The sequence below is a fragment of the Taudactylus pleione genome, unplaced genomic scaffold (genome assembly GCF_031769625.1).
Source record: "Taudactylus pleione unplaced genomic scaffold, aTauple2 ptg000066l, whole genome shotgun sequence".
In the NCBI taxonomy this organism is placed as follows: domain Eukaryota; kingdom Metazoa; phylum Chordata; class Amphibia; order Anura; family Myobatrachidae; genus Taudactylus; species Taudactylus pleione.
In genome coordinates, this window is record NW_028284468.1 from 21,593,752 (window position 1) to 21,665,840 (window position 72,089).

Sequence of the window (72,089 nt, forward strand, 5' to 3'; positions counted from 1 at the left end):
AATTGTGGGGCCCAGGACTGACAAAATAGGCACCACTACCGCTATAGGTCCATACACATGCAGTGATTTTTTGGACAACTGAATGATCGCGATGTTGTTCAGTCATCAAAAAAATCATTCAGTTTTTGCCCCAAAATGATGAACGATAACTACCAATGCGCACTCCCATTTGTAGTTGGTAGTTAACATTCATCGGCCGACCTCCCATCCAACCAGACAATATTGTCAGGTTGAACATGTTCAGAGATAAGGGAGGGAGCCCAGCACTGAAGTAGATTGTTCTTGATTTTGCTCAGTGTTTGCTCAGTGTCGTTAACGACACTGAACACACCCCTGCCGTGGACACATGGGACGATTTTGTTCATGGAGCCAATCGTCCCGTGTGTATGCACTATAAGTCTCATTAATTATGACTTACCTTATAGCCTTGCAGAATGCTCCTTTCTTCTGGCTTCTTCTCCTTCAGGTCTGGCTGTCATGGCTCCTCTGACCTCTCACTTCCAGCGTCATGAAGTCATGCGCTCCGACTCCAAAGAAAAATAAAATTATTGAACAGGAGCAGGGGCAAATAAAGGATTTTCTGGGGGTGGGTTCTAATATACTATATATATATATATATATATATATATGTGTATATATATATATATATATATATATATATAATATATACTGTATATACACATATACACACATACATTTATAATATATACAGTATATAGCAACATACATACACATATATACAGACTAGCACATACACACCAACACATTCATGCACATATATACACACTTACATATACAGACACATATATACACACTAGCATATTCACACTATCACATACAGATACATAAATATATACTCACTAGCACATACATACTAAAACATACAGACACATACATACACATGCTAAAACACATACATACTTCTAACTTACACTTCTGAAGCAACAGCAGCTTGGTAATGGGGGGGCGGGCACCTTGCATCCTTAGGCTCTGCCCCCTCCGTTATGACGCGATTTGCGCCCATGCGAGGGCGGGGCTTGTCACATTGGCTCTGCCCCATTGTGATCAGCATGAAGGGAATTATATCGGTACATGCATTGGTGGTAGAAGAGGGTCAGAGCCTGCACATGCCCCCTCCTGTTCTGCCAGTGTCTGGGCCCGGGACTCTAATCCCGGCAGTGTCCCCTGATGGCGACCCTGTCTGAGTGTGTGACTGCTCATTGTCTGTGCAGGGTAGATGACAGCGATGTGCCTCTGCCTATTTGGCACAGGAGCCTTCTGCAGGCAGCTTCCACATCATGATCAGTGCTGAGGATGTTTCAGGCATGTGCAGGAGCGTTTCTAGAGAAGAGGGGGCCCGTGTGCAGACACCGCCAGGGGCCCCCTCCTCTCCTTCTGATAGCCGGCAGCACACTGAGCGGTGCATGGCTAGCTCCGCACTTATAGACTCTGAGCACTAGAGTGTGCCCAGAGTCTATAGCGCATGCAGAGGTCACTGGGAAAATGCCTGCGGCTGCCATTTTCTCTGTACTGCGCATGCGCAAATAACAGGAAAATGGCCACGGCAGGCATTTTACAGCTGTTTTTTACAGCGCAGACACCAGTGCCAACATGGGACTCTGGAGATGTAAGTATAATGAAAGTAGTGCAGGGTGTGTGGTTCAGGCCCGTGAGCCATACACACGTTGCAACCATTATAAATACGCCTCTGGGCATGTGTCCTTTGTGCTCCGGTGAGTGATATTAGGGGTATGGTAAAAGCTGGGTGAGGCGCGCTCTCTATGTGGTGGGGCAGTGTGTAAAGTGCTTGGGTAAGAGTGAATCTTGTATGACAGAGAGACGTAGACGGTGGTGTTGGGTCAATGTATTTATTAAGTAGGCACAATGCTGCTTATGGGCAAATGACCCAGGGGCAATAGAGGGTAGAGCAGGATGGGTGCACGGGGGGGAAGGTGGGTAGACCCTTTTAGGGGGCTCCTTTTCCGTGCAGTTCAAGACCAGCACTTTGTCCCTGCTGGACCTTTGGTCGACAGTCTTATCGCCCGGCACAGAGTAGGTGGAAGTCTGATAGGGATGGATGATGTGGCGGCGTCCCGCAATTTGTACAACTTACCTACCGGTAGGTGCCTGTGTAGGCGTTGCAATATGGGGGTGATGATCGGCAGTCTCTGATGGTATGTAGCGGCAGGTCAGATGGCCGTTCTTGTTGTGCTGCGGCTCCAGGTGCGGCTGTGCCCCGTGTGGGTGGCACTGGTGATCTTGTTTGTGCTGGCAGGGTGGGTCAGCGTGGTGTATGGAGCCTGGCTGGATAAGCGGACTGCGGCAGGCTGGCTGGCATCTCCGTGTTGTGGGATGCGCGCCGGTACCTGTGCGAGTGCCGCGTGGTGCAGCGGGATGGCCGGGTGAGGATGCTCGGATGTGGGATGCCGTGTGTTTTCAATGAGCGCCGGCTCCTCGTGGTTCCTGCGGCTGTTGGCGCCCAGTGTGGGGCGGGGCGGTTGTGAGCCGGGCGTGTCATGGTCACAAGGCGGGGGTGCCGCTCGCCGGAGGTGCAGGTGGCTCCTTGTGATCAGCGGTCGCTGGGTACGGCAGGGGGGGGGGTGCTCTGGCGGGAAAGAGTTTCAGGACGTGGTGGCAGGTGTGTATCTCCAACGCGTTTTGGCTGTGCAACAGCAGCTTGGTAATGGGGGGCGGGCACCTTGCATCATTAGGCTCTGCCCCCTCCGTTATTACGCGATTTGTGCCCATGCGAGGGCGGTGCTTGTCACATTGGCTCCGCCCCATTGTGATCAGCATGAAGGGAATTATATCGGTACATGCATTGGTGGTAGAAGAGGGTCAGAGCCTGCACATGCCCCCTCCTGTTCTGCCAGTGTCTGGGCCCGGGACTCTAATCCCGGCAGTGTCCCCTGATGGCGACCCTGTCTGAGTGTGTGACTGCTCATTGTCTGTGCAGGGTAGATGACAGTGATGTGCCTCTGCCTATTTGGCACAGCGGCCTTCTGCAGGCAGCTTCCACATCATGATCAGTGCTGAGGATGTTTCAGGCATGTGCAGGAGCGTTTCGACAGAAGAGGGGGCCCGTGTGCAGTCTCCGCCAGGGCCCCCCTCCTCTCCTTCTGATAGCCGGCAGCACACTGAGCGGTGCATGGCTAGCTCCGCACTTATAGACTCTGGGCACTAGAGTGTGCCCAGAGTCTATAGCGCATGCAGAGGTCACTGGGAAAATGCCTGCGGCTGCCATTTTCTCTGTACTGCGCATGCGCAAATGACAGGAAAATGGCCACGGCAGGCATTTTACAGCCGTTTTTTACAGCGCAGACACCAGTGCCAACATGGGACTCTGGAGATGTAAGTATAATGAAAGTAGTGCAGGGTGTGTGGTACAGGCCCGTGAGCCGTACACACGCTGCAACCATTATAAATACGCCTCTGGGCATGTGTCCTTTGTGCTCCGGTGAGTGATATTAGGGGTATGATTAGTAAGAGATACTGTGAGTGACTGAGGGATGAACTTGGACTGAACCAGGTATTTGTGTCACAGGTATATACTCATGGGCATACTGTGTTGGACTTGTTGGAGTATATATATACTATATTTTTCTCCCGGGGGTTGTTATGCAATTCTGTGTGCTGTGTGCAAGTCCCAACATGGATATGGATAAGAGGCTACTGTGTGTATATATATATATATATATATATATATATATATATAACAAGTGCTGGTCTAAGTATTGGACAGGAAGAAGAAAGACTAGTAGAGATAAGCATACTTAGAGATTTATAGTAGATTATTTGTGAAACTCCTAGTGACTGGAGCACTTTTGTTCCTCCCTGATGTGTAAGCCTATTTACCAACTAGTGGCAAGTGATCCAGCTGGATGCAGATAAGTGCCATCTGAATGTTGTTTTATATAGATTGTGCCACTCTCTACACCCTTTATGCAGTCCCATTGGAGGATGAAAATATATGTAAATCCAGCATTTAATACTCATTCTTGACCTCTGGTGAAATTTAATTGGAACTGCACAATTCCTTTTTATGTTATGTATGCATTTTATGTAACAATGTGGACAGATTTAAATTTTTTCAACCTGGGACCCAGAATAAGCTTGGGAATCAGCTCTGGCAATTCAGTTTTCACTAATTAATAATTTATTTGATTTTTATTGTTTTGTCAACTACGAGTTCATTTTTTATTCACTGTCGGGTTGTAGGAAATGATAACCTTATATTATTTTTTATTAAAATAGGATCACTTTATTAATCAGTTTTAGTTGTTTTGCAAAACAGTGTTTTGGGATCCATCCATTCTTGCAGATGGTTTCTCATTTATTACCTGGTATTCATATAGCGCACATAGAATATTTGACCATTCATGTCAGTCTCTGCCCCAGTGGAGCTTACAATCTTTATTCCCTACCACATGTTTAAACACATACACACTAGGGTTAATTTGTGTTGGGAGCCAATTAACCCACCAGTATATTTTTGGAGTGTGGGAGGAAACTGGAGCACCCGGAGGAAACCCACGCAAGCACAGGGAGAATATACAAACTCCACAAGTTAGGATCGTAGTTGGAATTGAACCCACGACCTTAGTGCTGTGAAGTCGTAATGCTAACCATTACATCATCTGTGCTGCCTAGTCCCCTGATATAGACCCTCTGTCGTAATACAAAATAAACAACTGACATATTTGAGGAATGCATGCATGGTATATACAGTATAGCACACTGAGAGCAATGCTGTTTTCTATCCTTGTGTATGGAACACCATTTTCCCTCCTGATAATCTGAAGACTCTGTGTAACCAAAGCTCCCTCTATACAGGAGCGAAACCGGTTAGAGGATCCAAAGCCCTATGCGAATGCACATCTGGACAATCGTTATTTTAGTGCATTCACCCCATCACTATCTCTGGGACTGGTTGCCATAAACTTTCCATTGTTGTTGCTGTCCACTTGGGGAATCCTCCATACCATCTGGTATATAGAGGCTACTGACGTCCAATTCTATATCAACATTTGTGGCCCAGGCTGACCCCCGCAGGTGGATATATGGGCAGCGTGCAAGCACAGCCACTGCACTACTCTTTACAGCACGGGAGATATTCAGGACTGCCTAATCCCGCACAGCATACTGAGTGCTGACTACTAACATTAGTGGAGAGTGGTGACTATACAAGTTTTCATGTTTCCATTTGCATCTGATTTGTGGCTTAAAACCAGGAGCGACATTTTATGAATATATGGACTGAGGCCCTCATTCAGAGCCGCTTGTAAGCGGCAGTACGCTTGTAGTGTTCCGATGTTGTGAAACCACGCATGCGCCGGTGTTATGCTGCGCATGTGCGTACGGCTGATTGCAAGCTTTTTTTTAGTCGTTCGTCGAATAGCGAACAGGAAGTGACATGTCAAATGTGATTGACAGAACAGGCCGTTTTTGGGCGGTGACGGGGGTGGAGATGGGAAAACGCAGGCGTGTTGAGGCATTTTGTGGGCATCCCTAAATTATCTCATGCGAACGGCACATGTGATCGGAACAAGTCATACGTCACTGTCTGATCCACTTTCTGTTCAAACTGCTCGCACAGCTTGTGGTCTGGTATACTCTACCACAATGTCGATTGTCTCGTCCTCCTTCCCGTGCCTCTTTGATGTTTCATCGATTTATAATTTCTTGCCAGAAAAGCAATCAACTTAGAATTGAAAACAAGCTTGTAATGTGTTTAGCAACTAGTTTTTTTTTGTAGCACAAAACCGTACTCAGGTGAAATACTCAGCTGCTAATTTATGGATTAGACAATCAATTAGCGTACCAATTTTTATTTTTATTTTTTGGGGGGGATTTTTAATTTTGGTTTTGTGTTATTGCAACAATATTGTCATCATGTTTGTGTTTTAGCAACATTTTTAATGGTCCTGGAAATTTCGCATCCATTTTGTTTTGGCAAAGTGTTCCTTTAAAGTCCTAAATGGCTTTTAACCCTTTGGAATCTGAATTAAAATTAATGTTGTTTTTTTTTGGGGGGGGGCCGGGATTACCTAAAAACCATTTTTAGAATAATGTCACAATACAATGGAGCAGATTTTGAATTGTTTTTATTTTTTACACACATTTTTATGTTTTCATATGCATTTTCATGTGAATTTTGACGAAAAAAAAAAAAACAACAATAGTGGCATTTGGCAAAAATAAAATAACACACATTAAAAACAATTCACAAGAAAGGAGAGGGAAGTTTTGGCCCTTAAGGAATATGGGGCAAGCACAGAAGGATTGTGGGAAAATTAGCCAGTGCTGTCATTGCTTTTTGCCCCGTTTGGCTGGGGTAGGGTGGGAGCCTGACCGGGTCCGGGATGTCCTTTGGCTGGCCTGTCCAGTGGCAGATGTTGGGGCCTCTGGACTAGGCAGAGGGCTAGGCACATTTGGAGGGATGGCTGTTGTTGTGCCAGAGGTGGAGGATCCTGATGTTCCGGCAGGAAGGGAGGGCGGCTCCACCATGTGCTGGCGATCGAGCTGCTCCAGGGCATTGGCAATTCGGATGTTGGCCCTGGTATTTTCTGCCAGGGCCTGACCAATGGTCACGTTGGCCGCAGCATTTTGCTCCATGGCCTTTGCCACCTGTAGCAGACTGGCGTCCATCCTCAGCAGAATCTCCGTGTGGTGATCCGATTTAAAATTGAGATCCATGAGGAGGGCCACTGCCTGCGAGGGGGATTGCCCTGGACTGGCTTCTGCAGGGTCCCCAGCCGGATCTACTGCTTCCTCCCCTGCAGAGCGAGCAGAAATTCTGCGGCCAAGGCTCCCCTCTGGAGCAGACTCCTCCGCCTGTGTCTCTGTGACAAAAATGAGAAAAGAGGAACATTAGAATCTACATATTGTCACAAACACATTTCAGAGTTGGTAACATAACAACATTTACCTGGGACAACATGAGGAGCCGCAAAGTCTGGCATGTCCGTATCCATGTTGGACACGCCAAACACCTCCTCATACTGCACATACCCCTGTGCCAGCTCTACCAAGTCATTAAGCTCCAATGACACAGGGGTGGGACCCCCACCTGTCCCCCTTGCATGCCTAGCCCTCTCAGCCAGTTTTTGTTTCAGCCGATATTTATAATCGGTCCATCTGTGGGTGAAAAAGTTTGCATTATTCCTGCAGTATTTGGCCCTGTAACCACTTTCTTTTAAAATGTAGTTTTTACGTACCGGCATTTGACATCACGGGGTAGACGTTCAAACTCACCCACCCTATTTACAGCACTGTCTATCTCCTCCCACATTTTCCACTTCTGGCTTGCACCCATATTCCGATCTGCCTGTGGCAGGGTGTCAACACACATTTGTACCAAAACCTCCATCTCCTTTCTTGTGAATTGTCGCTGCCTTTTTTGGGGGGATTCTTTTATTGGCCTACTCGGCCCAGCAGCCTCTTCCATGGCATCCTCAACACCTTTTTTCAAAAACATTGTATCAATTTAGATGTCAAACATCCTCTAAATTCGGGGTCTAAATAATCCTTTAATCCAAAACAGACAAATACTTACCGGGCGCCTCTTGGTCATTGTTTTGCTGGTCTGTAGCCATATTGAGCACAACAACTTGAACTACAGCAGACCGTTTGTGAATTTCCGTGATGTATTTATACATGCGTCCTTATTATTCGTCCGCATCATTGATTGTGCGCTCCTATGATCCGTCCTTAATTTGAGCGGGAAAATAAAGACTATTTATGGCTTTTGGCGACTCGAGTCGAGGTGGCGGGTGATGATTGTTGGAGGTTTCGTGTGTAGTAGTGGATTGTTGGTGGGATTAGTGGATTGAGGCGGATTGTTGGTTGGAGTTGGTTCTTGTTTTTTAGGGGGGGATTTTCCGTTCGCTTTTTTTTCTTGCGGTTATTTTCTTTTTTGGTTCTTTTTTGAGTAAGTATTTTTTACAACTCCTTGAAAAAATAAGGGATCTACAAACCAAATGTTCTTTTTTTTTTTTTTTTTTTTTTACAGTTATTTTGGCAGGGCCCCATTGAAGTTTTTGGACTGTGATTTATTTGTCGCATTTCGGTAAGTTTTTCTTTTTTCATGATTTTCCAAATTTGATGTGTTGGTCTTCGCATATGTTTTGACCAGTAATGTTTTATTTCTAATTTTATCATTCATGTATTAACACTAAATATAGCGTAATGTTTAGCCAAATATATTTCCTTTATTTTCCCTAAAAAAAGCGAACTATTTAGCGCACTAATGTTTCCTTATTCCCCATGTAAAAATGCGAACTATTTAGTGCACTAATGTTTCCTTATTCCCCATGTAAAAATGCGAACTATTTAGCGCACTATTTTTTTTTTAGTATAAATTTGGGCATTCTTTTTTGTCCACTCAATGTAGGGTGCATTTTCAAAATAATGTGTGCTCCCCCCTATCTTTTAATGCATTTGCCAAATTTTTAAGATTCCAATCTGTCCCCCAAAAATTCTAACACGAATTTCTAATTTGGAAATGTAGGTTGTTGCACTCATGACAATACCCCGGCATGTAAGCATCTTTGGATTTTGCGGCAAATATAAGTATATTTTTGATTTTACATTTTCAACAAACATTAACTACCTGGCTTACCATTTCAGGTTGATGTTGGTCGTATTATTTTGGCCATGCTTCCGGAACCCGACCAACCTCAACCTCATCCCAGGCATAGGCATCGTAGGCGTGCAAGGCCTCAGATATATAGAACATGTGTCACCCTTTTTGGAATGCCCGATGATGAGGTTTTAAGATGCTACCGTCTTCCTCCCCAAATCATCATAGACACTCATTAATAGAGAGTGATCTGGAGCTGCAAATTGTCAGTCCTACAGCAATACCACCACTTACGCATTTAATGGCGGTGTTACATTTCTGTGCCTCAGGATTCTTTCAAACCACGGTGGCAATAGTGGCCAGAATCTCCCAATCCTCCTTTTCAAGGATCCTGAGGGCAGTGATGGAGGCCCTTTTCAAGCACCTCCATCATTTTATTAAAATGCCATTGGATATGGGTTCCCTTAGTGTGGCGAAGGCCAATTTTTACCAATAGCTGGCTTCCCACACATCATAGGGGTTGTGGATGGTACTCACTTACCACTTCAGCCTCCAGCACGGCTGGAGTCAATTTTTAGGAACCGCAAACACTTTCACTCACTGAATGTAATGGTGGTATGTGATGCCTCCCTCCAGATCCTGTCCCTGAATGCCAAATTACCCGGGAGTGCACATGACTCATTCGTCATCCGGCAATCAGGGATTGTAGACAACCTACAAGCTGGTGATGTGTGGCCTCTGGGTAAGAGGAGATGTTTAGTTGAAACCAATGCAAAGCTTGATACACAGTGATCCTGATTGTTGTATTTGTTTTTTCACTGGAGACAGTGGCTACCCTTGCATGCCCTGGCTGCTCACTCCTTATTTGGCTCCCACACCAGGGCCACAAAGTGAGTATAATTCCACACTTACAGCCACCAGGCAGGTGGTGTAGCACTGTATCGGCCTTTTAAAAGGCCGATTCTGATGCTTCCACCGCTCTGGTGGCGAACTCATGTATTTGCCGGCTATGGTTTCAAAAATTGTGGTCCTGTGTTGGATCTTTCACAACATCGCCATAAGGAGTGGTGTCCCAATGCAGCCAGAGGATGCCTTGCCTGAAGATGGCCCCCCCGAGGTTGGTCGGAGGTCAGTATGTGGGGGGGCCATACGCGATGATGTGGTGGCTAGATTTTTCAGGTAATTATTGTCAAACATTTACTTAATTGACACAATGTCGACATATACCATTGTAATGTTCCTTTTTGAAATTATTATTTTTTTTTTACTTTTCTTGTCTTCCTTTACTCACCTCGACAAAACGATGCCTACTACCTGCTCCACTAAATTGTGTACATGTGGCCACATTGGATCTAACTTTGGTATCAATTATTTCATTGCCTCATTTGTGGCTTTATGTTGGCCTGCTACTTATTTCATCAGTTCTTGATTGTTTCTTTTGTTGTTTGCTTTTGGTGTTGTTTTTTTTTTTTGGAGTTTCTTTTCACTGTGTGAATTGCTTGTCACAATTCACTTTCTGTATGTGTTTGGTGTGTATTAAAAAATTTTTTGACGTTAAAAAGACTTTTTTTTACTAAATTCGAATCACGTGTAACCTGGCACAAAAAATGCCAACTTTCATAATGCCTAATCCTGTAATGTGTGAAATGTTTAAGTCTTTGAACATGCTTTGTGGCTTAACAGAAACATCAAAGGTATTATATTGATTCAGTAGGTTTGCCAAACTATGCCTAAACTGATTTTTTTTTAAATTTACATTACCCACCCAAAGAAAAACAAGAAATTATTTGAATTTGTAATAATCTATTGGTATGGTGAGGTGTTTAATGTGGCAGCTTAAATACTTCCTAGCGCATTGTACAATATAATTTACCTTACTTTAAAGAACATGATCAAATAGTGGACTTATGGAAGGTTAAACAATGTAATTGTTTCAGACAATGAATGAGACTCGTTAAAATACAAAGAAATTTTAATTGCCAAACAATAATTTGAAAAAAACAAACCAGGAAAAAAAAAATCATTGCCGAAGGGCCACCGCCATGTGGTCAAGGACCACTAACATGGAAATCATGTGGCCATGCAAGGCGGCCAAACCTTCCTGCATACAATGCTTCCGCCTCTGGTCCTCTGTTGGAAAAAAAAAGAGAAAAAAACAAAAACCTTACATTATAAGTTTAAAAAAACAATTCCTCCAAAAAAAAAGTGTAAACAAAGATCCAGTTGTGATGAATAAAACAAAGTACTGGCAATTGCAAAGATGGCAGAAATACTAAATTACAAATGAACACACAAAAAGGCGACCACAAAAAATAAGAAGTACCCTTGTTAGGGTAAACAATAACTACCCAAGTATGACTGTTTGGACATGTGTGATATGTATCATTGGTAAAAATCCAATACATTGTCTATCAAAATAAAAATGTCAACAATACAAATTTTCAAATTTATAACACGGAAACCTACCGGTCATAGGGAATTGGGGGTTTGTAGGCCCTCCATCCTCCTCCTCCTCCTCGGAGGTGGTACAGTGCTGTAGGCTCCACGGTGGGGAGATCTGGGAGCTGCTTGATGGCGATGAAAAGCGCCGGGGGGGGAGGGGAGGGTGAAGAAAAGAGAAGGGGGGTGGAGTGGAGGCTGAAATTTGTTGTGGGCTCAAATTTCCAGAGGGAGGGGCCTCAGGTAGTGGCCGGTCAGGGGTGGAGGGGGAATTGGGGGAAAGTTGGGGAGTTGTTGCTGGGCTTTGCGTCAGACTAAGGGGCTGAGCCCGGTGTCTGTGCCTGCGGCGATGGCGGATTCTGCGTTCAGCTCCTAAATGAGTTGAGAAAAATGTTTAGTATTTTTTTGGGGTGGGGAGGTTTGGCCCCAAATTAACAACTACACAAATGTTCTAACATTTAAAAAATTGAAAACATGCACACACAGGCCTGTCCAAAAGCTACCAACAGGGCTATACTGAAAACATGCACACGCAGGCCTGTCCAAAAACTACCAAATGGGCTATACTGAAAACATGCACACGCAGGCCTGTCCAAAAACTACCAACAGGGCTATACTGAAAACATGCACACGCAGATAGGGCCGCAAAAAAAGAAAGGAAAATAAACAAACAAATACTTACTTTCAGCTATCCGCTGCCGAAAACAGGCCAGCAAGCGTGGCGTGCAGCTGTGCAGATCCGACCACCTGCGCTCTAGCTGCCCGATCTGTCGGCGTGAGCCGAAGGAGCGCAGGCGGCGGCGAACCTCCGCATAGGCGGATCGCTTCTGGCGGTTGCTGATGGGGGAGGCTGGCTGGTGATCTGACGGTCCATCACCTCCATTAGGACCAAAAGCTCCCACCTGGTAAACGCGGAGGCTCTCATGATGGCAATGTTTTTTTTTACAACAAACAGTTTTAATAAAGGCCAGAGAAAAAAATTTGATTGGCTAATGTTGTTGTTAAATTAACAGGAACCATTCTATTGGTTATTGTATGAGTCATGTGTCCTCCAGCCTAAAAAATATAATGTGAGTTATGATAGGCTTGATTCAGTGACATTCGTAAGGTTATTTAAATAAAGAAATGAAAAAACTAAAATATGCCTATCACAAACACATGAATACAATAGAATCATTGGTTCAAACATGTATTTTTTATAAAGTTAAACATTGTTGAAACCGTACGTATTCTGCGGGAAAAATGACACACGGACAAGATTAAAGTTTATTGAAAATTTAAAAAAAAACGGATTGCAAACATTTGAAGAGCAATTAAGCTAATTAATATATTGATTGGCATGAAATGATTAAAGTATGTATGTAGAATGAACGAGCAGGTAAACGAAATCTGACAGGCCCACTTCCGGTTTGGACTTGTGCGAGCGTTCTCTGCAACCAAATTTGGAGATGGACGGTCGCAATTTTGCTCGTTCGTTAGCTAGAGGAGGGGTTGGGAGACTTTGGGGCGGAAGATTAGCTACGAGCGAACTTATGAGCGAGCGCTTGAATTTAAATTTTCTCGCTCGTTCGTCGAACGAGCGTACTGCCGCTTACGAGTGGCTCTGAATCAGGCCCTGAGTCCTTTTAATAGCACAGTGTCATTCATAGATTAGACTTGGAGATCTCCATAGAGTCATTGTGATCACTATTGTTGTTCAATTAGTTTTATGTATTTTTATATGTAGTATTTGTTGGCACATATGTATGTGTTACATGTTCAAATATACATGTTTGCAATTTGGCTAGTCATATCCTAGTCTGAATAAATATATATATTGCATATAGAATATATCATTAAATATATATATTTTTTTATTGAACATCAGACCCCCTGATTATTCTATTCTACCTTATAAATTAATGGTGTCTTATCAGCGCAAATAAACTTTTTTCTTTGCACACTGAGAGCAATGCTGTTTTCTCTCCTTGTGTATGGAACACCATTTTCCATCCTGATAATCTGAAGACTCTGTGTAACCATGGTCACTCTGGGTGGGTAAACAGCTCCCCGTGATAACCATCTTGGCACAGTAGTCATTAGTAGTCTATTTCTGGCTAGTACATCTGTCAGCAGGGTACTCTGCCTTTGTCAGTTTGCTACCATTAGAATGAACTAAATAGACCCCAAAAATCCATACTTTGGAAATACACTTTTATAATTTATGTATGTTCTTAATATGTAGTCTTGGCTAAATAAAGCAATTATACCCATGCCACTGGTAGTACCACTATTGTGAAGTTCTCCCCTCCCAGATATCTGGCTGCATGCGCAAGATGTGCTAATTTTGTATTTTGAGCAAATTTTATTGCTTTTTATGTGCCAAAACCTGCCTGATCTGTATAAGATGTGTCTGTACTACTGAACTTGTGCACTTTAGCCAGCACATCCAGTAAACTTGTATGCAGGGCCGGCCCAGCCGTTATGCCAACTATGCGGGTGTGTAGAGCGCCAACCAGCAGAGGGCACAGGGAATAGGTGCCGGCCACCATTTACCTGTGGCAATATTGCTGCTTTACCTATTTAGAAGGTATTGAGGCAGTACTTGCACAGTAGTAATACCCGTTCTGTTATCGCCTTCTCAGGATGGCAATAATAAATGAAAAAAATAGATGAAAAATGCATCACTTTAATGTCTAAGGTTTGTCATTTATTTTAATATTTATTTTTAATATTTTTTTATTTAATAAATGTAACTGATATTACACTGCTGCAGAATCTGGCCCAACGTAGCACTACCACTGAGCTGGCCCAGTGATTAGTGTGCAAGAAATTCCGACAATAAAGGAAGATTACCTGAGTGTATATATATTATAGAAGGACTGGTGGCATGGGCAGCAACTTTCAGAGCACTAGGTATGCACCCAGTGTGACAAAAATGTTTTTTTGAGGTGCGCACATTAAGCACGCGCAAAGTCCTCCAAGGGGCGCCAAAATCTATCTTCACTTACCAAAAAATTTAGGCTTGGACCAGCCCTGTCTGTATTAGATTTTTTTTTTCAGTGGTGGTGTTTGTGTGTGTGTGTGTGTGTGGGGTGGAGTGACACCATGAGATAAAGCACCGGGTGACACCAACCCTACTGACACCTCTATGGGTACTGATTACACTGGTCTGGGCTTGTTGGAGGAGCCAAGGTCAGCTGTTTGTTGGAGGAGGCCAGGTCAGCTGCTGAAATGGACACTGTTGCACTGTATTTTTTTTTAAGGGGGTGTGGGCATACCTCCCAGATTTGGTAACCACTTACTCCTCAATACCCATCTCTGTTCAGCTATTGGCAGCCTTGACCATGTCACAATAGTATTGGGGACCTCAATTTCTAATTCAGGCCTTGGTTATCACTACAGATGAGCAAAATGGTTTGCCAAGTTCACAATTTACTCTTTTATGAACATTTATTCACACAAGAGAAACTAAGAGGTTCATATAAGGTGATATGAAACAGAGGCAGAACTATGGGAGACAATGGAGGCACCTGCCACTGGGCTCCAGCTCTGAAGCGGCACCTCCTCCATTGTCCACAACATATTCACCCCACTTAAGGCTGTAACTATGTACCCGGAGTGTACCGTCATGGCCCTTCATGGCACCTGAGAAGCCACCATACACTAGTGGGGAGCTCCGTGTCAGGCCATCAGCTGCTGCCTTCATCTATCTATAGCCTGTCTTCATGTGAATTGCTACACTACAGAGTCAGCGGCTGTGATGGGGGGGTGGGGGGGGCACCAAATTATAAATTGCCTCCGGGTGTCTGGGATGAGCTTAAGCCACTGATATGAAATGTTTGGAAAATATAATTGTCTGGAAGATTATGACAATCATACTATAGTGGTAGGTTTTTTATTTTACAAAAGAACAAGATATTGCTAAATAAAAAGCCTAGCACCAAGCTCATATGAAGTTATAATAATCAGGTAAAACTATGTGTTTATGTGTACATCTCAAATGTACATACTGGTGCATAAAATTAAATTTAGAAATTGTTAGGCTAATTTAATCATTTGTCAAAAAAAATCTAGTCTTGAGAGAATTGTGAACTCTCCTGCCAATGCTATTAAAATATAAAAGAAAAGTATGCATAAATATTCAGCATATATCATGTTGCTGGGAGTTTATTACCAGTGTACAGACACTCTGAATAATTATATAGTTCAGTAGGTTTATTACTAGCATAAAGTGCATAATAATTATACCAACCCTGATATTCATTATTAGTGTATAAATATGCATTGGCATAGCACGTAATGGGTTGTTTATTGGCAATGTATAGATTGTTGTTGAAATACTATTCAGTGCATCCTATTTATTGCCAGCTTAGAGATACTCAGGATAATTATACCAAAGCACAAGGTACTTTTAAGTGCAGATACTCATTATCTAGCATCTCTATTTTAAGTTTATATTAAGTGGCATTATACTGCTCATCAAGTTCAGTGTGTTAATTTACAATATACCCATCAGATTCTGCATAATAATTACACACACATTCTTATATTACAAGCTGCAGTGCTATCACAGCATGAAGTTAATTGAGTTTGCTGCAATTATAAATGCAATTATATATGCAATGTATATATATATATTTTAATATTATATACACACACACAGTCTTCCGCTGTTTAACCATCTGGGTGCTCGTAGCACTAAAGGGGGACCAGCACTACAAATTAATGCAATAAGATTTTTATGCCATCAGAAGAAAGGTCATCTTGCATAAAAAATCCATCAATACAATTTTTTTTTATGGCGGAGCTTTATACCTGAGTGTACTGAAGTCACAGGGCTTATATATGCACGTGACCAAAACAAGGTGCATAAAACAGTACAATACAATTATTTTATTTTATTTTTTATGTCACAGACACAGCTCTATTCAAACAGTGTGGTGTGAAGTCACAGGGCTTACATATGCACGTGAATGTCCTACTGATGGAGTCTGGACACAGCACAGCCAATATAGCAGGTTACAGCACAGCATACAGCAGTGTGCACCCCCCATATGCCACACATAGACTAAGCAGCACAGCCACTTATGAATTTTGAGTCTGGAGTCTGGACACAGCCTTACAGCAGAATACAGCAAAGCAGCATGCACCCCCACCTATGTACACATTCAGAGCCGTAACTAGACTTTTTGGTGCCCTGTGCCAAAAAGAGCATTGGCGCCCCCCTAATTTTTCAAAGGGACATAATGCACCCAAAAGAGGGCCATGGCCTCATGGGGAAGGGCCAGGGAAGAGATAGGAGAGGTCAGGAGATGCTGGAGGTGAAATAAGAGGAAGCTACAAGTGAGAATGATAATAAACAGAAATTTGACAGGCCCAAACAGCGCCCCCTGACCTGTGGTGCCCTGTGGTGCGATGGCACTGGTCGCACTACCCTAGCTACGGCCCTGTACACATTAACTAAGCAGCACAGTCTAAACAGCAGAAAGCAGCACAGCAGCGTGCAACCCCATATATACCATATATATATATATATATATATATATATATAGTAAATATGAAAGAACACAGTGCCAAAAGATAATAAACACCCTTACTTAATTCAATAAAGAAAATTTATTTTCTTTTTTAAAAAACGTAACAGTCGGACATAAATATTTAAAATGTATTTGTTATAAATATATACCTTTTTAAATACAAAAACATGTGTATATAGCACTCCCCTATAGTGTGGGTGTCAGCTCAAACAGAAAGAATACAACAGTGGTGATCTGTTGTTAATATAAATGTGTAAAAATTGGATCTGTTTAAGAGCGCCTATGTGCTAAACAAAGTGCTGTGCATGAATAAATAAATAATGATAATAAGCTAATTCAGGTAGGTCAGGTATTTGTGTGGTATTTATACCAAAAAGTGCATGGTGCAAATATGAAACATTTTTTTAGTAATTAATGTAAACAAATATTATCCCCTAATAGAATGCAAATTGTGTAAGAATTAAAACTGTTCTCTGACTAAAAAAATACAGTTTATTTTAAAGCAAATTAAAAAGACAGGATTAATATATAATGGTATACAACTAAAAATCACATACTGTGTACAATAATTTCATCTTCAAGGAATAAAAACTTCCTTGAAGAAGTCTGATTGGCAGATGAAACGCGTTGGATGCTCCTCTTACCTTGAACTTACTACACTATATATCAGATAAGCTGCAGAAGCCTCTTTTAATATAACAATTGTGATGTCTTTTATTATAGTGTTTATTTATTTATTTGAAAATCTCTAATATATGGGTCTTTGAAAGACCCATAGATATATACATACATTAATAACACAGCAAAGCTTATATAGCAGAGTTAAGATCAGCATAGAACAGGGTGCTTAACAAAACTCCCGTCTTATATAGAAATCCAAAACCTGCGAGAATCCGACACCATGAGAATTACTTTTTGCTTCGAAGTGGAATCTGAGTCATGCAGGAAGATCTTAACCGCCGATTGGATCTACTCAGATTCCCAATTTACGGGTGTATTCGGATTCCAAGGAATCCAAACCACTCATCTCTATTAGAGGGGAGAGGGGAAAATCTTAGACTAAACAACAGAAGTTCTATTCACTATTAGATACGGATAGTGCTCGAAGTGTGCAGGAATGTGATGGTATGATATACTTTGGGAAAGTGCAAATTTAGAAGTGGGCTTCATAGCAATTTACACGGTAGTACGGTAGTCTACAGTGTAGATTGCTCTGCAGTCCATTTCCAGATTTACACTAAGGGAAGCATGCTTAGCCCGACATACAACATTACCCGCCTCTGATACTGACTCCTCATTCTGACAGGTGCACAGCTGTGCAGCTGTCCAGGGGAGAGGAGGTTTGGCACTTTTCCAACTCATGGACGCATGTTGGGATGACTTGACATCATGATGTCAAGTTGTAAAGATAGTGATCGGGAGGTGGTGCCGCTGGCCAGGAGTCATAGAGCTGTGTGAGTTATAGTCTACTCTGAGACTAACTGCACTAGCCGCCAAGCCAAGTGGAGGATACCTGGATACAATAGCCTACAGCCCACAAGCAGAACACTGGCCCAGAATGTGACAGTCCTCTCCTAGACAGACAGCAATTGAGTGTGAGTCTATGGGCCAAATGTAATTCGGGGAGAGTTTAGAAAATGTGAGAGTGTAGCAGTAAACTCTCACAATGGTCTAGTTTTATCTTTAAAATGGGAAAACATCTGGATGAGAGTTTAAATCGTGAGAGTTCTTTTAGTCTAAAAACGTGCAAGTTTGCATGTTCTTGAACTCTATTACATTGTCCAAGATTAAAAAGTATGAGAGTTTACTGCTAAACTCTCACATTTTCTAAACTCTCTTCCTATTACATTTGGCCTTATGTGTTTTTTTTTTATTTCTGTGGTGGCCTATGTGTGTATGTTTCTTTTTTTAATGTAAAGCCTATGCATTTTATTTATTTTGTCCTGTGGGGGAAAATGTGTTTTTTTGTTTACTTGTCGCAGCCAATGTGTTTATTTTTATTGTTCATGTGAAGCCTATGGTTTTTATTTATTTTTTCCTGTGTGGCCAATATGTGTGTTTTTTTTCCTGTTGAGTCCAAAGTGTTTGTTTTTTGTACATGTGAAGACAATTTTTTGTTTTTCGTTCCTTTCAGTGGCTATACATATATTGGACTAGATTCTTTTAGGTGTGAGTAGGGTATTGCAAGATGTTCTCACAGTGAACTTGCAATACAATTTCCATTTACAATTCAATACTATACAGACATTTTTTCTGTACCTCTAAATGATGGAAATAATACAATTTGCTGAAAAACACTTACTTGCTATAATGTTTCAACCATTAATAAAAAGGGCATTTGACACCATTTAAAAGCCACTAAAGTCTTCTATGTGGTCCCGTTATCTATTTGCCGCTTTTTACGGGTCCAGGAAGGTTTTCCCACTTTTTTGTATGCGCTTCTCGCAAATCACATTTTGTAGAAAAGTCACATACCCTCAACATGATTCCCACAAACTGGCATTTCTATTTGGATAATGTGTTTCTCAGATGCTTTCATTTCTGTGATATCTGCGAGTTTCATGAAACAAAATCACATTTGCAAACTCGCAACTAATTAGGATAAGGAATAATTGAACCCACTGTGCTTAGTATATGAATGCTGATTGCTGCAGAGAGGTGGGCATGGAGAATATATAGGTGGAAGACCCTGGTCATGGACTGCAATGTGCACTGTAATATGACCTGCCCATGGGCGTATCTCTAATGGACACCCAGGCCCCTGCTCTATTCGGGCCCGGGACTCTGGGCCCGGCAGTCCCCCCTGTCGGTGGCCCTGTATATATATATATATATATATATATATATATATATATATATATATACAATGTAATTCCTACACTGTTCACCTGATTTGGATGTAATTACCCTCAAATTAAATCTGAAAGTCTGCGGTTAAATCACATCTTGTGTGTTTCATTTCAAAGCCATTGTGGTGGTGAATAGAGGCCAAAATATGAAAATTCTGTCAGTGTCCCAATATTTATGGACCTGACTGTATATATATATAAATATATATATATATATATATATATATACACACATATATTTAAGATGAGCATATTATATTTATGAAGAAATTATAAATAACTTTCACTTTTCGATAGTGTTCACAAGTGTTTCCAATCTTTTCTCTTGTATATTAGTGTGCATGTGATACATTTGGCCCAATAGGAAGTAGTGAGGAAGTTAAGTTGATTTTGCATTCTATTCTGAATTTGATTTTAATGGGGATTTGAGGTTCGATTTTGGAAAGGATTTTATAAACTTAACACAATATCCCTTGAATTCGATTTGCAAATAAAATTTTAAATCGAATATTGGTAAATGAGGGATTTGTTAAGGGATTTTGCAGTTTGATTTAAGGGCCCAATACAGACCCACTCACTAGATGCGTTTGCACACAGCCAAAGTATGCAAGTCCCGCCACCACACAGCAAGGCATTAGCACGCCCACTATGTCTTGGCATGCGATTGCGGTATGTATTTAGACGCCCACCAGCCTGTGTTAAGATGCCCACTTTCTCTTAGTGATACACGTCATCTCCAGGAAGTGTATTCAACAATCTGTATCATCGAGTACCATCGGAAGCGTACGCAGCACTTGTGGCTAACCATACACTCCCGCAAGCACTGCAAGTGCTTCAGTATTTCATTCAACCATGTGGCGTGTACTATGACATTGTGTCTTACACGACTCTGGAATGGTGTTAGGACAGCACGGGATTCCGGTGCTTTAAAAATTACTGGAAAATAGCTGCCGTGGCCATTTTCCTATTGTTTGCGCATATGCAGTACAGGTAAAATGCCCACCGCCGCCATTTCTTGGTGACCTGTGCATACACTATAGACTCTTGGTGCACTCTAGTGCCCAGAATCTATAACTTGAGCGCTGGCCACACACCACTCAGTGCTCTGCTGGCCGCCGGACAGAGAGGAGGGGGCCCATGTCGGTGACTGCACATGGGCGTCCTTCTCTCTAGAAATGCCTCTGGGCCTGCCCATGCTGCATCATTACCCAGCACATGGCTGCACTTTACTGGGGTTTGTATTGATTTGTCTGGTTTAATAAAGTTAGTCAAACAGCCAGCTTTGCATTGCATGATGATTTCTAAAGTCCTAGAGTGAGGCTCAGTGCACCATTGCAATAAGCTCCTAAGCCTAAGCCAGTCTACAACTCCTGCAGCAAAAGGATAGCCGACCTCCTCTCCCTCTGCAGGTTGTGTATCTTGTCTGTACAGGGACGTGCTATTGGCTGCATGTGTTTATTTACATTCTTTGTGTATTTATTTGTTTCAGTCTTTTTTATTGTATGGCAGTGGTTCCCAAACTTTGTGATTTGGGGCAATGCAGGAGTGCAATGAGTTAATAGTCCATTATTGAATCATATTATTTATGGTCAACCTGATAGGCAAAACTAATGCTTGTGGCTTCCAATCATAAAATATGTGGACAAACAGAAGCACAACTCTGTTCACCACCACATATGTGAACCTAAAGATGAAAGGTAAGCACAATTAACTTACTGAGATCTTCAGTTCAATTCTCACCAAGGTCTTATTTGTGTGGAGTTTGTATGTTCTTCTCACATTTTGGTGAGTTTCCTTTGGGCACTCCAGTTTACTCCCACAGTCCAAATTAATATGATTCTGACAAAAAAAATACTCTATTGTGTGTGTACATGTGATATGGAATATAGAAGGTAAGCTCTAATGGAGCAGGGTATGATATGAAATATTCTCTGTAAAGCACTGCAAAATATGTGTGCACCATATAAATAACTGTTAATAAATAATAGTTATCTACAGAAAATAAAGTAGTGCCATTACAGTTATGTGGTCTCTGACTTGTAATTGTAAGTTTGCAGGAGATGCAAATCTTTCCCATATGCACTGTAGTCTCATTCCTGGCACAGGTAATGCTGACAGAGGCCCTGATTCAGAGTCGGATGCTCTGACAGAGCGCTCGCTCAGATTTAGGGCCATCCCTCCTTAATTTTGGAGTGGCCTCCTGGCCGCTCGCATAGCTGTGGGTGACCACCCACAGCTATAGCGAGCGGCCATGATTATGGTCGCGATGGTCATTACCATCGCGACCATCGGGCTTGCGATGAGACACTGCGGTAGGGTCTCGCTGCCGCAAGCCCAGGAGTGCTTTTGGCTCTATCAGAGCCAAAAGCACTCCCACTGACATCACTAGTGATGTCAGTGGGGCCGGACCCAGACGGTAGGCGTTCCCATGGGAACGCCTCAGTCTGGGCAGCCACGCCCCCGACACGCCCACCAGAGGGGGCGTGCTGTCAATCACCATCGACAGCATGCCCCCTTTGGTGCGAGACCCATAACGACGGCTTGGCCGTCGTTATTCGGGTCTCGTACATGCGCACGACGGAGGGGCCTCCGTCGTGCGCATGCGCACTTGATCACCATCGACCCGCTTGCGAGTGCTCAGCGCTCGTGAGCGGGTCAGAATCAGGCCCTGAATCCCAAAGCCGGAATCGTGACAGCAATCAAAATCCCACCTCCAGAATCCCAAAGGCTGAGATTCTGATGGTGAGTTTTAGGGTTAGTGTTAAAGTTAGGCACTAAGGGGAGGGTTAAAATTTGGCTTCAGAAGGGAGGGTTATGATCAGGCTGCGCGGGGAGATGGTTTTACTAAGGCTGCAGAATGGGATGGTTGTGATTATGCTCCAGGAAAGATGGCTAGGGTTTGAGGTAGGGTTAGCCTACTTACCTGCATTTATCAGGATTTGCACATCAGGATTTTGCAGTAAGAATTCTGATCACCACCATTATCAGTGCTGGGATCACGTACCCAACCCAGTTTCAGTTTGTAACTTTAAAAATGTGGTAAACTTTTTGAAATTGTATATCTACATGTATTATTCTCTGTGGTAAACATCATTGTAACCAAACCTAACATGTATGATTTGTTTGTATCTGTTTTTTCCCGAGACACTGATATAAAACTCTCATGTCATAGCCCTCTTCCCCTTTGTTCTTCCTCAAGCATCATTCATGTTACCAGTGCTCCACCCCTTTGTGTCCTTATCCAGTGACACCATATATTGAGTACAGGATTCATGAGCATTGAAATAAAAGCCAATCCTGACACTCTCTACTATATGCTCCTTCTAGCAACAGCAAGTTGATACATACTTGTCTATGTTGCTTATACTACCCAGAATGTGTTGTTATCGTAATGTTTTGTTCCTTTGCTATGTAGCTTTGCTATGGTTACATGTTGTGTATTGTGTGCTTATATTGTTATTTTGCAGTGTTTTTATATTTATCCCCCTGTACCAATGTAACAGTGTACTTCTATCCAGTTAAAATTAGAGATGAGCAAGCTTGATTCTCAGAGAAACTAACCCATCTGAACTTCACAATCCGAGTAAGGATCCGAGTCCGGATCGGGTTTCCCCGCCTCACTCGGATCCCAAAACAAGGCAAAACATTATCCTCCCACTGATGGATTCTCGCAGGTTTTGGAATCTATAAAGGTCCCCTGTCATCAGCGCCATTTTACTCCGGCTGTGGAGAGTGTACTGAACGGACATGCTGTGTCCATCCAGGAATGTTCTTTTGTCCATCCTGTGACTGCTGTGTCCATCCAGGGGTGCTCTATTGTCCATCCAGGGCCTGCTGTGTCCATCCAGGGCTGCTGTGTCCATACAGTAGTGCTCTGTTGTCCATCCAGGTGCTGCTGTGTCCATCTAGGGGTTGCTGTGTCTGTCACGGGTGCTCTGTTGTTCATCCAGGGGATGCTATGTCCATATAGGGGCTGCTGTGTCCTTCAGGGGTACTCTTTTGGTCCAGGGGTGCTATGGGTGCTATGGGTGCTCTCTCCATCCAAGGGTACCCAGTGTAAAAAATAAAAGCTAATAATATATATATTTTTTTTGTGCTGTACCCCAGTTTACTGTGACACTGCCAGTCGGACCACAGTGTAATATTCATACACATATTGTGACACTGTAAGTGGTAGCGCAGTGTAATATTCATACACGTATTGTGACACTGTAAGTGGTAGCCTAGTGTAATATCCATACACATATTGTGACACTGTGAATGGAACCACAGTATAATGTTCAACATGTATTGTGACACTGTAAGTGGTAGTGCAGTGTAATATTTATACACCTATTGTGACACTTTAAGTGGAAACAGTGTAATATTCATAAAAAATTATTGTGACACTGTAAGTGGAACTGCAGTGTAATATTCATGATAAAAAAAATTATTGTAACACTGTAAGTGGAATTGTGGTGTAATATTCATAAAAATTTTTTTATTGTGACACTGTGTAAATGCAGTGTAATACTCATACACGTATTGTGACACTGTAAGTGGAACTGCAGTGTAATAGTAATACACATACTATGATACTGTAAGTCGAACCACAGTGTAATATCCAACACATATTGTGACACTATAAGAGGTAGCGCAGTGTAATATTCACACATGTATTGTGACACTGTAAGAGGTAGCAAAGTGTAATATTCATACACATATTGTAAAACTGTAAGTGGAACCACAGTATAATATTCAACACATATTGTGACACTGTAACTGGTAGTGCAGTGTAATATTCATACATGTATTGTAACTCTGCAAGTGGAACTGCAGTGTACAGTATATTCATACATGTATTGTGACATTGTAAGTGGAACCACAGTGTAATATTCATAAAAAAATATTGAGACACTGTAATTGGAAATGCAGTGTAATATTCAGAAAGTTTTTTTTGTGACACTCTAAGTGGAAAAGCAGTGTAATATTCATACATGTATTGTGACACTGTAAGTGGAACCGCAGTGTGATATTCAACATGTATTGTGACACTGTACGTGGTAGTGCAGTGTAATATTCAACACGTATTGTGACATTGTAAGTGGAACTACAGTGTAATATTCATACTTGTATTGTAACACTGTAAGTGGTAGCACAGTGTAGTATTCAAACACTTATTGTGACACTGTAAGTGGAACCACAGTGTAATATTTATACAAGGAGCTCCAAATTGCCTTTTTTCCTGCCAGTAATCAAATGGACTGTCTAAGATGCCTATTTGAATGCTATCATTAAAAAAATTAAAATAGTCCTCAACCATTCTCTTCGAATGGTGACCATATCAGAGTCATGGTAGAGGTCTCATTAATTGTAGGTAATTTTTTTAGATGCAGAAAAGAGGGGGTCAGGTGCACTCTCTATATGTGTAGGACAAAGTGGATGGGCTGCATGCGTGTGTGGGGGGGTAAGTATGGTCGCATCGCCAGTTCCAGTTACTGGGGTGGCTGTGCCCTTGAAGAAGGCCATGAGCCAAAATGCATTGGAGACTGCACCCACACCTGTGATATCCTTCCCCCTCACCAAGGACATGGCAACCGCAGTAACTTGAACCGGTGAAGTGACCAGACTTACTCCCCCCTCGCCCACATGCGTGCAGCCCATCCAGCCATGTACCTTTACCCCTCTCACTCTTTGGTCACATTCTGACCCTCAGAACCACTGCCAATCCAGACAGCAGCTAGCACCACCAGCAAATGGCAAAGTGCTCTGGACCACAGTGCATATTCACCCCTTCACTCCCAGCCAGCAATGTCGTCCTGCATCACTCATCTTACGGCACCATGTATCATCCACCAAGGAGGGTACTCACCCTCCCAGGCCAATCATGAGCACCCTTAGCAAAGCGGCATGCTTCCAGGGCCTGGGTGGAATAACCCTACCACCACATGAGGCTTCACTGGTCACAAGGCAGCAATAGTGTCTGTAACAGACCAACAAGTGACTACCTCAAACAGGGGAAGCACATTCCCAGGTGAGACATAGACCACTGCACCGCATTTCTGGCATCGCAACCACCCATCCAAGCCAGGGCATTAAAAGACTCAACACTGCCAACTGCACACTAGCTGCAACCATACACCACTGGTAGGTAAGTTATTGCATGGGGGACACCACATTCACCAGAAATCTTGCAAATAGACTGTCTATTACCACATATCAGACTGCTCATAAGACTGTCGACCAAAGTTCCAGCAGGGAAGATGTGCTGGTCAAGAACAGCCACAGCAAGGAGCCCCCTGAAAGGGTCTACCCACCTTCCCCCAAGCCAGTCATGCCATTACCAAGATACCAACTTCCCCCATTACCCTGGTATTCCACACCTGCCTAGAACAACCATACCCCCCCTTCTTACCCCCCAGACCTTTTCAGAGCAGCACTGTGTCTACTCATTAAATGGTTTGGTCCCCTACTCTTTTGTCTGTCTGTTATTTACCTAACACTATCCACAACACTTTGCCCTGCACCTATAGAGCACACCTCACCCCCTCTTTTACTGATAACAATAGCAGTAGGACCAGGTACTTCTACAGAATGTGCAGCACTTTTTTCCTACCCACCTCCACATGCTAACTTGCATAACTCCTACCATCCCTCACACCCTTCCCCTCTCCACCCCCCCACCTCCAACATCCCATACACACCTCGGCCATACCCCAACATTCCCCTAGTCCACACCTCCCACTACCCTCCATTGCCATCTCCCAACCACCATCCCCCTGAACTTAATTATCCACTCCCCTTCACTTCCCCTCCCCCCCAATCCAACTTCACTACCACCATTGTATGAGCATGGTTCACCACTACATCTTTAATTCTTTTAGACCTGACCAGATGGTAAAACTCAGTTGTGATGACTCATTTGCATTTGAGAAAGTTTCGTTTTTTTCTTGGCAGATGCACTTTTTGGAGAAACTGAAGGTGAAGCCATTGCTGCATAATGTGCCACTTGAGCTGACAATTTGCTTGGCAACAGCTCTTTGCATCTCTTTAGATCTGTGTTCATTGGGAAGAAAGACACAACATTTAACTTTAATCTAGGATCGAGCACAGTCACCAAAATTTATTGATCCAGTTGGAAGGTCCTGACAACCCTTGGATGATGGTGAAGTGAATAAAGGATAAGTCCGACATACTTAGCAGAATTGCTTCATTTCAGCTCCTCCTTCAGTTTCTCTAGCTGCTTTTCCAATAGTCTAATAAGTGTTATTACCTGACTCAAGCTGGCAGTCTCCAAACTCACTTCACTGGTGATTACTTTTCCTTTCCCTGCCTTCAACTAGTTACATACTCCATCTTCCTCAGGCCTCTTGATTAATGGAAACATGTATTTCCTTATGTGCCATGTTGGAAGTTGAACTGCCACATGTTTGTGCCGCCCACTACTGCCACTTAGCTTAGTCAGCCAGCTAGCTTGGAAAATTATGGGCCTAAATTGGATGAAAATAGTATTGCAAGGTGTTCAAAATTGACTGAAAACTAGTGGAAATTAAAGTTAGTGAGGTTATTAAAACTGTAGGAACAAAAAAACACCAAATGATCTGATTTTAACAATTTTTATCAATTTAAACAAAAAAATACAGATCCAAAACCAAAACACGCAAGGGCAGTTTTGGCAAAATCAAATGCAGATCCAAAACACGAAGGAAATACAGATCCAGAACACGGGGATCGGTGCACATCACTAGTTACATGTTAAAGGATTTGTGAAACAAATGAGATTGTCTCATACAAGCATGTTCATGATTAGGTAGGGGTCCATGCAGCTTTACAGTTGTTTTATTAGCTGTGGTGTGGGTTATTATTGTTAGTAAAGGGTTTCCGTTCCCTTGCTTATAGTTATTTTAAGATGAGTAACTCAACAGAGGATTCATTATTACAATCAATTATTACTGTATCTTGACAATTTCCCTTAATTCCTCTGGGCTTTAATTAATATGCCACTGAGTTTATAATTACTACTGACGCAATAGGGGCAATTACTGGTGGTGACTATGTCACACTGAATATTATTAATTATCAATCAGTAGGCACAATGTTATTTTATAATGTTTTTCAAAAATAGTCTGCTTGAAGACTCATTCAACACAATGTATTATAGAGGACCATAGATTTTTTTTTATCAATCCAGTGTAAATATAAAGGACCACTTCACTAGCATCACTGAATATATTCAGATTTGTATAATGCAGTGCACCAATAATCTTCTAATGCATTCTAAATCAATATTGAGCTGCAGATTGTCACTCAATAGCCTCATTATTATTGCTGCGTTCAGTACAATACATCTATTATCAATGTACATCAGACCATGACTGGTGTTCTCATAAGTTTGTTTTGTATTATGTTAATTGTTTTTTTATGTATTTGTTTTAGTACTTGTACAGTAATACAACCTCAGTTTTATAGAACGTGAATGTATAACAGAAAAACATGACATTTGTATATCTACCTTTAATTGTGCTGATATTCTTTCTGGTATGTGGATAGTAAGTGAATTTAACAATATTGGAACATTTTGAACCAACAAAAGAGAATCATATATGAGTTTTCATTTCAAATATCTGTGTGTTGCAGAATCAGCAATTTGCAAGTTGATAGGAAAGGTGAAATAAAGTAGGTTAATTATTTTTGATCTTGGCTTGTCAATTTGTATTTCTCACTTCCTTACCATGTGAATCACTGGTAACCTAATTACACCTATTAGACAGGTGCATTAAAGAGTGTTCCGTAGATCATTTCTCAAACCATAAATAAAATATGAGGAAACAATTAGGCACATCGTACAACACAAACAACAGAAAGAGAAACACTGGAATTGTATAATTATATGTTTGGAGTACAGAGTCAGCAGTTTTGCTAACTTTTCTATAATAAGATTACAGAAGACGGAAAAGAAGAGCTTACTTCAGCTTTTATGAAGGATGTAAGCAATTTTAAATTGCTCTTTGTCTCCTGAGACAGAGTGAAAATAATTCTAATAAAGTGTAATAAAGGCATTTTTTAAATGAAAAAAAGGTTGTTTAAATGTATTCTTATTTAGCATGCCTAATTGCAGTTCTGCTAGAATAGGATTAAAAGAATGTTATATAACTATAAATATACTACGCTTATACACGGATGACAACATTATAGATTTAGTTTTTCTTTCCAAATCTAAACTTTGCTACAAATGTAACAAGTTGTTTATACAAGTAGAATCTTATTGTGTGATTTGCTTTGCTTTGCTGTGTTATATATTGCCTTGTGGAGTAATGTTATGCTGCAAGTGGTAGATTTTTTTAGTGCATAAAAATATAATAAAATCCCAGAACATTTTTTAGAGAATATATATGTGTTCCCTATATTGTCATCACTTTAAAAGACACATTTCTACTACTCTTACTTATGACTTGATATACATTTATTTACACTAGCAATCCGACTCACTGGTTGTAAGGAGATCTACACTGCAGATGTGTGCAGGTCTGCAATACTGCATTTCATGCACTCACTTTCTAAGCATTGTGAAATTATGAAAAATACATTATACTAACTTGCGTAATACTCTATAGCATTCCACTATCGCCATATCTGCATAGTACAGTAACTATCAACCATTGTGGAAGGAATCACACAACTAACATGTAAGTTAATATCCTTATTACCCTCAATATCCAGACAATCACTAATTCATGTGTTTATTATAAGTTATGGATTTACAACACTTCATCTAAAAAACAAATCACCTAAAAAAAGGCAGGATGCATGATGCATTGCAGGCAGGTGCTTATCCATCATGCAATACCATCAGGGAGGCATCTGGTTGGCTCCAAATTTATTCTGCAGCAGGACAATGACCCCAAACATACAGATAATGTAATTAAGAACTATCTTAAGCATAAAGAAGAACAAGGAGTCCTGGAAGTGATAATATGGCCCACACAGAGCCCTGATCTCAACATCATCGAGTCTGTCTGGGATTACATGAAGAGACAGAAGGATTTGAGCAAGCCTACATCCACGAATGATCTGTGGTTAGTTCTTCAAGATATTTGGAACATCATCCCTGTTGAGTTCCTTCAAAAACTTTGTGCGTGTGTACCTAGAAGAATTGATGCTGTTTTGAAGGTAAAGGGTGGTCACACCAAATATTGATTGGATTCAGATTTCTGTTCATCCACTTTACATTTCGTTAATTAATAAAAATAAACTATTAACACTTCTATTTTGAAAGCATTCTTACTTTGCAGCATTTTTTCCACACATTTCTAAAACTTTTGCACAGTACTGTATATATATATATATATATATATATATATATATATATATGTTAGCTGATGTGCCTGGTTTCACCCGAGTAGATCTTGGACATTGACTTAGCATATGGGAGATACGCACTCAACTGATCAAACAAGCTACCGGTATGTGTGTATTCGCAATGATGCACCTTAGACTGGAGTGCAACACAAATCTACGTATTTCTTTATTCAATATAAAATGTAATGTAGATAATACCCCTATTTCCTCGTCACAGGCAGTTTAAGGTGACAGTGATGGTGCCCTCGATCCCTTGTTCACTGCGGGGGGTCAGGTTCTCCTTCAGGGATCACTTTCCATATAATTTATGCTCTTGGAATGTATCATATGTTCCCCAGGAGGTCTGCTATACAGAAGTCAGTGAGGGATGAGGGAGGAAAAAACTGTTATAAGGGGGTGAGTAAAGTGTCAATTATGATTGTTCCACGCATATACTCACCAGATTCTGCTCTGGATATCTCTAGAATCACCAATGTGTGCGGGTAAAAATAATCTTTTTCTTCCAAAAGGTATTTTGGAGATATGTAATCACAGATATTCTCCTAGTATCAGTATGCCAGGATATCCCAGGTAAGGGAACTTTGTTTGATCATTGCATTTACAATCACTGATGCATATGTTTATTATGAGTATAACACTTTCTCCCATACCTTATAAAGAGAGCCGAGGTTACCAGATACTATACTTAACATATATGTGCCTCCACCTAGGCTGGAGTTATAGGGCTAGCCTAGGAATGCCCTGTTTGAGTTATATGGTGTAATATGAAGAATTTAATGTGACATGTAATTCATACAATATTGGTGCATTAACACTTTACTATAATGAATTGACCACCTGTTACTTTTCTCCACAGGCTTCCCTCGATGGTAAGTATTGCACACTGCTTATAGTAGGAAGGACCTATGGTCAGAAACGCGTTGGTGCTTATGTAAAGTATTTTTTAGGATTTTATACTCTTGGTGATACCTCCATCTATCTGCATGCTTGTAGTGTGAGGTGTCCCAGAAAAAAAGAACATTTTTCTTTTTCTCTATTCGTCATTTTTGGATGTCTGTCTTTTTTAAAAGGTTGTGCAATATTTCTTCAATATTTTCATTAAATTCAATGTTTTTATGATTTAATGGTAGAAAGGACTTTTTTCTTTGGTCTCTTGCATATGAAATCTACTTGAAAATGCAAGTTCATCTCCACCAATAAAGAAACCTTTATGGGAACGTAGACACCTGATCCCAGGTTAGTACTATATCTAAGGGGCTTCAGGTGGGGATATGAGACCATTTGCATTATAGCCACTTCTGAAGAGAGAAAGATACCTTTATATGAATGCATTTCATTGTTCTGAGGTGGGTCTCATGAGAAAGACTCCAGAAAAATCAGTGTTTCTGCATTGAAGGCATAATTTGCTGTATATATCTTCTTCTGTTTCAAGTTTAAACATTATCCTGATGGATATTCACTTACACATTACCAAGGGATCGTGCTTTTGGAACACTCCATTGCTTGTTATATATCCATATACACTGACATATTTAGAAGAATTACATATAAGTCAGTAGAGGTAAGCCAGTGCTATATATACAGCTAAATTATACTGTCTTTCTTATATAAGCTGGCTGAGAGCCAAAAGCATTTCTGAAGTGCTTCTTCCTCAAACTACCTTTTCCTCCCCCGAATCCTTCATAAATGATAATGTAAGACCAATAATTAGCATCTGTCTCCATGGAATGACTGCATTAGTCTTATAGTCTTATCCTTTCCTTTGCCTGTTAGTTTGAAACTCAGTGTCCGCAGTATGGGTGTCAGCTTCTATACTATATATATTTCTCACTGAGTTCAGAGCAATTAGTGGACTACTGTGGCTACTTAACGCTGCTTGCAGGGCAGTGTACTTTTCTTTGTCTACTCACTCACTCCATCTTGCGCTGCAACTCAGCTGATCATGAAGAGTTGGCTAGGGCTTCAGTTGCCTGTAACTGACACTCTATTACACTGGTTAGCTGATGTACAGGAAGACCGAATGGAGGCCTTGCCCACTGCCTCTGTAGCTGCCTGTCGTGGCTCTCCGCCTCTAACTGCCTGCCAGGCGACTCTCCACTTCTTCACCCTTCTGATACGGCAGCCTGCTTACGACCAGCATCCGGATCTTCCGGAATGGCCGCCACCCCTTTTCACTGCCACACTTCTGCAGATACAAATTCCGTGGCCCGCCGAAGCTCAGCAGGTCCTGCGGTGACTTCTCCCAGCTCACGGTAAGAGCCCTCACTGGCTTCAGTGCCGGTGGCTCTCCAGCGCCACCACCAACCGTCACTAATAGCCAAGCGGTACCAGAGAGACTATCCGACCTGAGTGCTCAAGGGGAAACTGCAGACTGAATTAGCTGCCACTCCAGCGCCTATATATCCCCACTCTGCAGCCATGCGATCAGCACAAACCCTTCTCTCCTGTCCCTGCATTACTAATAGACTACCTATCTGCGCATGCCATTTCTAGCACTTTCCTAGGTAGTCTCATGCCACTGCTACTGGCTCTACCTCGAGGACCCAATATGCTTACAATGTTAATATACACAATACATATAATGCACTCCATTACATAGATTTTACCTTATGCAGTTATATATTCTTATATATTCGATATATATATTTCCTACCTATATTACAGTGACAATCCTTTCTGAAAAAATAACATCTAAACACAAGAGTTTATCCATATATACCTGGAAGTATACAACAAACATACAGATATGTCCACATACACTTCCCTAAATATTAGCCATATATAAAAGATGGCTACATGAGGTCTGGATTTACAACTCATCTAAAAACAATTCACCTACCTACAGTTAAAGTCAGGAAAATGTACAGGTGAAGGAAACAGCTTAACTCTTTTCACCCCCTTAGGAGTACAGGAGTTTGGGCTGGGAGTTGATGAGTCATGTAGTCAGTCATTCAGTCAGGACACTGATTCAATATATATAGATATATGTGTGTGTGTGCGAGCGTGTGGGTGTGGAATCAACATTGCTTTCCCTATATAATTATTATATATTCTGATTTTCTGTGTGTGTGAATTTACAGCAGTTTTCTCTCCTTTATGTCTGTATGTGTATAGTTTCATATATTATATGATAGATTGACATGTTATAATAACACCCACAGCCCAAACTTTGAATATTTTTAAACTGGTTTATGCACCAATTGATGCCCCACCCCTGATATAGATCCACCCATATTATACACAGCCCCACCCACCTCTCCCCATCCCCCCATGGGAAGGGGAGCTGCCTATTTTGTCATTACAGGGCCCCAAAATTTCTGATGAGCGCCCTGCCACTAATCACACCTCAACAATGGCAGACAGTCATTTTTATTATCCTGATCATGCTGGGATGTTACTTACACAATGAACGCATAAACCACAGCATGTGTGGAATGCATTGCTTTAGTATACTCATGTTTTCACTATCTGTGTATCTAATCTGTACATATATCCTGATGGCACATTACTGGCATTGTGGTCAACTGTGTTGCCCCCTAAGACTCTGAAGGGATTCCTGACAGGTAGCCCTCCAACTCTGTTTCTTGTTTCCTAATAATCATAATTTTATATATATTATATATATATATATATATATATATATATATTTTAGGTCCCTACCAAAAATCTCAAATAAAAGAGGTTGAAACGCCGGAATTACACTGACCTACAGTAGTGCTTCATATTGTTTAAAGTAGTACGAGTGCCGCCGTCTTTATCTTTGTATTGTCGGAGTGAGTGCCTTACCCGGGGTGGGCACCAAGGCAAGTAAACTACATTTACTGGATTATAAGGTGTGTCGGTCGATTGGATTGATATACAAATTGAGTCTCCCATATCCAAAATGCTTGGGACCAGGGGTATTTTGGATAATGGAATATTCCGTATTTTGGAATATTTACATATAATGAAATATCTTGGGAATGGGACCCAAATATACACACAGAATGCATTAATGTGTTATATACACCTAATACACAGCCTGCAGGTCATTTTATACAATATTTTCAAGAATTGTGTGGTTCATGAAAAGTTTGTGTACAGAAATGAAATTCATTTATGTTTCATATACATCTTATACACACAGTCTGAAGGTAATTTTATACAATATTTTTAATAATTTGTGCCTTAGACAAAGTTTGTGTACATTGAACCATCAAAAATCAAAGGTTTCATAATCACAGTCATGCTAAAACAATTCCGTATTTCGGAATATTCCATTCCGTTATTCGGAATATTTGGATATGGGAGACTCAATCTGTATATATATATATATATATATATATATATATATATATATATATATATATATATATAAATACAGGTTGAGTCTCCCATATCCAAAATGCTTGGGACCAAGTGTATTTTGGATATCGGAATATTCCGTATTTTGGAATGATTGCATACCATATTGAAATATCTTAGGAATAGGACCCAAATCTAAGCACAGAATGCATTTATGTGTTATATACACCTTATACACACAGTCTGAAGGTAATTTTATACAATATTTTCAATAATTTTGTGGCTCAAACAAAGTTTGTGTAGATACATGAAATTCATTTATATGTCATATACACCTTATACACACAGCCTATAGGTCAATTTATACATTAGTTTAATAATTTTGTGCATTAAACAAAGTTTGTGTACATTGAACCATCAAAAATCAAAGGTTTCAATATCTCAGTCATGCTAAAAATATTCCGTATTTCGGAATATTTGGATATGGGAGACTCAACCTGTATATATATATATATATATATATATATATATATATGCAGTAATGTATACAGTAATGTAAACATTCAGCACTTGTATATGTATACATTTATATTACAAACATACATTGTAGAGCACACTGGATTGGTATAGACTATAGGCACATTTAAGGATCTATGTTTTCATAAAATTAAAATTTTCCCTTTTTCAGCACTAAATTTGAAATGTTATATTATAGACATTCTGTGATTTCTATAAATATTCCTCATAGCCCATTGCATTTTTAAACTGTTCACATATGAATGAACTACAGTGTACCTGCTTTTCCTATCAGTCTCAGGAACATATATCTTTTGGCTATTACATATATTACTATCATGTTTTAGCAATATCTCTTCGTAAAATCATTGTAGGTTCAATAGTGAATTTAAACTAAACTGTGTTTTTGTGCTACAGAAAACAAGCAAAAATGGCTGTATATACATCTGTAAATATATTAATAAATTATATAATGAACACAAAAAAATGTAGATTTAATTTCCACACATTAAAAGCATTTTCCCTACTCACATACAAATATGTACAGACTTGCAGGGGTATTCAATATGGGTGCGATAACATCGTTTTTGCGTCAATATCACAATAATGACGTCATTATCGCAGGTTTTAGTTTTACACCCTATTCAATTTCAAAGATTTATCGCAGCTTTGACCAGTCTATTAGGGGTATTCAATATGGGTGCGATAACATCGTTTTTGCGTTAATATCGCAATTATGATGTAATTATCACAGGTTTTACTTTTACACCCTATTCAATTTCAAAGACTTATCGCAGTTTTGACAAGTCTTTGATAAAAAACGGTGATAACTTTTCACCATTGAATAGGTGTCGAAAAAAAGTGCAGAATTGGAGTTTAGGGGTGCAGGCTTAAAAAAAATAGCCTGCACCCCTGAGAATGACATTTAAAAAAGAACTGTGTCAAAAAAAGTAAAAAAAAAATAGGGACACCCCAAAAAATTAATTAAAAAATTGGGGTGCAAAAAAAAAAAAAGGGAAAAAAATGTTAAACAATAGGGAAATAGGTTCAGGGCTATTCTGCAAGTATGCGGCAGATGTTTTCTAGAATAGAATTATAGCGGCAGGTGCACAAATGCAGAATTTAAAAAAAATTACTTTAGGGACACCAAAATATGCTAGTACCCATTTTCATGTACCCCAAATTTGATGGGACCACTTAAAAAAATTTCTTCAATGTCAGGAAAAAAACACCTGCTGCGGCTATTTAAATCCCCAACTTTCAATTAAAGGCTAAAACGGGGGTACCCATAGTGTTCCCCCATGTTTTTACAACTTTAGGGGGGGTCTTACAATTATTTAAGGAAAAATTCGTAACTTTACGCAAATCCAACTTCGGGGTTTCCCATTTTCGTTAATTTTATATTGAATACGGGGATAAGCGGGAGCGCGCACCAGACTTTAACGCAGGAAAAAACTCCGATATGAAACATTAACTTCGACAGTGAAGTTAACGTTTCATATTGAATACCCCTCTTAAAGTTTTATTTTCTCTTTTTTATGTGTTAAATAGTAACAATATTTAGAATAAAGACATTAAAGGCTATATAAATTCAAATTGAACACTCATTACTGTGCCATTTGAAACAGTACTATCCCATTAGTAATTTGCTCTGAGCAGAACAGTATGTTTGAACCTGAAATTGATCTCATTTAGGTTGATTTGTATACATGTGCCAAAACTAAATAGCCATTAATGGTCAAGTGACCTGAACTTGAAATATCCTAAAGTAATTACACACAGTCTCACTATAAAGTTTTTGTTGCTAACATTGTAAACTTTAAAGTGCAGCAAAATATACAAAGTATACTCTACACCTATTGAAATGTAAGGGCTCAATCCAATTATGTGCAAGTTTGCAATTGAGAGTTTGTTTCATAAAACTTGCACACTTTGAACTAATGTGTGCTCCCAAAAAATGTGAGATCCAAATAAAAATGACAATTACTACTCGCGGTGAGTGTGTGCGAATTTTGTACAAAGAGCGAACTGAGGGCCTGATTCAGAGCCGGACGCTATTTGCGCTCGCTCGCTCAGAAAAAGGGGCCGGCTATTTAAATTGAGCACTCGCTCTTTGCGGTCTGTTGATGCCTCTATGTCTGAGCGAGCGAACGAAACATGCGCTCGCTATTTTGTAAAGACGCCCCCTGGCCGCTCGCACCCTACATCATCTCCGCTATTTATTAGATTAATCGAGTACATCGAAAGGCGTCTGAACTGCTCGCAGTGCTTGTGGTTGGATTTTCCTACCGCAATCATGTGAACAGTTCAGGCTAAGAAACAACCAAGTGACGTGGTCGATGACGCTGCTTTGTTAATTATGCACACCCTTAAAACGTTGGCACGCCTGCGTTCGGATCTCCACTCCCCGTTTTCAAGCACCTTCCCCTGTTACCACCCACAAACGCCTCATCCTGTCACTCAAATTAGCAGGCACTCGCTATTTTGTGAGCGCTCGATTTCCGACCGCAATGACTGGTTGGCGCATGCGCATTACGACCCATACGCATGCGCAGTTGTGCGAACATCGCTCGGAGCGAATGAGCAGCCACTTCCGAGCAGCTCTGAATCAGGCCCTGAGAGAAGAGTATTAAAAAGTGCGGAAACCATTTTGTATCCCCAAAAATTGGCAACTGAAATAGCAGGACCATATACATGTAGAAGGCTGTTAGTGACCATAGCACCCCTTTTCCACTGCTGCAATAACCTGGTCTACCTGGGTCATGGCTAGGTGGAAGTGACCTGGGGATCCAAACCAGGTAGCTACCAGGGTCTGGCCCAGGATGGACCCGGGTAATGGTGCATTTTAAACAGCGCAACCTGGGTTATCCGACATTGGAAATGCCTAAAATTAGCTGATTTGTGGTTGTAAAGCAGTCACCTCCCACTTTTATAACCCCGCAAGTTTAGCAGGGATGACCCGAGTCCAGTGTGAACGGGGCTGACCTGGGTCTGACCTGGGTTGAAACCATGTCCGAAAACACAGGTTGGACCCGGGTTTTTGGTGGAAAAGGGGTATAAGTGACCATAAGGAAACTACTGGAGGCTTCAGGGCCGACTCGAGACACATTCAACCAGTGCGGTCAAACAGTCGCCACCCCATAGAGGGCCTACCCCTCCCAACCATTCCCGATTTCAGCAGGACAGTCCCATTTTTCAGGCACTGCCACTCTGTTCCACCCACGGGCCAAAGTGTCCCACAGGCAGTCGGCAGGTTGGCACCTCCACCACCGCAGATGTGCGGCAGTGCCAGACCCCGGAGAGGATTGTGGATGCCGGGCACATGCGCACAGCATTCATTCAGTTCAGGATGAGGGCTGTGGGCAGCCCAGCTACTGATGGAGTGCTGGGCCCGACCCCCAGTCTGACTTTAAATGGGAGGTGTGCCATAACGTCATTTAGGGGGTGTCGCCTATGGAAATTTGCAGCTGCGCAGGTAATGGCCACCTCAGTCCCATTCTGCACATGGCGTGGCTCCCCCTGGAGCCAGGCCTGGGAGGCTCTTAAATCGAATTAAATATTTTTTTTGTACTTTTAATAATACATCAAATTAAGGCTTTTTAGCATTTTGGGTTACAGGAAAATGCTTGTACAGAGATTTAGCAGAATTTTTAAACAAGTTTCTTAAAAGTCAGAATAAACACTTTTACCTCTCATCTGCAAGTTCAAACCCCCCCTCTTCCATCAATACAACACCTGCCCCACATAATTTACATCTCCACATACCTGCTTCACATCATTTAACCCTTAATTGAGTTTTTTTTGAGAAATTTACCTGAAATTTACGTCTTTATTGGCCAAACTATGGTCTGATTCAGCAAGGATCACAAGTGCAATTACACATGCAATTGGCCGATTGTTGCATTCTGCACATGCAAATGCATCGCAGTGCCCATGCACAAACCAGCCACTGCGATCCTTGCTGAATCAGGCCCTATGTTAGTTAAACCCCTCCACGTGCACGATTATTCATTGGGAGGGTTGTACAAGAGGTTCTGGTTCTGGAGGTATATTTACTAAAGTGAAGGTTTTTAGAAGGTTTTCAGAAGTTGAGATGTTGCCCTTAACAAACAATCAGATTCTATTTAACTTTTAACTAGCATCTTCTAGAAGATAATAGCTAGAATCTGATTGGTTGCTATGGGTAACATCTCCACTTCTAAAAAGTCTCCCTTTACTAAATTTAGCCATGTGTCTCAAAATTTTTACTTTAAAATAAAGATTTCCCTACCTTTTCACCCTGCCCAGGGTAGTGCACACAAAAAACACAAATTTCTTGTGAAAAAAAACAAAGTTTGATTGGAATTGGATTGCAACTGAAATTCATGGTGTGAGTTCACAGTGAGTTCACAGTGAGAACAGCTCATAGAAACCAAATCACACCCAATTGGATTGAACCCTAATTTGTTTAAAAAGTACCTTGAAGTAATGTGGACATTAGATAACTTTTTTAACATGCTTTTAATTTGAATTTATGTCATATTTCTGTTCTACGTCTTTTGTTAATTTTTTTGAAAATTATGAAAAAATAGGTATACTGTATGTTGTAATATTGTTTGCTTTCTAATTGCCATTAATTGTTACAGATTTTAATATAGCATCATACTTAAATTATGTAGCTCACTCCAATTATGTAAATAATTTCCAGACATAAGATTAAAGATTGTTGTTCCAGCCAACTAGTTTCTCGTTATAATGAAAATCTGCTAATGTATGTGTGTAAACACCAATCATCGGCAAATGTCCATCTTTTAGATGTGTTGCCAGCTTTAGTGTCAAGCCAATTGCCTATTGTTTCCAATGGCATAGATTGGGAAGATACTAAAACAATACTATAAAAGTGTTAAAAGTGGGCAGTATCTCATAGCAAATAGCTAGCATTTAAATGTAATTGATCCAGTGAAAGTTAGAAAATGTATTGTTTTTATTACTATTATTATTATTATTGTTATTATTATTATCACTGTTGATTTGTAAGTTGCCACAGTACCTGCATACTGTATGATCTCTAAGTTTATTCAGATTTGAGAGCAATGAAAAACAACTTTGCACCTTGGCCACACCATGTTTTACTGCAGGTGGGGCAGATTAAAATGTCTGTGATAAAATCTGAACTGTAGTTTAAAAATAAAGCTGTTCAGCATTTATGGGCTACATGCAAAAAGCAGTCAGTATTTACCCTGCATGCAAAAAAAAATTTCTGTAGCAATTGCACTGCAATATGGCTTGTCCAGGTGCAAAGTTGCTTCTTTTTTATATGATTTAAACTCAAATCAGACCCTCTTTCTTTAAATTCAGGTCAAACACAAAGACATGTTGTAACTTGCTTCCATTTACTAAGTAACATAAATATTTAATTTTAGAAATATTTACTGTATATTCTTTATGTAATTATATTAAACATTATTATTAAATGCTCTTTCTCACCAGTTGCTACCACTGATTACACATGCTGAATATTTCTCTAGGGGCTTTCAGATCATTCCACTGTTTCTGTAACTTTAGACTTTTTTCACAAGCTTTATGCATCCCGTGCGGTGTACTCAGAACAGCAGTTGCTTGTATATTTGGATGAGGTAGATTTGCTGAAGCTCTCTGATGATGTTGTGGGCTTCTTAAGCTGGCCATAGATGTTACAATTATCGGGGTGATCTGCCCGATATCGGCGGATCGCCCTGATAATTAAAGCGTGTGTGCGGCGACCGAGGGTTAAATATTGCTCAGTCGGGAATGCCAGATTGTCCAGCATGCCCGTCCGATGTGATATTCAGAGGGAAACTGTCGGCCGCATTGGGCAGTGTATGCCCACCCATGGCCGACAGACCGACATTTCCTGTGTTCCTTCCCATGGAAGGAACAGAGAAATGACTCCTCCCTTGGGGGCGGAGCACAGATGTCAGGCAAATACACTGTGATTAATTTCACAGTACATGCCACGGACATCTGCAGCTGGCAGGCTGCCAGACAACCTGTCTGTCGGTCTGAGAGGCATTTTATCTGGACATGTATGCCCAGCTTTAGGCCCTCCTTTTATGCAAGATGAGTTGGACTATGTTATTTCTACCTTCCCTAATAACAAATCTCCAAGTTTGGATGCAACCCTATTAAAATGTATAAATCTTTCAAGCAAATATATATTTTCTATTTGTTACTTACATATTATCAACTGTTTGAGTAAGGCTTGCTACCACTCTCCATATCAGGGGGTTTAAATGTTGTTTTTCCAAAGCTTAGGGAGAGTTTTGCTTTATTAAGATTAATACTGTACAATGTAGCTTTTGACCATTTACATAAAAATACTAGCTAAACTCTTAGCAATTCAGCTTAATGCTATCATTACTCAAATAATCCACCCTGACCAAACAGGTGTAATATCTTGCAAGTCCATTGTTTGGATTTTCGATGGCTGTTTATCTCCAGGACTATGCTTAGACTCAGTTGCTATATTCCCCACTGGCTGCTTGTGTCACAGTCAACCGATTTACATTGGAGCAATTTATTTTGGGCCACAGCACTCTACGGGGCTGCCCCTTGTCATCGGCATTATTTGTGCTACCTATAGAACCCTTTGTCTATTTTATTCATGCACATCCTGGCGTAGATGATCTACCTCTTGGAGACATGGTTGATATCATCGCAGTATAGGCAGATAACATGCTTATGTTTCCAGCAGATGCAGGTGATTCTCTTAACAATCTTTTACTCACTGTAGATACATTTATATATTACTCAGGCCTTAAAATTATTTGTAATATGTCTAATATTTAATCCCTCAAGGGTCTGCTTACAGTGGTAGTGGTTTCTGCTTACTATCAACCCAATTACTGAATCCTTTAAAACTAAATCACACCTGTGGAATAAATTACCCCTTACTTTGACTGAAAGGATAAATTTGTTCAAAATGTTCATGCAGCTCAATTATCTTTGTCTTACATCACTCTCCAGTATACGTCCCGATTATTGTGTTTCAGGCGATAAATAATATGGTTTCTTCCTTTGTTTGGGGTGACAAAAGGCCAGGATTTACTTTTACACCTTATGTAGACCTAAGGGAGAGCGTGGTCTAGCACTGTCTAATTTACATCTCGGTTACCTGGCAGCACAATTGTCACACTTGATCAAATGGGTTACTTTTTCCAAGGTGGGACCCTGGTGGGCTTTCTGGGTGAGCAAAATGGTTCATCATTATTCCAGCTACAGTTTCTCCTTATGGGCAAACATGGAGGCCTGGCAGGCATCCAGTAGCTCACTTGGTCCTCAAGGTTATGATACTGATACACCATTGTGTGACAATGTTAGGTTCCCTGAGCTTTTGATAGCAGAACCATATGGCCTCTTTATGGCATGACTACTTTGTGACATAATCACCAAGAAACACTGGTTAAACCTATGACTAGATTGAACTGGAGTTTTACACTCCTAATTCAACATTATTCTATTATCTCCAATTATGCCATGTTCTAAATGCTCAGTTAAGGGATTCACCTACCTGCATTTTCATCTCCCCTGGTAAGCTGCTCCTCTCTTTGGCGAACTGAAAAGTTGTTTATGTTCTTTACTCCATTTTAAACTTGCAGTTTTTCCCCAAGAGTTTGTTTTTGTCACTGAAACCTAAATAGGTTGATTTGGGGGTCCTCATGGATTAGCAGTGATCATTGATGATTGGCAGCATTAGGGATGCCACTGCATGTATCTGTTACCAGCAAATATGTTTTTTGTGTTCTCTATAGAATATACTATATGCTACTCAGGTTATTCAATATGGATCTTTCGGGTTTTGGTTTTGGATCTGGATTTTTTCTTAAAAAAAAACAGCTAAAATCATATAAAATGGGCCTTTTTTATTCCTACAGTATTAATAACCTCAATAACATTTATTTCCACTCATTTCCAGTCAATTTTGACCACCTCACAGCTCACAATATTGATTTTTTTCATCTAGTTAAAGGGCCAGAAGGTTGCAGCCAGCTTGCTGGCTCAAAACTGATTGATATAATTATTAATAGAGTTAAGGACTGTGCAAATATGATGGTTGGGATACCCTTGAGGATTGAAGAATTGATAGTTGATAGTTGGTGCAGCCCCTGGCTGTAAAATTGATAATAAATTAATTAAAAAACAATTCATTGGTGCAACCCCGGGCTGTTAACTTAACAATAAATAAATTAAAATACAATTTATTGGTGCAGCCCCGGGCTGAATAATTAATAATAAAAATAAATTAATTGGTGCAGCCCCTGGCTGTAAAATCGATAATAAATTAATAAAAAACAATTAATTGGTGAAGCCCCGGGCTAAATAAATAATTAATAATAAAAATCAATAAGTTGGTGCAGCCCCTGGCTGTAAAATTGATAGTAAATTAATTAAAAAAATAATTCATTGGTGCAGCCCCAGGCTGTGTAATTAATAATAATTTAATTTAAACAGTAAAAAACAATTCATTTGGTGCAGCCCCTGGCTGAATAATTAATAAAAATAAATTCATTGGTGCAGCCCCTGGCTGTAAAATTGATAATAAATTAATTTAAAAACAAATTATTGGTTCATAAACCAACCATAACATTAATTTAAAATGTCAGACAGCAAGGCCCCAACCAGCACATAATGGAACCCTTATGTTGTATACAAAACAGGACATTCACAGTTTAACAAACCAATCATTTCAGCGACAAGGACTGCCAATGGTGGCTGAAATGATTGGTTTGTTTGGACCCCCATAAAACAAGTTGCCAATGTGCATTAGACATGGAAATGAAAATGATCCCATACACAAAATGCCCTTACATTACAAGTTGTCCTCATCCTCATTCTCGTCATCCCCATCAGTGTGTACATCCTCTTCTTCACACAATATTAATTAGTCCCCGCTTGAATCCACCATAGGTGCCTCTGTAATTTTTTTATGTAATTGTTGGTAGAGGTCTTCCTCGTGGAATTTGTAATTCATTTTAATGAACATCATCTTTTCCACATTTGCGGAAGTACCCTCCTATGCCGTTCACTGACAAGGTTGCCAGCTGCACTGAAAACTCTTACAAAGTACACACTGGAGGGTGGGCAACTTAAGTAATGCAAATTCAGTTTGTGTATGGGACTCCAAATTGCCATTTTTCCTTCCAGTACTGAAAGGTATTGTCTGACATGCCTATTAGGATGTTATCTCTGAAATAGTCCTCCACCATTCTGTGAATGGAGACTGTATCACACATAGTCATGGTAGAAGACATGTCACTAGTAAGCAGTTCTCTCAGGCCTGACCAGATGTATTTTTTTGGTGAACGATCTGCATGACCAGCAGGCATTCTGTAAGGAAAATTTAGTTTTTTCTTGGCAGCTACAGAAACTGAAGGAGGAGATGATGACGTTTCACATGCGGCTTCAGCTAATTTTTTTACCAACAGCTCTTTGCATAGTTTAAGATTTCGGTCTGTTGGAAAAAAACTCACAAGGTATGACTTAAACCTAGGATCCAGAATGGTCGCCAAAATATATTTTTCTGATTTCAATAGATTGAAGACTCTTGAATCCTGGTGAAGGGAATCAAGGACTTGATCCACCAGTCCAACATACTTTGCGCAATCGCTCTGTTTCAGTTCCTCCTTCAGTTTCTCCAGCTGTTTTTGCAAAATTCTGATGAGGGGAATGACCTGACTCAAGCTGGCAGAGTCTAAATTAACTTCATGTGTGACAAGTTCAAAGGGTTTGAGAACTGCACAGCAATTAATTATTCTCCACTGAGCTTGAGTAAGGTGCATTCCCCCTCCACGGCCTATGTCCTAGGCTGTTGTATAGCTCTGGATGGCCTTTTGCTGTTTCTCCATCCGCTGAAGCATATAAACAGAAGAAATCCACCGAGTTACTACCTCTTGCTTCAGCTGAAGGCAGGGAAAATTTAACAGTACCTGCTGGTCATGCAATCTTCGACAAGCGATTGCCGAATGTCTAAAATGTCTGGATATTTTGCGGGCTACCGAGAGCATCTCCTGCACACCCCTGTCATTTCTTAAAAAATGTTGCACCACCAAATTAATTGTGTGAGCAAAACATGGGATGTTTTGGAATTTGCCCAGATGTAATGCTCTCACAATATTGGTGGCATTGTCCAAAATCACAAATCCCAAGGAGAGTCCAAGTGGGGTAAGCCATTTAGCCATGATTTCCCTGAATTTTTCTAAGAGGTTCTCTGCAGTATGCCTCTTAGTGAAACCAGTTATACAAAGAGTAGCCTGCCTCTGTTTCAGCTGTTGTTTGGTAGATGTTGCTACTGCTGTTGCTGTTGTAGGCAATACACCTACACAGTGGGCAGTCACAGTCATGTAATCCTTAGTTTGCCCTGTCTCAATTGTCCACATATCAATGGTCAAGTGGACCGTGGGTACAACTGCATTTCTGAGGACATTAATAAGGTTTTTTTAAATGTCCTTGTACAGACTTGGAATTGCTGTTCTAGCAAAGTGAATCTAGATGAGATCTGGTAGCAAAGACACAGGACCTGAATTAACTGTTGAAAACCCACTGCAGTAATGGCGGATCCTGGAAGCACATCTAATACCAACATAGCTGTTATGGCATCAGTAATCCACTGTGCAACTGTGTGATTGCTGTCATACTTGTTTGCCCTTGCAAACGATTGTTTGACAGTTAATTGTTTTTTGGAGGATACTCCTGGTCCCCTTTTGGGATGAAGATCCACTCACAGCAACAGCAGCAGCAACAGGCATAGTCATCAAGGATCCTTCTGAGGAATCATGGTTAGGAAAGGAGTCAATCGTGCTTTCAATAACAACATTGGATGCAGCAGGACTATACCCGATGATGAATGAGGATGTTGATGATGCAGATGTTGGTGGTGGAGATCTAAGGCACTTGGATCCCACAGAGAGGGAGCAGGTAGGTGACACTGGACTTGTTACATTTTGAGTTTTGGAACCTGGTGACGTACACCTTGATATTTGATGAATGCGCTCCAAGTGACGTAACAAGGAAGAGATTCATCCTGGTTTAGGTCCCTCCCTGTACTCACTGGCAATGGTTACATACTGTATGGCTTGACAACTATTGTCCGGATTTGGGTGGAAATAATTCCACACATGAGAAGTGGATTTTTTTGTCTTTTGCCCCGACATGACGACAATGGGCTTTGGATTTTTCAATCCATGGGCAACAGCTGTGCCTTACTACACAAAGGACATGCTCGGCATCAACATCCTCATCACCAACATCTTCATCATCAACATCCTCATCATCCTTAGCACCTTCAACTACCAAAATATCCTCCTCCTCTATGTGCAATTCTACAGAAGCATCCTCACTGAGTACATCTGCAAGATAGAAAAAAGATGTTGCTGCGCTCAACCTATATATAATGCGTAAGTGATATTAATATTTAAGACCCATCTGTTAATGCAAAATTGACCAAATCAGAGAATGAATGAATGTGCATATACACACCTGGTGTTAATCATACATACACAGTGCACCCTATGTATCAAATGGTAGAACCAAAGGTAATAATGGTCTGTATATGAAGGTGGATAATCTATCCTAGGTATGTTGTATATAGACATAGATGTGTCAGAAGCATATCTTCTAAAAACCAAAATATTTTATTAGGGCATGTGCTAAACCAGAGCTAGCTAGTAAAGCTGCACTTGCAAAAATGGTGTCATGCTGGAAGACGCCTGACTGAACAGGCTGACTCTGGCAGTCCGTGGCGGGGTGCGTGCTGTGGTCCGAGAGGGAGACAATGTGGCTATGCAGCTCGTCAGAGCAGTATGCCGCGTGTCACCTAACAAACACAGGAGACTTGCCTCTCTACCTAGAGGGCACCGCTCCTGCCCTGCCGGCCAGGTCTTCTTCCCACGATCAGAGGCGCTTGCTTCCTTCCTTCCTTGGTGTTCCGGGGGTTGGTCACGTGACTGTAGTAATGCAGGAGACGGTGTCTTGCAAGAGGGACTGGATGTTTTGGCACTGATTCCGGATGATAGCAATGTGCACGCTGATCTATAATCTTAGGAAATGGTTCAAATGGGTTTGTAATAAAAATGTTCAATGAGCTCCAACGCGTTTCAGCCTATTCAGGCCTTTTTCAAGGAGATAATGTCATGATTGAATACCAGGGATCTGTATATGTTGTCTGGGGGCGGTCCTAATACATGCAAATCCTGCTTTCTGATTGGTGCTTCATATTGTCAATGCGAATAGGTTTAAATGACTATCAGTCAGACACTCTGGAAAGAGTGGTAGTGATTACTGGTACATGTGGTTACTTGTAGGATGGTGTAAAAAACTGCCAATCTATGGAGGTGGAGATAGTTATAACTGTATGATGTCAACATACATTGGTAAATACACTCATTGACAGTTTTGTATACAGTTTGATACATCAGTACCCTACACTACAGGGAAGTTATTATAGAAGGTCTGTTTGGTCATTCTATAACATAGCTAGACAAACAATTATAATAGATACAAAGTTTATAGAGATGTGTAAATAGTAAATTGATAAAAAAACATTACTGTTAAAAATCTGCAGCTTTTTATCCCTTTGTAGTCGCATCGTAGTCACCTTATTATGCTAATATTCTCAATACATTTACAATGATACATATATACTAGAGCAGTGGTTCTCAAACTCGGTCCTCAGGACCCCACAGGTCACGTTTTGCAGGTCACCCAGCAGGTGCGCAGGTGTATTCATTACTCACTGATACATTATAAAAAATCCACAGGTGGAGCTAATTATTTCACTTGTGATTCTGTGAGGAGACATGGAAAACAAGCACTGTTTGGGGTCCTGAGGACCGAGTTTGAGAACCTGTGTACTAGAGTAAAGCGCTATATTAAAGACAAACAATACATTAGAGCATATATATAAATATATAAATATATATATATATATATATATATATATATATATTTGTCCTATTCTTGACATAGAGATTTCATGTTAACCAATGGAGTATGCTAGAACACGGATTTATATTACAAACATCTGTATTTTACATATAAGGAATTATTAAAAAGTTCTAATGTTTGAAAAAAAATCCTGCTAATACATATAGAGGGGTATTCAATATGAAACGTTAACTTCACTGTCGAAGTTAATGTTTCATATCGGAGTTTTTACCTGCGTTAAAGTATCGGGCGCGCTCCCGCTTATACCGGTATTCAATATAAAATTAACGAAAACGGGAAACTCCGAAGTTGGATTTGCGTAAAGTTAAGAATTTTTCCTTAAAAAAATTGTAAGACCCCCCTAAAGTAGTAAAAACATGGGGGATCACAATGGGTACCCCCGTTTTAGCCTTTAATTGAAAGTCGGGGATTTAAATAGCAGCAGCAGGTGTTTTTTCCGACATTAAAGAAGTGATGCAGAAGAGCACTTAGGTTATTTTTTTCATTTTTTTAAGTGGTCCCATCAATTTTGGGGTACATGAAAATGGGTACTAGCATATTTTTATGTCCCTAAAGTAAGTTTTTACAAATTCTGCATTTGTGCACCTGCCGCAATAATTCTATTCTAGAAAACACCTGCCGCATACTTGCAAAATAGCCCTGAACCTATTTCCCTATTGTTAAACAATTTTTTCCCATTTTTTTTTTTTTAGACCCAATTTTTAAATAAATTTTTTGGGGTGTCCCTATTTTTTTTTAAACTTTTTTTGACACAGTTCTTTTTTAAATGTCATTCCCAGGGGTGCAGGCTATTTTTTTATGTCTGCACCCCTAAACCCCAATTCTGCACTTTTTTTCGACACCTATTCAATGGTGAAAACTTATCCCCGTTTTTTATCAAAGACTTTTCAAAACTGCGATAAGTCTTTGAAATTGAATACGGTGTAAAACTAAAACCTGCGATAATGACGTCATACCTCCGATATTAACGCAAAAACGATGTTATCGCACCCATATTGAATACCCCTGATGGGCTGAAAAAGTTAAATGATCATCCAATCCTTTGGGTTTTACTGTATCTAGCAGATAGATCCATTTGGTTTCTACTTGCAGGAGTGCTTTGTGTCTATCTCCCCCCCGGGGATCATCAGGTATGTGGTCTATTATCATATGTCTCAAATTAGCCATGTTATGTTTTTTCTCAAAGAAATGTCTAGCCACTGGTTGTTCCGACATTTTGCCATTCAGGGCCATACGAATCGCAGACCTATGTAGAGCCACCCTTTCTTTAAAAGCTTGGATGGTCTTACGCACATAACATAATCCACACGGGCATTTAATAAGATATATATATATATATTTATATATATATATATATATATATATATATATATATATATATGGGATGTGCATCTACCCCAGTGTTTTGTGTTTTGGTTTAGGATCTGTATTTTTTTTTATAAAAACAGCTTAAATCACATTATATGGGTCTGTTCTTGTTTCTATAGTATTATTAACCTCAATAACATTTATTTCCAGTCAATTTTGACCACCTCACAGCTCACAATATTGATTTAATCTAGTTTAGCCCAAAAGTTTGCATTAAGCTAGCTGGCTGAATAAGCTAAGTGAAGCAGTAGGCGGCACTAACATGTAGTAGTTCCAACATGGCACAGAGTGGAACTGCAGTGGCAGACATGATGACAGTTCAATAAACTATAAAATTAAAAATGTCAGGCAGCAATGCCCCAAACAGCAAATAATGCAAAGAAAAGAGGTGCAAGATGGAAATGTCCTTGGGTCCTTCCACCCACCCATATGTTGTGTATATAGTAGACAAGACAGTTTATCAAACCAATCACTTCAGTGACAGGGACTGCCAAATGTGGCTGAAGTGATTGGTTTGCTTTGGCCCCCACAAAACAAGCTACCAATTGGCAGCTGACATTGTTGGCAATGATCTATCCATGCACTAACAGGCTTTATAGAGGCAAGATGTTCTCGCCATCATCATATCATTCCTCACCCTCATCAGTGTGTACATCATTTTCACACAATATTAATTTGTCCCTGATGGAATTCACCATTACAGCTTCAGGTGCCTCTGTAATTTTTGAATGTAATTAGTGGTAAAGATATTCCTCATGAAATTTGTAGTTCATTTTGATGAACATCATCTTTTCCACATTTTGGGGAAGTAGCTTTCTATTCTGATTGCTGATAAGGTTCCCAGCTGTGCTAAAAACTCTTTCTGAGTACACACTGGAGGGTGGGCAGGTCAAGTAAAGCAAAGCCAGTTTGTGAAAGGGCCTCTAAATTGCATTTTTTTCCTGCCAGTAGTGAAACAGACTGTTTGACATGCCTATTTGGACTCTATCATTAAAATAGTCCTCAATCATTCTTTGAATGGTGACCGTAACAGATGGACTACAGGTAACAGTCTCATTAATTGTATGCAATTCTTTTAGACCCAACCAGAAGTCAAACCTTGGTTGTATTTACTCATCTGCATCACCAGTGGGTCTTTTTTTGGGAAAGTTTAGTTTTTTCCTGGCAGCACCACATGCTGGAGAAACTGAAGGAGGAGTCATCGGTGCATCATGTTCCGCTTGAGCTGACAATTTCCTTACCAACAGCTCTTTGCATCTCTTTAGATCTGTGGGCCTGATTCAGAGCCACTCGTAAGCGGCTGCTCGTTCGCTCCGAGCGATGTTCGCACATCTGCGCATGCGTATGGGTCATAATGCGCATGCGCCAACCAGTCATTGCGGTCAGATATCGAACGCTCGCAAAATAGCGAGTGCCTGCTAATTTGAGTGACAAGATGAGGCGTTTCTGGGTGGTAACAGGGGAAGGTGCTTGAAAACAGGGAGTGGAGATCCGAACGCAGGCGTGCCAAACGGTCAAAACGGGCATTTTAAGGGTGTGCATAATTAACAAAGCAGAGTCATCGACCATGACACTTGGTTGTTTCTTAGCCTGAACTGTTCACATGATTGCGGTAGGAAAATCCTACCACAAGCACTGTGAGCAGTTCAGACGCCTTTCGATGTACTCGATTAATCAAATAAATAGCGGAGATGATGTAGGATGCGAGCGGCCAGGGGGCGTCTTTACAAAATAGCAAGCGCATGTTTCGTTCGCTCGCTCAGACATAGAGGCATCAACAGACCGCAAAGAGTGAGCGCTCAATTTAAATAGCCGGACCCTTTTTCAGAACGAGCGAGCGCAAATAGCCTCCGGCTCTGAATCAGGCCCTGTGGCCACTGGGAAGAAAGACACAATGTATGAATTAAACCTAGGATCCAGGACAGATGTCAAAATGTATTTATCCAATTGCAAGATCCTGACAACCCTTGGATCCTGGCAAAGCAAATAAAGGACTTAATCTACAAGGCTGACATACTTAGTGGAATTGCTTCATTTCAGCTTCACAGGCTGCTTTCCAATAGTGTAATTAGGGGAATTACCTGAATCAAGCTGGCAGTGTCTGAACTCTGAACTCATTTCACAGGTGCCTACTTTGAAGGGTTTCAGCACTTTGCACAACACCAAAAGTTTTTTCCACTAAGCTTAAGTTTGGTACATTTCCCCTCCTCTTCCTATGTCATAGTTTGTTGTGTAGCTTTGGATGGTTTTTTGCTGTTCCTCCATCTGCTGAAGTATATACAGGATGGAGTTCCACCTTGTAACTACCTTCAACATTTCTTGCAGGTGCTGCAATCTTTTACATGCACCTCCTGAATAGTGAAAACGTCCAGAAATTTTGCAGGCCACAGAGAGCATCTCCTGCTTTGCCCTGTCATTTTTGAAAACATTTTGCACCCCAAGTTGTTTGTGTGAGCAAAACAAGGAATGTGTTGGAATTCACCCTCCTGTAATGCTGTCACAATTATGGTCCTGAGGAGAGTCCAAGCAGGGTAAGCCATTTTGCAATGACTTCTCATAGCTTTTCAAAGAGGTTGTCAGCGGTATGCGTCTTATTGAAACCGGTGATACACAGAGTAGCCTGCCTTTGAATGAGCTGATGTTGCTTAGATGCTGCTGCTGTTGGTGCCACTGAAGGTAATACACCCACCCAGTGGGCTGATACAGTCATTTAATATTGCATTTGCCTGTTCCACTTGACCACATATCTGTCGTTAAGTGGACTGTGGGTACAACAGCATTTTGGAGGACACTGATAATGTTTTTATATGTCCACGTACACACTGGGAATTGCTTTTCTAGTGAAATGGAACCTAGATGGGATTTGGTAATTGGGACACAGGACCTCAATTAACTGTCTAAAACCAACTGCACTAATGGCAGATATCAGGTGCACATCTAATACCAATATAAATGTTGTGGCATCAGTGATCTTCTGTGCAACTGGGTGACTGCTGTCATATTTGTTCCCCTTTGCAAAGAATTGTTTAACAGTCAATTGTTTTTTTAACTACTACTAGTAGTCTTCCAAGTCCCCTTCTTGGATGAAGATCCACTTCCAGCAGCAGCAGACATACTGCTCAACGATTCTTCTGAGGAATCCAGGATAGGGGAGGACTGAGGTAGCCTTATCAAATTGGATGCAGGACTAGTTCAGATCATGATTGAGGATATTGTTTATGAAGGAGTTGGTGATGAAGATATCAGGTGCTTGAATCTAGCATTGGGGAGGGAGCTAGCTGATGCTGGACTTCTTGCTACTTTTTAGCCAAAGTTTCTGAAATTTGCAAACACTTTGGATAGATGCGCTGTAGATGATGTAACAGGAAGGAGTTTCCTAGATGGTTAAGGTCTCTACATCTACTTACTCTAGCATGACAATTTGTACAGATGGCCTGACAATTGTCCGGATTTTAGGTAGAAATTATTCCACACATAAGAAGTGGATTTTTTTTGTTTTATGGCAAAGCACGACAATGGCCTTTTCCTTTTCATGGGCAACAACTGTTTCCACTGGGGCCTGATTTACACAAACAACATCCTCATCAACAACATCATCATCATAAACATCCTTATTAGCATCAGTTGCACAAATATCCTCCTTATCCTGGTGCACTTCAACATAAGCATCCTCAAATTTCTATGTCAGCATGTTGACTTGAGCTGCTCATCCCCACATTTGCAGAGGATGCACAAATGGTGAAAGGAGGCTCCTCTTTGAGTACAGTTTTGGAAAGGTCAGGCTCACACATGCCACTGACACACTTAGGTTCCTAAGCGATGTATCGTCATGACTGGTGACACTTGCAGTTGCTCCAGCACTAGTATGTGGTTCCTCTCAACTGATCGTACTCCATATCAACAAACACGAACGAAGTGGGGTATAACACACACGTCAATTTGTACCAATTTAAATATTACACTGCGGTATCAATGACCTACAGCATCACAATATTTTTTATGAATTCACTGCGCTACCACTTAGTGACACAAACATTTTTATGAATACACTGCACTGCACTACCACTTAGTATCACAATATTACACTGCTTTTCCACTTAGTGTCACAATATTTTTTATAAATACACTGTGCAACCACTTACAATGTCACAATACATGTTGAATATTACACTGCATTCCCACTTTCAGTGTCACAATATTTTTTTTTAATACATTGTGCTACCACTTACAGTGTCACAATACGTGTTGAATATTACACTGCATTTCCACTTAGTGTCACAATATTTTTTATGAATACACTGTGCTAAGACATACAGTGTCACAGTGAACTTATGATTTTTAAAAAAACTTTTATTTTTTTTGCAGCCCATTGATGGACAGCACACTGGATTGACAGCACACTAGATGGACAGTACAACCCCGAACAGCACAGCACACCCCTGGATTAGCAAAGCAATGATAAATAACACAGCCCCCTAGACATAGCACAGCACACACTACCTGAATTAGACAGCACAGCACACCCCTATATTGGACAACACAGCCCAGTGCAGCACAACCCTGTATTGGACAACACAGCCAAGCACAGCACACCCCTGTAGTTGACAACACAGCCCAGCACAGCATACCCCTGTATTGAACAACACAGCCCAGCACAGCACACTCCTGAATTGGACAACACAGCCCCCTTTGGACAAAGCACAGCCATGTCAGCCAGGAACTCAGCAAGCAACTGGCACTGATCACCATGGGGAGGGACTTATATACAATCCAAAACCCGTGAGAATCTGATAGTGGATGATGATGTTTTGCATTGTTTTGGGATCCGAGTTAGGCAGAAAACCCGAGCCAGAATCGGATCCCGGCCCTGATTGCGAAGTTTGGGTGGGTCTGCTTCTCAGAAAACTGGTCCCACTCATCTCTATTATATATATTCCATAAACAAAAAAACAAAAAACCTTACAGTTTCACATGTCCCATTAAGGCTTCTTAGACATGATCTGACATTTCACAAAACCTATTGGATTTCTGCCAATCAAACATAAAAAAATGAAATTCTGATCATTAAGGCTGATGCCTTAATGGACATGTTCCTTGCACAATACACATATGGTATGGCATCACACCCAGTGGTTAACTGCAGATTTAGCACTCTCACAAAGTAAGATTGCTGTCACTCACAAAATGGTGGAGCTGTTAATTCACAGAATTGTGTGCTCATTGTGTGCTCATTGGATTTCACAAATGCAATCTATGCAACTGAGGTCTGAGCAGTTATGTGGCACACACATATCCCACTCAGTGCCCACAATCTTCCCATTTGTTCAGCACAACAATCCCACTAGGTTCCAACATCCTTCTCACTCCATACAACCATCTCATTCAGAATACAGATTCAGCTCCCTAATTTCTAAAACTATCATACTCTGTTTATGCATGTACAATATATGCACCTCCAATGTGCTTTATCTTCCCCAATCCCTACAGCTGTTTGGTCTCCCAACTGTGATAGTTCTTTATTCCCTCATCTGCACCAATCTGTCTTTCCCCATATGCACCACCTTGTCTTCCTGCTTCTGTGACATTCTGTTTCCCTCCATCTACACCAATACCTTTCCTCCAGCCATGCCACTCTGTCTTCCCCTCATCTATGCCCGTCTTTCTTCCGCCATCTCCACCACTCTGTCCCCCCAACCATGCCACTCTGTCTCCCCTCCATCCACACCAATCTGTCTTCCCCAATCCCTGCTAATATGTATTCTTCCATTGTGCTAGTCTGTCTTCCCTCATCTGTACCAATCTGTCTTTACCCATCTGCACTGCTCTGTCTTCCTGCATCCATGCCACTCTGTACCCCCATCCTCATCACTCTGTACTCCCAAACCAAGCCACTCTGTCTCCTTCACATCTGCACCACTGTTTTCCACTCATCTGCAACACTTTGTCCCCTTCATCCACACCACTGTTTTCCACCCATCTGCATCACTTTAGCTCCCCCTATCTGTGCTGCATAATCTTCCCCCTCTCCTAGCCTTTCTCTCTCCCCCATCACACTGCACTGTCTCTTCCCCCATCCACCCCACTCTTATCTCATCTGTGCAGCTCTATCTTCTGCTCAGACCTCAGTTGCATAGACTGCATGTGTGTATTCCAATGAGCACACAATTCTGTGTATTAGCAGCTCCACCATTGTGTGAGTGACAGCAATCTCACTCTGTGAGAGGGCTGAATCTGCAGTTAACCACAGGGTGTGATGACATACCATATCTGTATTGAGCAAGGAACCCGTCCATTAAGGAGACAGCCTTAATGATCAGAATTTTATTGCTTTTTTAAGTTTGAGTGGCAGAAATTCAGTAGGTTTTGTGAAATTTCAGATAATGTCTAAAAAGCCTTAAAGGTTTTTTGTATATGAAATTTATTTGCTTTTTTATATTTTATTAACCATCATGGATAGGAGAAGGGCAATAAAATGGTACACTAGTGCAGGTGGTGGAGGGGGCAGCACACTGGAGGTGTTTTGAGGATGCAGAGGGAGAGATGGCTAAGGGGGCAGGCTGCCTGTATGCAGGGAAGTGGCAAAAGTGGGGCAGTACACAGGGGCAACAGCGGGGTGCAGAACAGTGGCAGATCCATGACAGTACACAGGTTCAGCAGCGGGGTACAGAAAGCCTCACTGGCGCTGATCATCCCAGCCCTGAACTGCTTGTTAAGGACCCTACACACATAACGATGTGCTCATGATGCAATATCATGAACGATTTATATTGAACAATCCCTGGCACTCCAGAACACATAATGGTGCTTAAACAGCACATTTTGACTTAAGAACTATAGTGCAAGATCTAAAAATACCTTACTGCATGCATGGATCAGTGAGATCCAGGCATCTGTGTAAAATAAATGATTCAGAGATGGACAAATGGATCAGTGCGATGCGTGTGGCTTGCATCTGCAAAAAGAAATCAATAAGATACAGATGCATGGACAGATCATTGATATCCATCCATGCATCTGTGTTAAAAAAATGAATAAAAGTATATATTAAAAAACAAATGCATCCCCCCAAAGGAACAACCAGCCCCGGGCTCTGAAGACCCAGTACTGGTTGTGCTAAATACAGGGGACAAATGACATAGGGGTCCTCTGTATGAGGCACAACCCCAGCACTGGGCTTTTCAGAACCAATCTTGGTTACCAAAAATACAGGGAACAAATGATGTAGGGGTTCCCTGTATTAAGTGCAACCAGCACGGGCTCTAAGCCAGTCCTGGTTCTGGAAATACAGTGGGGGGTAATGCCTAGGGTGCCCTGTAAATTCCAGAACCAGCACCAAATTCACCGGGTCCCCCATCCAAAGTACCACCCCTGACCGCTAGTCATCCCAGCCTGGGGATTCCTGGGCAGTTGGGGACACTCCATAAAGAGGTCACATTCTCCAGGTCACCCTAGGCCTGGACTAAAAGCCCAGAGCTATCCCGACACCCCTGGCCAGTTGTTGTTGGGTTGATAGTGTAGTCTTGTGAATATGAAAGTTTACAAATTGTCTTTTGCAGTAGGACTACAAGAACCAGAGAGCCTCCACCACATGCTGATACTTGGAGAACCACAAGTACCAGCAAGTGGGGGATTAAGGGCCCACTGTTACCTATAGCATCCCTGTAAAATAAATATTTAAATAAAACAATAAAAATGATTGTTGTAATAGTTTATTTTTCTGCATCCTCAGCTGGGGGGCAGCAGCCTTTAAACTCTTTTACATCCCTGCCACCTTCCCCCATGACTTCCACAGTGTCTTCACCTGGAGGGTGACACCCATCCAGGACTTCCTCAGCATCTTCTTTCTTCAGCAGCTCTTCTCTGCTGCCTCCCTGCCAATGGTCTGCCATGCCTTTGCTTTGCACTGGCTTATTTAAGAAAGCTGAGGGGGCGGGGCGATGATGGCTCATGGCAGGCCATCTTTAAATCTCAAAAATGGCACTGAGGCACCATTTTTTAAATTGGCATAAAAGTAACCCTAAGTTACTTTTGCAGTTCCCACCATTGAAGTCAATGGTGGGAACCATTCATTGTCTGAGAGGTGGAAGGCTCACCTCTCTCAGCCAAAGAGTGATCTGCTTTGGGATATCTGTAGTGAAATCCCACTGCAGAGCTGTCATTCGGGTAGTACTGTCCTTAGAGGATAGTACTAAGTTTGTAGGTCCGGGTATTTGCATTTTTTTTGCCAAGCCCAGGGATGCTCTATGGAATAAAGAGGATGTGATCCACGCATAGGCAGATTACAGGTACCCTATGGATTATCTACTTGGACAAGTTGACGTGATTGGCAGTAGGTGAGTATTTGACATAGTGTATGCATGTATGTTTTAACAAAAGTTTACTTTCAACTATGTGTGCATCTTCTGTTTATTTTTAATATTTATTTTGCTGTAGAACTACAGGTACCAGCAGGCCCATAATGCCCTGTATGCTGGTACTTGTGGTTCTCCAAGTACCAGCATGTGGAAGAGGCTTGCTGGGTCCTGCAGCACCACAGCAAAATACTATATTTTTACTATCAACAAATGCACCACACTACACAATCAACCAAGCACCCACCGGCCAGGGTCCCAAGCTCCCCAGGGATCCTGGCCTGGGCTTACTAGTGCTCAGGGGTGATGATTTGGCTGGGGGACCTGGTGAAAGGGCTCCCTTGGCTGTGGAATTTCCCCCTGCTAGAAAAAGTCCAGTGCTGGATCTGGATAATACAGGGGGACCCTCCACATTTTTCCACTGTATTTCCAGAACCAGGACCTGTTTAGAGCCCAGTGCTGTATGTGCTGGGCTCTAAAGGGGACCCCTACATCATTTGTCCCCTGTATTTGGGCAACCAGGTCTAGTTCTGAAAATCCCAATGCTGATTGTGCTTATATGAGGGACCCCTACATACAGCAAAACCAGTACTGGGGCTCCAAAGCCCGGGGCAGGTTGTTCTTTTTTTGGGGGGGGCATGCATTTTTTTTTTACACAGGTTTTAATTTTTTTAAAACAAAGAAGTACAGATGGATCTCACTGATCATGTCTGTGCTTCTGTGTTTTATGTATACACCGATGCAGGCATCACATATCTTTCTGATCCGAGCCTGCATCTGTCTGCTGCTAATGCCTGCTACCTCCCCCGATCCTGCCACTCACACCACTGCCGCTAATGCCCACTACCTCCACTGAGTCCTGCAGCCCACATCACCACAGCTAATGCCCGTTACATTCCACGGGTTTCTTCCACAGCTAACGCCCACTTTCTTTCCCTGAGTCCCACCACTGCTACTGCTTGCAAAGGACAGCCATCTTGTTGCAACCAAGTGAAGTCACCTTGAGTACACCACCTTGCTGAGTCTGCTCACAAATTTGAATATTTCCTATCTGTACAATTGCGCAATTGTAAGGTAATAGTTTAAAAACTGTACATTTCTCAATTACCTAAACCCCAAAAGGCCCTATTGTGGAACCAGTGCTACCTAATAAAACAAACCCTGAATCTAAATTTGCCCTCTACCCTTGCTTATGCCTTCCCAAAAATCCCCCATAGTCTACAGCAGAAAAGTGGTCCTAACCGAGTGTCAGAAAAAACTGACATTTGGAACTTTAAATTTCTCCCAAATCCTCATTTTTTTCTTTTTTGCCCTGAGTTCTACTTGCCCATGCCAAATATCACCTTGGTACCTACTATAGCTTGTGAGGTGTAGCCCCTTAAACACTATGCCCCCTCTGGAATTCTCTAGAGAATTCAGTTTTTTTAAATTCAGCCTTAATATAAGGGCTTGTCCATCAGTGGCATAACTAGGGTTTTGGAGTCCAGGGAAAGTTGAAAAATGGCACACACACAACCCCCTCTAAAGACACACACACCCAAAAAAAATGTGCACGTCTAAGGCACGTGGGAAAAAATTGGGCGTGGTCACATACCGAATGGGCATGGTCACATACCAAATGGGCATGGTCACTGAAAATGGGGTGTGCCAACATAACACACCACCCATTTCTCGTCACTTTGGGAACATTCTTTTCCATTCCATATGCACCATACCTATACAGTGGTTTCTCACAATGTGGGACCTCTGAAGAGATGTATCTTCCCTGGGATGATGGCGTCTTCAGTTGGTATTCAATATTCATGTACTGTAGGTCACATCGTCTGGATGATGCCTGTTTGTGTAGGAATATTAACAAGGTCACCATCATACAAAAGCGGTTCAACCAGACTCCTTCCCCCTGTTTAACTTCCTTCCCCATGCATCTCTCAGCCACACAATCTCCCCCTTGCATCATCTCTCAGCACATCATCACCTCCCTCCCTACTTCATCTCTCAGCCACACTATTGCCTCCCCCTGCATCATTTTCAGCACCCCATCACTTCCCCACCTTCGTTGTCTCTCAGCCACACCATTTCCTCCCCCCTGAGTCATCTCTCAGCTGCACCATTGCCTCCCCCTGTGTCATCTCTTAGCATGTCATCACAGATACACACACACACACTGACACAGATACATACACACACTAACACAGATACACACACACTAATACAGACACACATTGAAAGACACACACACACTGATACAGACACACACTGATAGACACACACACACTGACACACACACTGCCACAAATATGCACACATACTGACTCACACACACACTGACACAGATACACACACACACAGATACACGCACACACACACACACACACCATTCACACAAATGCAGCCAGCCAAGTAAAAACATTGCTGACATCAATTGAAAGTCACGGCCCAAAGGCAGTCCAAACCCCTCCCCTCTCACCTGTGGCAGACAGACCCCTGCTCCCTCCACGGCAGTCTGATCCCCCCTCCCCCGTGGTGGTCTGACCCACCCCAGCAAAAAAAAGTAATACTTACCTGGCTGGTCCGGAGCAGAGAGAGCGCGGGAGAAGGAGAATCACCCTGTTTCAGTCACACCATCACCTCCAGTGGCAGCTCTCAGTCAGTTTAGATGGAATGAGAAGACTGCCTGGGAGGGGCTGCATCCTTTTCTGCAGCAGCTCCCCCTACAGTCATCCCCAGCAGCACCAGCAGGCACACTTGCGTGCTCATTCAGTCTTCAGTCTGGGTGCAATGGTGATGGTGATGGGGGGTGGGTGGTGTTGGTATGAAGTCCTGACCATTGGCACCCCACTCTGCTGGGCCTGCCACAGTCCCAGGGCATGTGCCCCACTTGCCCTGCCCTAGTTACACCACTGATGGCTGTTCCCTTATAATATACATATATTTGAGACCATAGGGCCCCACTTGTCTTAATTGCCCAGGTGGGCCCCCCGAAGGCTAAATCCGCCTCTGGCTATGGCTAGTCTCTAGTTATTTGGGGTAATATACAGGGACATCACACACAACAATACACTAGTCCTACTTCCTGCACATATTTTCTATAGCAGTGGTTCTCAAACTCAGTCCTCAGGACCCCACACAGGTCACGTTTTCCAGGTCACCCAGCAGGTGCACAGGTGTAGTCATTACTGGCTGACACAGTTTAAAAGATTCACAGGTGGAGTTAATTATTTCACTTGAAATTCTGTGAGGAGACCTTGAAAACGTGCACTGTGTGGGGTCCTGAGGACCGAGTTTGTGAACCTGTGTTCTATAGGAACAAACTGTATTAAACTATAAATATGTAGAATACTAAATATTGTAGATTACAATAGCTGTTGTAAAAACATATCCAGTTTTAAGCACAGACTAAAATAATCAGTTGAGTGCAATAATAAAGCATTTCATTACAAGTGATTGTGGGACCCTAATTTGTTTAATGGAGACAAAAATTAATTAGCAAGAATGGTGGAGCTCAAGTTTTGCTTATGACTGCAGAACTAAACTAGCCAACATGTCTAGGTCTTTTTTATGAGCTTGCAACTACAAGATAAACTCAAAGGTATAGAATTCATAAACAAATCTTTGTGCCTGCAATGAGCTTACAATAGGGAAATTATATTTTTAATGCACTCATACAATGCTGTGGCATCAAACAAATGAAATTATTGCTGCTGAAAGCATAGGTTGTCTCATTGTATCCTTTTATTATGTGAAAATATTGTTAAAATGAAGCCAAGCCTGCTTGTTTTTCTGTGTTGTTAAGAAAGAGTATACTAAATAATACATTCATGGACACATATTATATATCTATATAGCCACACATAATTTTTAAGCCATTTCCACAAATTGAGAGGGGGATTAAGGACTGCATAACATTAAACCAAGAAACTGTCAAATGTAGTACATTAGTGCAGTACACAATACAGTCCCTCATAAATTTTAGTTACAATTGCATTAAAGAAAGGAAAAAAAAATCATGCAATGCCGAGCATTCCACATGGTATAGTGGAAAAATATACTCCTGAAACAAAATGTACTGTACCTATTGTAGCATAAAAGTAAATACTACACTTTAGTGCTGTTGTTAAATAGAAAAAAGAACCCTCAAGTGCTTTGGTTTTTGGATTCCTTAAAAAATGTATAGAAGCAGCTAAAATTATGTCATTTCAGCCTATTTTTGTTCCTATAATAATTCTAACTTTAATGACATCAAATAACAGTAATTTCTAGTCATTTCCAGTCAATTTCAATATTGTTATCACTCATATTGGCCAAAGGCTGCAGTGAGCTGTCTGGCTAAACCAAGAGATAGAGCAGCGGCACTAACACATGGCTGTTTAAAAAATAATATAACAGATCTAAGAAACATAGTGGCACTGCAGTGGCAGACAGGATGGTATTTTATTATAAACTAGATGATACTATAGAATGTTTTCATTAATCAAGAACTAGATCATATGCCTAAGGCCAGCACAGGTAAATAGAGGTGGAGTATTTAATGGAAGCCATGTAAAGCAATGATTGACTGATTGATTGATGATTGATTACAGTGTTATATAACTACTGTATAAAATAAATCAAAAAAAGAGAATTGGAAAAATAATTGGAAAACTGTATTAAAAAACAAGCATCTAAGATCCCAATGAGATTGATTAATTACAGTACTAATATATATTATAAGGGCACAGTTGTGCCCTTACTGTATATTAAGGTCGAATCGAAAAAAATTGAATTCTCCATAGAGAATTCTGGAGGGGGGGTTATGGTGTTTAAGGGTCTACACCTCAAAAGCTATTGGAGGTACCAAGCTGAAATTTGCAATGGACGGGTAGACCTGACTCTCAGTGCTGCTTGCCAAATTTCAGGACAAATAAATAAAAAATGATGATTTGGGAGTGATCTAAATTTCCAGATCAGAATCTGATCGTGACCGGTTGAGGTAATCAGAGATATCATTGTTTGTGTTAAGTGTGAAATGGGAACTGCAGGTTCAAAGTGTCAAGAAGGGACGGCTGTTAGCTGTATGTGTTTTAAATATGGTGATGATTGCGTGAAAAAGGTGCATGAATGGAGTGACATCACCAGGAGCTGTGAACACCCTTTCCCTGAGACTGGCAGCTTTGACCCACTAGTTATTAAATACCTTGAGAATTAGATACTGGATATAGTAAAATATAAGTAGACGAAGAAACATTTGCAAATATTAGATATGTGTCAAAGGTAACTAAGTCAATGGAAAATGAGCACTGTAGATGAAAATAAATAAATAAATATGCAATACATAGTTAATATGCACAGACAAAGAGAACAGCAACACTTTGACCTATTACAAATATTGAGGTTACAATAGAACCAAGTACAACCTAATGGGCACAATCCTACTTTGGATGTTCTAAAATGTGATAACACTACAGAACAAAGACACATCTCTAGGTACTATGGCATTGTCCCTAAAAGAAGGTACCAAGACAGAGGACCCCAAGTTCCACCGAATACTGCTGCTACGTAGTGGAATCCAAAAATGGATTTCTGATGCATAGAACAAAACATGAACATTTGTATGCTACTACATTTACTGCCCACACCTGTCTTTCAGCACTAAATGTAAATTTATTTTCAACACCTGACCAAAGTATAAACATATGCCATCCTTGCCTTGACATTTAGCGCACTCATATTAGTGCCACACATTCCTTTAGCTGTAGTATCGGGTAGGCCTAGAGGTAGAGACCAGCCTAGCTGTGTCCCTCCATTACTCGCTGTACCCACTCCACATGTACCTGCCTGTTATGCTTTCATTGAAATAATAGGTTATGCTTATTGGAAATCCCCACGTGGAACACATTTGCTTAATTCAATTGTTAAAGAAACAACAGTTAATAATGTGACATTTCAAGGGCCCACTCAGACTAAAATACGACCAGGGTTTGTTAACATTTTGCATTCTCTAACTTATTGATATATAGTTATAGACCACATACCTGACCAATTAATTTGTGATTATTGTCAGCAATTAGTGGATAGATTAAAGCAATCCAAAGGAGTTGTTGAGTTACATTCATAACACATGATAATAATATAGAAATATAGCCAAATACTAATATCATACCCCTATCACATAATTTGTCTCTAAAACTTTTGTTTAAGTTTGTTGAACCCAGATATAGTATAGGTATATGTTTGATGTCCATACACTATTTATGTTACTATATGAGTTAAGTTTATGGTGTTTTAAAAAGGTACCTGTAGTTAAGATGTATTTAAAAGCCTCCATGGAGCGTTATAAACCTAAGCGCTATTTTTTTTTTCCTTCCCCTTTTTCCTTTATATGATCATGATCAAGGTTTCTCTTCCCAACTTTACGCCAGAAAAAAAAAAAAAAAAAAAAACACGTTTGTTATATGCCCTTTTCAAAAACATTAACATTATTGTTTTGTTTCCACAGAACTGAAGTAAATGTTAACGCTTTCTGCATGATGACATATAACCATCTTTTAACAGTTTAAACTACCTATTGTATTGGGACTGTGTAGAAGTATAAAGTAGAACAGTTTACTGTTGATCTTGTATGACTGGAAAAAAAATACCTTATAGTTTGTGTGCCATGTGTGTCACAAGGGGTGGAGGAGGTTAATCGACAACCAAGAAGGATATGAAAAGAAAGATAAAGTATGTGAAGTATAGATGAACTGCAGGGAATGGAATGGAGATGATTGGATAACAGGGATCTGGAAGGTGACAAGCCTGTCTGAACAAAGGTTGGGATACTAGAGAAAGTCTGAGTTTGAGAATGGAAACCAAGAGGGATCGAATGTGATGAACATAGGATTAAGTAGCGTCAAGGATATAATCTAGTTTGTAATTTGTGGAGTAGACGTGATTAGCGAGTTATCAGACTTTGGAGAGATTTTTGTTTATCATTCTTATACTCTACAGGTATAGCCCATTATCTAGTGAAAACTACTACTGCAAGAAGAAGTGCAAACACACTATTTATGAAGACTCATACATGAATTTAAAAGAGGCCGCTATGAGACGTACACCAGAGCAAGATGTGGTCCCTAAAAATTGGAAATGTTGCGCCACTGCAGATTTCCACACCTGTAACATATGAAAAGCTGGAACATGCGTACCAGTCTTGTTCACAGAAGGAAATCTCCTCGTGGAAGGCCAAGGGATGTGAGATTGATGACCTGGGAGTTTGGAGAGACAAATTGGGAAGACCAATTGCACCAAAATCACTGTTGCCTAGCTTGGTTGAGGCAGCCCATGGCCTTACACATGTCGGAAAGGAAGGCATGGTGAGGACAGTCAAATTGTACTGGTATGCTCCAGGGTTCTCCTCATATGCAGGTAAGAGAGTGCAATCGTGCCTTACCTGTTTGCGAAAAAACCCAGGAAAGACGGTCCCAACCCCAGTGAAGCACATTCCGCCTACACGAGGACCTTTCCAAGCAATACAGATTGATTTCATTCAACTTCCTCCTTGTAGGAACTTTGAGTATGTTTTGGTAACTAGTGACATTTTCTCAGGATGGGTTGAAGCTTTTCCAGCAGTAGCATGTACAGCTAGTTTTACAGCTAAGAAAATTGTACAAGAATTCATATCCAGATATGGTATACCAAATATTATCGAATCAGATCAGGGCACACATTTCACAGGACAGGTGTTTCAGGAGATGTGCTGACTTATGGGAATAAAGTCTAAGTTGCATTGTGTCTATCGCCCCCAAGCGGCTGCTAAAGTGGAACGCACTAATTTTACAATAAAGAGTAAATTGTCAAAGATCACTGCAGAGAGGGGAATGGTGTGGGTGGATGCACTACCCATAGACTTGCACAGCATGAGGGTAACTCCTAAGCCTCCTCTAAATCTCTCTCCTTATGAGATCTTGTTTGGCCGTTGCTCAAACCTAATGCTAGGCCCAGAAGACGGTCATGCCACTCTACATGACTTGACTACCAAATATGTTCTTGATATGCAGAGACAGTTCAGGAAAATCCACAAGGGTGTAATAGATAGCCAACCATCTAATGATGAGGAACAGAATTGTCATACAGTTAAGACAGGAGAATTTGTAATGGTGCGAAATTTTTTACGTTCAGGTTCTCTTGTAGACCATTGGGAAGGACCCTGCCAGGTATTGCTGACTACCTCAACTGCTGTCAAGGTCGCAGAAAAGCCTACCTGGATTCATGCTTCACACATCAAGAGGGTAACCGGATCTGTACCCATCAGCTCTCTGACAGACGAAGCTAACGAGGAGGCTGACCTGACCCCAGCTCTGGAAGGTCTGTTCCAAGGAAAGTAAGCTTGGTCATGACTAGGATAAACAGGATGGAGGATGAGAGGGCCTGGCACACAGGTTTCCTCTGCCCCAAGAATAAGGAAGGGAAATGTGATTGGTGTTTTACAGAAGTAGTGGTACTTGCAGCCTGTTTAGTCTTAGCCATGTGGATGGCAGGGATTGTCACATATTAGATCCTTATTAGGATGATGGAAATTGGAGGAGGGCAGGAGACCCCTGGTGAGGTGGTAAGCAGAGTGGTGCAGCATTCCAAGAACGCTCCTGAATCTCTTGTGACTTTTGGCCCTTATTTACCCACCAAGATATCCGGTGGGATAAGAAAAAAGAGAGAGGCAAGGGAACAGAGCCTTTTGGAAAAATGCCAAGGGTTGCCTAAAATTCCTCACTGTATATGTAAATATTGTGGTCCAAATCCTGAATTACGGTGTATAAGGTGGTGTGCAGATGAGACTCCTGTATGGGGAAGGATGACCCGAGAAGCCTCCCCCATGGATAGTAAAGAGTGTTATAAAATGGCAAATGTATTCAGGTGTATATGTAGAAATTGTGGTAGAATTCCTGCACATGAATGTATCATATGGTGTTATGAAATGGATGGAGAAGGACTGTATCACACAAGCACTGAAAGCCGGGTAAAACGAGTAGCTACCCATAATGATGCAGACTTGGAATTTCCAGTTGAGAGTTATAACCCAATTGCTAGGGCCAGCGCATATGGGAGAAATACATTTGTCGAATTAGCCACTACTGCTGCTGACAGTGATTCATTTTGTGTAGCTCCGCCCATGCATGTTGGAGCAGCCTATAAAACTTGTTTCATATGTATCCCTATATCAGTAATGGAGCTAAATGACATTAGCATACTGGATGATAAAAGTCTTAAATTTGAAGCTATAACTTTTGATTTGATAGGAACTACTCGTCCCCAAGAGAACGCACGAAGGTTTCATCTCACTAAATACAAAATAGAGTTACAGCCCAGTATATTTGAAAAACTCTGTTGGAATATTACCAGTAAAATTAGACTATCACTAGTTCTAGGTAATACTGAAAATTGCACACTGACTGTTGAAGCCAGCTATATATCTTCAGACCTGTATATGCCAAAAGGCATATTCTTTGTATGTGGTAATATAGCGTACTCTTATTTGCCTGCAAATTCTACTGGTGTATGTTATCTAGGTAGATTGACTTTTGTTGCAGCTCACTCAAATATTACCAAGACTGAAGATTTTATTAGGGATAAGAGATCTCTTTCCCCAAATTGTAGATCAGACCTGGCCTTGTTATCACCATCTCAATACATAGCTCTAGCCGCTTCTCTGGTAGGAGTGCCAGGCCTTAGCCTGTACAATACCTGAGTAATCAACAGTATTGCCTGTGGGTTAGCAAAGACAATAAATGCCACTAGTACTGCAATTGCATACATAAATGAAGAACTAAGGGAAGTTAGAGAAGGAATGCTACAAAATAGAGTGGCTATTGATTACTTATTATTAAAGGCTGGGAGTGGTTGTGAACAATTCAAGGGATTGTGTTGCTTTAATATCTCTGATAACTACAACCCAATAGAAAAGAAAATTCAGGATCTACAGAGTATACAAAAACATTTAAATCAAGGAAATGAGTGGGACCCTTTTGGATGGTTAGGACAAGGTATGTCAAGGTGGCTCACTCGTATCCTTTTTTATATGGGTTATTTCTTTGCCTTCGCATTTATCATCTATCTAGGAGTTAGATGTGTACCAGTGATTCTACGCCACTGTTCCAAAATAGGTAAGGCCAATAGAAAGAAAGTAGTCCAGGTGATGGCAATGAAACCTGTAACCACTTATTTTCCTGTAGATGCTTATAAGAACAGGTGTTAGTATTTAGGCACATTATGCTTTTCCCTTTTCTGCTTAATTCTTACACGCACATGTACCCGGAACAAAGTCTAAAGGCAGCACCTCCTCTGAGACTCATGAGGATGATTGAAAGCTTTCTTGTCCACTGTCGCTCCTATTCTTTTACTATATCCTGAGGAAGATGGTAGGCCCCTCACCATCTCAATGACTCGGGAGTGAATCAGACGTAGGCCCTCAGGTATAGTGCTATCTCTTCTAAAACTCTAATTTCCTTTTTCTATCTCACAAAGAAAGAAGAAGTATCTAAATTTTGATGATTATGGTGTTAAGTAAATTAACAACAGGGAGGACTGTTAAGGCTGGAATGAAATACCTCTGTATTGCTTCAAAATATTCTTTTTACAAAGTGATTTTATGTGAATGCATTAAACTGTCTTGAGCTAACTATTGCAGTGAGCACAAAGGTTTGGAATGGGTTAACCACATAACAAGAAGTGATTTCATTTTATTCTGGACTATGAGTTATAAGGACACGTTGGAAGTATGAGATATGGAGATGGTAATAGAAACTTATCCCGATACCGTATTGATTGAAAGGATTAAAATGATCATGCCACCTGGAAATCAAGATGGACAATGGACCTGTTGACTAGAGACTCTTATGAACTATAATGAACTACTTTATACCCCTTAAAGTGAAGACTCTGCATTTCTCGTCACGTAATTTCCCCCTGGACTTGCCTTATTTTCCCACTCCCCTGAACACCCCTTGCTATCCCCTCAACTCCTTGTCACCTCCCTGTCACACCTTCTGATAACGGATTAACAAATCATGTTTCTGTAATATGATGCATTGCAATGTAATTATGTATACCTTTTTCATTAATCATTGTTATTGGAGTGCATAAAATGTATTGTAACCTAATGACATATAGGATATCTTATTGATAACTCAATGTGCATGGTCCACGTCTGTGCGCACAATTTTGTGACTGGTCCAGCTGAATAAATCTACCTTTGTTTCACTACAAGCTGTCTAAATGAAGATTTTATATTATCAATTGATTACAGTGTTATGTAACTACTGTATAAAATAAATCAAAAAAAGAGAATTGGAAAAATAATTGGAAAACTGTATTAAAAAACAAGCATCTAAGATCCCAATGAGATTGATTAATTACAGTACTAATATATAGTATAAGGGCACAGTTGTGCCCTTACTGTATATTAAGGTCGAATCGAAAAAAATGGACTTCTCCATAGAGAATTCTGGAGGGGGGGTTATGGTGTTTAAGGGTCTACACCTCAAAAGCTATTGGAGGTACCAAGCTGAAATTTGCACTGGACGGGTAGACCTGACTCTCAGTGCTGCTTGCCAAATTTCAGGACAAATAAATAAAAAATGATGATTTGGGAGTAATCTAAATTTCCAACTGTCAGTTTTTCTGACACTTTCAATTAGGACCACTTTTCTTCTGTTCTCTATGGGGATATTTGGGGAGGCATAATGCAGGGTAGGTGGCAAATTTAGACTTGGTGTTTGTTTTATTAGGTAGCTCTTGTTCCAGGGTAGGGACTTTGGGGATTTACGAAACTGAGAAAGTTACAGTTTTTAATCTATTACCTCACAATTGCAACATTATAGAGATAGGAAGCTTCAACTTGTTGCGCAGCCTCAGTTGGTGCATTCAGCATGTGTACTCACTGTGGATTCACTTGGGTGCACCAAGATGGTTGGCCAGTGTGGGCGGCAGTGGCAGATGCAGCATGCATGGATCTGGGAGATCCATGATGCCTGCATCTGTGTGTGATTAAAAATAAACACAGATGCATGGATGGGATCAGTGAGATCCATTCTTGCTGTTGTGTTTAAAAAAAATGAAAGTGTCAAAATAGAAAAAAAAATGGCATCCCCCCAAATTGAACAACCAGCCCCGGGCTTTGCAGACCCAGTCCTGATGGAGCTAAATACAGGGGACAAATGATTCTAGTGGTCTCCCGTATTAAGCACAACCAGCACAGGGCTCTGAGCCATCCTGGTTCTGGAAATACAGAGGAAAATTATGTGTAGGGTTCCCCTGTATTATCCAGAACCAGCACTGGATGTTTTCTAGCAGGGGGCTAATGCCAAAGCCAGGGGAGCCCTTTCACTTGGTCCCCCAGCTGAAGCATCAACCCTGACTGTTAGTCAGCCCAGGCCAGAGATTCCTGGGGAGCTGTGGACCCCCAATAAAGAGAACCCCCTCTCAAGGGCACCCCAAGCATAGGCTGATAGCCCGGGGCTATCCCTGGTACCCCTGGCCAATGGGTGCTCGGTTTATTGTGAATAGTGTGGTGCATTTGTTGACAGTAAAAATATTGTCTTTTGCTGTGTAACTGCAGGACCCAGCAAGTGTCCCCCGCATGTTGGTACTTGGAGAACCACAAGTACCAGCATGGGGGGCATTAAGGGCCCACTGGTACATGTAGTTCCACAGCAACAAAAATATTAAAATAAACACAATACACACTCACCATTGAAAGTAAAAGTTTACTAAACACATACATGCACACACACATGTGCACATACATGTACATACTATCTCACATACTCACCTTGGTATCCCTGATGCCAATCACGTCCACTTATCCAAGTAGATAATCCATAGGGTACCTGTAATAAAAAAAAATCCATACTCACCTCCTCCTATGCGATGATCACGTCCTCTTTATTCCATGTAGCATCCCCAGGCTTGGCAAAAAAAAATGCAAATACCTGGACCCAGGAACCTCTAAGGACAGTACTACCTGAATGATGGTTTCGCAGTGGGATTTCACTATAAAAATACTGGTGTGGAGTGCTCATTGGCTGAGTTAAGCAAGAATTCCTCCTCTCAGCAAATGAGTGATTCTCAACATTGACTTCAATGGTGAAAACCACAAAAGTAACTTAAGGTTACTTTCATGCCCATTTCAAAAAGGTGCCTCAGCGCTCAATATAGGGGAGCCCTACGTCATTTGTCCGCTATATTTTGGCAACATGGACTGGTTCTGAAAAGCCCGGTGCTGGTTATGCCTCATATGAGGGACCCCTACGTTGTTTGTCCCCTGTATTTAGCACAACCAGTATTGTGCCTCCAAAGCCCTGGGCTAGTTGTTCCTTTTGAGGTGGGGCTCAGCTTTTTTTTTTAAAATGTACTTTTGTTCATTTTTTAAGCACAGATGCATGGACAGATCTCACTGATCAGTTAATGCATCTGTGTCTTATTGATTTTTTTATTCAGATGCAAGCCACATGGATCGTATTGATCTGTGTGTGCATCTCTGAATCATTTATTTTACACAGATGCCTGCATCACGGATCTCAATGATCCGTGTATGCAGTCAGCGATCTTTAGATCTTGCACAATAGTTCCTAAGCCAAAAGGTGCTGAACGAATGGGAAGTTTGTGGGCACCGAGTGGGATGTGTGTGCCACATAACTGCTCAGACCTCAGTTGTATAGACTGCATGTGAGTATTCCACTGTGCACATAATTCTGTGAATTAGCAGCTCCACCATTTTGTGAGTGACAGCAATCTCACTCTGCGTGAATCTGCACTTAACTACAGGGTGTGATAGCATACCATAACTGTATTGCGCAAGGAATTTGTCTGTTAAGACATCAGCCTTAATGATCAGAATTTTATTGCTTTTTTAAGTTTGAGTGGCAGAAATTCAATAGGTTTTGTGAGATTTCAGATAATGTCTAAGAAGCCTTAATGGGATATGTGGAACCGTAAGGTTTTTTCTCAATCTAATATATATATATATATATATATATATGTACCAGGAAAAAAGCGGCACTAGGAGTCTGTCAAGAAAAATGTAATTGTGATCCTTCACAATACCAACACCGGTAGCGGTATTGTGAAGGATCACAATTAAATTTTTCTTGACAGACTCCTAGTGCCACTTTTTTCATGGTACGCGCATGCATTTGTTTGCTGGCACAGGAGCAACTCACCCATGGTTTAGCAGAGTGCCGGTCCAATTGTTCGTTATATATATATATATATATATATATATATATATATATATAAATTCCAACAAAAAAAAAAGAAAAAAACTTTATAATTAAAGCAAATAATAAACAAAACCAGTATCCAAAATTCCAAAGAGATTGATTGATTGATTGATTAATTGATTGATTACAGTGTTAATAAAACTCTAAAAAAAAGACAAATGGAAAACAATAGTACAAAAAAGGCATCTCTGAGAATTGGACCAACCCGAACATACTTGATCCAGGGGGATCCAAGTCCGGCTCTGGGTTTCCAACCATACTCCTAAATTGAGGCAAAAATTAGGTAAATCGTCATCAATACTGAAATCAGATTCTTGAGGATTTTGGATTGCATATAAGTTTCTTCCTGCGGTGATTAGCACCATTTGCTGTACTCTGCTGTGTGATTGAGCTGGGGGCTATGCTATCCAGGAGCTATGCTGTCCATCCAAGGGCTGTGCTCTGTCTATACACTCCAGAGGCTGCTCCTGTGCTCAGTGCTGTACTGTGTCCATCCTCTCCTGTGCTGCTGACACACCTGTCCAGTGTCCATAAGCTCCTTTGCTGCCGACACACCTATCCAAGTCCATCCGCTCCAGTTTTCCTGATGAACCTGTCCGGTGTCCATCTGCTCCAGTACTGCTGAAGCACCTGTCCAAGTCCACCTGCTCCAG